Here is a 72089-nt window from a genome sequence, read left to right on the forward strand (position 1 = left end):
GTTTCTGCTTGTGTGCATGAAGAATCGTTTTTCCATAGCATGCTATGGAGGGTTTTTGCTGCGGAATCCGGAGGTGGACATCCACTCTGGATTCCACAGCAAAAATCCACCCATGGATATGAGGCCTTAGTCTGTTTGGTTGTCCATCTGTTTGTTCATCTTTGTCTGATGTACCTGTCCGAATGATTGTCGGACGCCCGGTTCATGTCTGTTTGTGCTACTCGTCCATTGTATATTCCCCTTTGTTCATTGGTAGACAGACGCCAGGGTCTTGCTCTGTCTGTCTTTCGTCCATATTGTTCTTCTATGCCCGAGTCCCCTTTGTCCATAGGAATGTGGATGCCTGTCTCATGTTTTGTTCAGTGAGCAAGTGTTCCCTGTCTGACTTGTACTTGTGTCCTGTTGTCATCGGGGGATAGACTAGGTCCTGTAGGTACAAGAAATGGGACCATCCTTATCAGGACAATTACCCTGCTTTCAGGCAGAGCCCTATCAAGTCCTGAGACAGTTAGGGTGCCTTCACGCTTGCGATCGTAATATCTCTGCGATTTTTTTAACATGAATGTCAATAGGACTTTCTAATTTTAAAAGCGCATTGCACAAAAATCGCAAGGCACAAATGTACGATTTTTGTGTGATGCGTTTTTAACATTAGAAAGTCCTATTGACATTCACGTTAAAAAAATGCAGCGATATAGCGATTGCAATTGTGAAGGCACCCCAATGTCCATGATGTGTGAATTTACCCTACATTGATAATTGGGTATAACTTTTCTCTTTGTCCATGGAGTATGTTGGCAGTCTCAGATTAGACAGATCCTCTTGACCAGGTAAATAGTAACACCCAATTGTTAATTTATTCATACATTTGCATACAAGTATTTACTAAAATTATATTAGGATAACCGGCATAAGACATGTCTTACCATTTCCCCCTTAAATTTGAGGTTTTCCAAAATCCTGAATGGCTAATCTGTCTAGTTATGTAGTAATATATGCCTTTGTCCCTAATTACTATGTTCAGGACTCTATGTGATCCTCCCGACAACCCCTGTAGTATCTGTAGACTAACTGGTTATCACCCAGCTTTACCAGAAACAGATAAACCAAGAAATAGCTAGAAATACTTCTTAACAACTTGACAGAAGAGGATAAGTCAAGGATTTATGCTTGCGTGCTGAAACTACAATTTCTCCTGACGGAAACCCTGCCATGTGGTTTAATACCTTGTGAAGTAATAAGGAAAGAAAAGGTTAATTGTTTCCAGTTTTGCACTTGTGTTATTGATAGGTCACTACTGGATTTCTTCTCAGTAACACCAGCGAGGCCATTCCGCCCTACACCAAAAAGAAACCTCCTTTCACCACCTTGTAGAACAGCTTGCAGTAATTCCAATAAGACTTTGCTGTACAGGAAGTTTAAAACAGGTGAAAATTTGGGATCTATCCACAATTCACCTCTTTAATTAAGCCTTCAAAACTCAGACCTACCACCCACATACACAAAGGCCATGATTTATTTCCTCTTGGTTTCCCAGCTCTGAGGACACTTCAGTTTATTGTATTCTAAAAGGTCATTAGTACTTGTACCTCTGATTAACCAGACATGGGCCAAACTATTGAGCACATCGGAGAACAAACATCTTGGCTAATCTTTATAAGCTGATATGATCAATCATGTTGTAACTGATAACTTGACAAGTAGTATTAAAATATGACAACACGTCATCTCATTACAAAAATTAAGGCTCACAAATACTCTGAAGGCAGGATCCATGCTGTGGTAAACCTCATGCATGGCTGGTCTTAGCTACTTGCAACCCATATAGTCACAAAGGGCACCAGCTTGTAGAGGGGACACCAGGCAGATGTGGGCTGGGGGTAACAGTTCCCCTTAGGTCTGCCGAGCCAGATGATCTTTTTCCTCTGTGTGGCAGCATCTCGTATTCTAAGGTGCCACTATCAGCCCATCAGCACCCCTGACGCACAATCGCTTAGTTCTGCTATTGTATTTATGTTATGAGCTTGGTTCTGGCATTGTATCTATGCACTAAGATTGGTTTGTATTGTGGTTATGTACTGAACTTATTTCTGGTACCGTATTTATGTTATGAGCTTGGTTCTGGTATTGTATCTATGTAGTAAGGTTGGTTTGCATTGTGGTTATGCACTGAAATTATTTCTGGTACCGTATTTATGTTATGAGCTTCGTTTTGGTACAGTATTTATTCACTGAGTTGTTCTGGTGTGGGTATGCTACTATTTTGCTGCTTTCTGTACAAGCAGAATACAGGCAGACTGCCTATCAGTGCAATACCTTTTTTTTTTTCTTACGAAAACCACTTATGATAACCATTAGCTCAGTAGGGATCCAAATACTGAGACCCCACTCAGGGTCCTGTGCCCACATTTGAATGGAATGACTTTTAAGCATGCAGGCTGCCACTCCATTCAAAGTCTATGGGGCTGACAAAAATAGATGAACTTTGTGTTTGGCTGTTTCCCTCAATCCCACAGACTTTGAATGGAATGGAAGCACGCATGCTTGAACCTAACGACAGACAAGGGATAACATATTACTGGAATTCCCTTTTAATGGGATTCTGAAGTAGTCTGATACTTTCTCTCACCCCAGTTGCTGCTCTCAACTAACTCCATACTTAGTACTGCAACTCTGCTGGTTAGCATTGGCAGTTGTGTTACAGCACAAGCTCCCAGCAAATCAGTGCATGGGATTACAATGAAGCAATGATAAAACAATCAATTACACCACTAGTACTAAAGAATCAGGTAGTTGCTATGTACATATACAGCTACAGTGAAGAGGAGGAAGAGGGCAAAGAGAAGGTCCAGACACAAAACACCAAAGGTGAAGATCTAAAGATGGACTTATTTCCATTGATTTTCAGAGAGCTATGAAAATGGACTATCACTAGAGATGAGCGAGTATACTCGCTAAGGCACATTACTCGAGCGAGTAGTGCCTTAGCCGAGTATCTCCCCGCTCGTCTCTAAAGATTCGGGGGCCAGTGCGGGAGACAGGTGAGTTGCGACGGGGAGCGGGGAGAGAGGGAGAGAGAGATCTCCCCCCCCCTTCCTCCCCGCTCTCCCCCGCCGCTCCCCGCTGGCCCCCGAATCTTTAGAGACGAGCGGGGAGATACTCGGCTAAGGCACTACTCACTCGAGTAATGTGCCTTAGCGAGTATACTCGCACATCTCTAACTATCACCTGTTGCCGCAGTACTGATATTTGACTGTAAGGCTGCTTTCAGACCAGTGTATTTTAGCTCCATATTTGGTCCGTGTTTTGCGGATTCTAATACAGAAATGATGCAAATCTATGTATCTGTTCTCATGACCTTCATACTGCTGCCATGTAGAGTCAACGCACAGAATTGGGATCAATGATGTTGGTGTTGGGTTAACTCTTAGTACATAGGATAATGCATGAAAATCGCTACTCGAGGATAGAACATTTATAAATAGGAGATGAATTACGCCAATTTTTGGACAATATTTGACAGGTGTTTTATGAGAAGCATCAATGTAGTGCGTTTTGTATGTGAAGCCCTCATCTGAATGACTTTCAAAAGTTCCTACCACTTATAACATAGTAACATAGTTCGTAAGGCCGAATGAAGACAATGTCCATCTAGTCCAGCCTGTCTATCCTCCTGTGTTGTTGATCCAGAGGAAGGCAAAAAAAAAAAACCAAGAGCAGAAGCCAAATAGCCCTTTTGGGGGAAAAAAATTCTTTCCCGACTCCCTAATGGCAATCAGTTGACCGAAAAAAACATGTTCTGTATAAGTTTATTATACTTTGGCTTTACGTTGTGTTAGGAGCTGCCAGTCAGACAGCATGTACAGAATTCACACCTACCGTACTAAAGTCACGACCAACTATATTCTTATACATGAAGAAAGTCTAACTGAAACTCTCAGTAGTCTCATCTACTTTTCCCGATGTTTTCCACAGGTATCTTTTGCTTGCACAGATGTCTTATTTTGAATTGTTATGTGCGATTTAATTGTTTTGTTCTTTCAATAAATTTGATCTATGAAAAGGAGGCATCTGTGAATGAGCTTAACAAAGAAATATGAGTAATTTTCTTAATAATTCCCACATCTAGGGATTTTTGAGAAACAGCCGTCTGTGTGTTTAACTGTGATTATAGTTATCTACATTAATATCAATTACAGTAATTATTGTGGTAAACCTACAAAATACTTAAAAGGGATGTCCCACAAAAATAACTTATCACCTATCCTCAAGATAGGCAATAAGTGTCTGACTAGTGGGGATGGAACTGCTGGGACTCCCAGCTGTCATAAGAAAAGGGGGTACTGAGTGTATACGAATGAATGGAGTGGTGGTCAGGCATGCACACTACTACTCCATTCATTTGTATGTGACTGCCGGATATAGTCGAGTGGCTTTCTCTGACAGTGCCTTAGAAATGAATGGACCAGTAGGGCGCACACATGACCACAGCTCCATTCATATCAGGACACTTGGGTTCTTCCGTTGTTGTGATTGGTGAAATCCCAGTAGTTGAATCAGTTGTGGTCCAACTGCTGGGATTCCACTGATCACAATAATGGAAGATCCCAAGTGTCCTGATATGAATGTAGCTGTGGTCAAGTGTGTGCTCTACTGGTCCATTCATTTATAAGGGACTGTCAGAGTGCCCATGTACTGACCCATATACACTACCAAAGTGTCTATTTGTAGGCTATGGGTCAGTACATGGGCATTCTGACCAGTCTAGAGCTACAGACATCATCATCATGGGCTATCACTCGTGGCCGAGCATGATTGCCTTCCAAGTATAGGGGCTTAGCAGTGGGTCCGAAGGTGACTATAGAGACCTATTCTTGATCCACAGGTTCTTTCGCAGTGGGGACATCTGTTTTCAAGTGGAAGATGGCCCCGACAAGGGTTGGCTTCATATTCTTTCCTCTTAATATGTTTCTCCCTTTCGCCAAGGTAAACTATTTCAGCAATTTGCACTACAGTAGCTCTTCTGTTGGATCAGAACAGATGGACTAGCCTTTATTCCCTACAAGCATCATTGAGCTTTGGGTTCCCATGACCATGTTGCCATTCACCAGTTGCCCTTCCTTAGACCACTTTTGGTAGGTACTAGCCATTACATACCAGAACCCCCCCAGAAGAACTGCCATTTGCGAAATGCTCTGACCCAGTCATCTAACCATCACAATTTGGCCTTGTCAAAGTCACTCAGATCCTTACACTTGCCCATTTTTCCTGCTTCCAAAACGTCAACTTCAAGACCTGACTGTTCACTTTCTGCCTAATTTATCCGAGAGTGTGCCTATGGTCCCTAACTTTAATGTACTTTATGGTTTGTTATGTTTAAAACAGCCTATTTATTAGCCGCATTTCAGTACGGTGGGTTAAAGGAGGTCTGCAATAACATGAATGGCACTTTAATGGTCCAAGCCTGACAACTTTAGCCCCTGCATGTTGCAGGAGAGGTTTGGTTTAACGGCACTTTAAAAGTATACAGATCAAGCTGAGTTTATTATAAAAACAATAACTAGAAAAAACAATCCAGTATAATATAACGCCGGGATACAGTTCGCTGCGTTCTGTCGGAAAATGTGAGGCTTGCTAGTTCTTTAAGAGAAGAAACAGTCTGTTTAGAGCAGACTTTAGAGAGCTGTTTTATACAAACCAGCAGAGCCAAGTCTGTAACAGGCAAACATCTTTCCAATAAGAGACATTGTGCTGGAATAACCCATTTAAAAAGGCTCAGAGGAAGAATATGGGTCAAAAGAGACCAAACTGTTGCTTTTTTCTGCTGCCCGTGCAAGCAGCTCATAAAACAAAAAAGATTTGTCTGTCAATTTTAATTTGAGCATTTTTACGAATAAGCCTTTTAACTTCCCTTGCCAGTACAGTTCAATTCCACAGCTATCCGGCTCCACAATACGACAAAGTCATAAATTACTGGACAGTATGACAATATTTTGATCTGAAACCAAGCGGTGGAACATTATTAACTAAAGGCAACAAGAGACAAGCCATTTAGGCTTAGGTACTGATAGCACCAAGAAATACAGCTGTTCAATGCACTCAACTGGCCCAGATGACAAATAAAAACTAGCTTTGCTCTGTTAGCCTTCTGACCCAGAACTGCTCTCGGAGTAGTATAATCTAGTTATGCCTGCAACTTAACTAACACCGAGCCAGCAAAACAATATGACCTAAGGCTTATGTAACATGATTATGTGTATCGCAGTGGCATAGCGGTAAATGAAGCTGATATGGGGTCCCAAAGCTTATGGGTCCAAAGATAGGAGGCACCAGAACAACAATTCAGTCGTTGTACTTATGAAATATATAGTACCAGTATTATATAGGTAATGTTTCAGCCATTGGAGCTTTACAAGCCATCCATGCCACATGCTAGTTGTGGAGGTGCAAAGAACAATGAATTGTGCTAACAAATAATCAGTATGAACATGTAAGGGTGTTAATGTCTGGGCCTTCGGGGTAGGTGTAGAGTTAATTGGGCAGCCCGGTTTGTCTAATGCATCATAACAGGGGAAGCTTGCCTCTTATTTTAGGTAATTTTATTTTTCTTTAGGATGCATAGGGATTACATGATTGTAGCAATGGTTAAAAACTGGATTGCTTTTCTATGTGTGTGGAGCACATTGTTATCAGATATGTCATGGGTAAAGAGTTGATTGTGATTTTTAATCTGTTTTCCCTTAGTCCTGACAGCAGCACAACCATGGGGTAATTCTGCTCCTGTGAACTGGTAAGGGCTCTTTTACACGAGCGTATATTGTCCACCGTTTTCAAGGCAGGACGATATACGCTACCATGATTCCAATGCATCAGATCACACAGGTATATACCTGCAGCGTAAAAGCGCCTAGCTGACCAATATAGCACCATACGCTTTTATGCTGGCCAGGAAAGATAGTCTTGGAACTATCTTTCTGGTCGGAATATGTCAGCCGCTACATAGACTCCTATGCAAGAGCTGGCGAGGGGAGGGAAGGGGGAGACAATTTAGCATAGCTAAACTGTTTCCCCCTACCTACGGCTTTGTGGGCTTGGCTTATATGTGCCAGACTCGGGCTGTCTAAATGGGCGCACAAATGTTAGATTAGATTTGTGCGCCCGTTCACACGTTTTTATGTCTCCAGCAGGCGAACGTAAAAACACCAGTGCCCGTGTGAAAGAGCCCGAAAAGGGATGAAATTTGTAATTACATAATTAAGTAATTAACTTATTAGTCCCTATCCCACACCCTATATAGGCTGATTGTGCTGCTACACTGGCGTGTAGTTAAAAAGAAAATAATAAGGTTGGGAAGCATGCGCTACTGTTAGGAGTAAGGGAAAACAGATTAATAATCCTAATCAATGCTTTCCTTATGTCCTACACAACAGCACAATCTTGGGGATTCAGCAAGCAGTTACCCCTATTAGGAGAGACTTCATGCAGGATGACATCCCACAGGAGTTAGTCCATCTGTCCTCTAAACCACAGGATAGAAAAGAACACACCACTGTAGCAGTACAGTCAACCTATATATAGGTGTGGAGTGAGATAGGGGGTAATTAGTTAATTACTTAATTATGTTGTTAAAAATTCTATCTGTCCTACCAGTTCACTGGGGTAGTTACCCCATGGTTGTGCTGCTGTAGGATGTAAGGGAACTGCAACAATATGCATCCAAAATCAATCAGATAGATAAAGATACACATTATTTACATAGAAGGTCCCCATGCTATGATCAAATGCAAAGACATATTTACAAGGGATTCCTCTTTTGTATGTTTGGATGTTGGTTTAGTGTGTACAGTTTTGAGTAATATATGTTTCCATGTCTTTATCAGCATTCTCCTAGAGAACCAGCACGAAGATACAGGAAGACATGCAGTTACACTCCCAAAAGGTTCTAGTTCAAGGATGTCTCTGAATGTCAACTGCTGGCCAGGTGGAAATGGGTCTATGGACAACAGGTTTTCTGGATAGGAATGCACAGTAGCACTGTCAGAAACAAGATCAACTCAGACTTGAGAGTATTAGAAGTTTGACAGCAAGGCAGAAAAAAACTTCAGGAGACCAATATGTGGTTGGCACAGACAGGTGAATGTCAGATCCAAGATTGCTATCATAAGGCAGGGTCAGAGGGCCAAGCAAAACACAAGAAATCATAGAAAATGTTAACAGAAATATAGTCACAACACTCATCATGGGGGCTAATGACCAATCACTGAAAGAACTGATAGTTTCCCCTCTAGGGTAATGGGAGAGTGGTGCCATGCCGGGTCTTAAACCTGTAGTTTGAGTCACACATCACAAGTAAAAGAGAGCAGTCATCATGGTGATGCCACCTCTTCAGATAGGCCAATATGGTATCCATCAGGCATATGCAATGGTGTGATGGCTCATGTCGACCTTAGGTTTATCCGTGCTATTGTGAAACAAGAGGGAAAATTAAAAATAATGCATACTTGACACAAAGTATCTGTCTAGATAGCCACTCCTTTTTGATCTACATGTAGGTATATCCACTAAATATGGCATTGTATCTATTTTAAATAACAGTAAGTTGGGGTTCTGTGTAATAGCCAAGCTGTATAGAGCTATAAAACAGCACACTTAAAGGAGTTGTCCATTTGTAAACAATTAATGATGTATCCTCAAGATAGGGTGGGCAAAACAGCATAATTCTTATTGGATTGATCTTTATTAGCTGCTTTACTGGGTTTTATGCAATTGCATGGTGAGGGCTGGATGTGAGAATCTGAACGAACAGTGCTGGCCAATCAAAGCAGCCTGTAGTGTCTTAGACTACCGATGCATACTAATGCACCGTGTGCATCATCTAGTCAGATGCAGTGCAGCCATCTTTGTTTATCCAGGACTAGAGGGTCACTTTAACTTTAAATATAGATAGTTTCTGATATTTCTTTAACTATCTGCAAAATCCAGACTCCATGTGATTAGACTGAAATTAAAGTATATCACTATAAGGTTCTAAAGTGATCTAAACTTAATTTCAGAATAACCAAGCCTGGTCCAAATAATGTGGCTATACTGCAGGCCTTAGAGTGGCTATCCGGAACTTTAGTACTGATGATCTATCTTAGGATAGACTGAGAATTTAAAACTCCCGATAGACTCCTGGCAGCCTCATTGGTCAGCTGTTCTGTATATCAGGTACAGCGCTGCACAATGTATTGCCGTTGTGCCTGGTATTGCAGATTAGTCCAATTCACTAGAATGCAATTAAACTGCAGAAAGGCCATGTGATTGATAAACATGATGTCGCAAGCTGAAGAAGAGGCCACAGTGTAGCCTGAGTGCAGAGGCATAACTTGAAGCTCCTGGGTCCCAATGCAAAACCTGGAACGGGGCCCCCAACTATAATGCTTTATTCATAGTACTGGGCTTCCTATATGGAGAAGAGAGGCCTTATGGGCGACGTGAGACTCCTGGGCCCGGGTGCAACCGCATCCCCTGCATCACCTATAGTTACGCCCCTGCCTGAGTGCTTTAGCCTCTTCAAACAGCTCATTGCTTGGGGTGTCAGGAGTTGGACCCCTCACTGATTTTGATACTGATGACCTATTCTATGCATTGATCATTAGTATTTAAGACCCCTTTAAAATGTGGCCGTAATATGGTCTTAAAGAGCCTTTTTGTACCACGCTTCTAACTTTAAAAGCCCTTTTTACAATTGACTAAAAAAACATATTTCGCCCTAATCTCGTCAAGTGTAAAAATGTTCCGTGCCTATCTAGAAGCTGTTACGATGTTATTCATATAGAATTTACTTAATCACTTTCTATATCTTCTTGTAGGTATCATATAGTCATATGGGACTTGTGACCCCATACTATACATTATTATATTGCTAAAAAAGAGAGAAATTCAATACTCTCCCTAGAAGTATTTTTCTTTTTTTTCTATTTTCACCATTCTTATTTCTGTCTATACAACAAAAACTAAAAGGAAGTTTATCCAGTAAAACTGTTTTGCTATTTGTTTTACAGAGGCATCCTGGGAATTGTAGTCTTTACTTTTCATCTTCTTATTAAGAAATGATAGCCAAAAAGACTGGTTCCCCTGCCAAAGATCCCTTTAAGTGCCCCACATGTAGGTGTCAAAGGTTGAAAAATCAGCGCTTCATTTCTTTATCGCAACCCCAGGGAGCTGGCCTGCTGGCTCTGCAGCCTCCTTGTCAAAAGAATTATCAAAACCAGATTCCCCCTGGTCCTCAGTGGTGAAATGTCTGGCTCTGCAAGTATTAGAGGGTTATAATGCTCTCTGCTTTATGGGAAATGTCCTGAGTGCCACTACTTGCTGAACGCTTCTGACTTATATCACTCCCCACTACATGATGAGAATCTATATTAAAGTCATGTCAACAACTTCTGAACAGTAAAATAAAAGAGAAAAACAAATGTTCATAGAACAAAAGACACTACAAATCCTTCCCGGAGGAGAGCAGAAGATTTTGTTCTTCAGTAGTAGGTTACCTAGGAATAACCGACAGTTATAGAATAAGGAATGATATCGCTTTCGATAGTCAAGAGTAGACTGGAATTCACCTATTCCATGTGTTGTGGAATGTATACCACATAATTAAGAACCATAAGTAATCAACGCTAATACAATTCAATGTTGGCATGACGTGTTGACGTCCCAACGAGGATCGTTCCTGTTATTACACAGGAACGATCATCGCTCAATGACTGGAGGAGGAGCGGGCTGGAAAAACGTTCTGGCCTCCCCACCTACATTCACAGTAAACAGGCAGTCGCTGATTGGAACATCCATATCTTCAAACCAATGTAGAACAATATTGGGTTTGTGACAAGGTGCTTTGTCTTGTTGGAAGTATTGCTGACTATTCCTAGAGTATTACCACATTGTTAGCAGCACATTGTTGTCTAGAATGTCAAGGTACACCTCCATGTTCATAGGTCTTGCCACTACAACCAACGGACCAAGACCATGCCATGTAAAACATCCCCACACTGTATTGGAACCTTCAATATACTTGACTGTTGGCATATCACAGTCAGGCAAAAAGCGTTCCCCTAAATGCCCAGGTACATCTGTCTGATTTGAAGATGGAGTAACATGATTTGTCACTCCATAGGACGTTCTTCTATTGCTCAACTGTCCAATAATGACTCTCCTTGCACCATTGTAGATGGGCCAATGCATCTTCTTTGAGAAAACCCACCAGCTGTTTGCAGGGTGAATGGAGGGAAATACCAGCTGCAGTGTTAGTAGAAAGTATGTCACGGAGAGTATCTGATGTCAGTAGAACCAAAGGAGGCCCATTTAGTATTAACATATGTAAAAAATACTGCTTTGATTCTTGCTCATGTGTCCAAATACGTATTTAGGATAGCATACAATAATGACTTATTCTTAGGATAGGTCATCAATATCATCTCTGCTTATCAGCTGTTTGAAAGGCCCCTGGTGCTTAAAGCGTTTTCATTGAATACCAGGCGCAGTGCCATACATTATGTAGCAGCTAGGCCTGGTACTGCAGCTAAATTCCGATCAGATAAATGGAACAGAGCTGCACATGGAACATGACGTTCCATTTTAGTGAACTATGTAGCCAGTAACGTAGCTCTAGGGGTTGCGACTCCTAAGCCAGGGGCAGCCCTGGGCCCCCTGGCACCTTGAAAGCCTGGGCTCCGTGATCTGGTCCCAGCCTGTTAATAAAGTTTGCCTGAAGGAAGTGCTGACGTCCATCTTCCATATATCCTTAGGATAGTTCATCAATAGTTGATCATCCTGGGTCCACTGCTTGGGACCCCGAACAATTAGCACCAAAACCCACAGGGGTACAGAGTAGAAGCAGTTAGCTACAACCCGTGTAGTGGCCAGCATTTGTAATTGCAGGCAGAGCTACCATTTATTTAATGAGAGCTGCACCTACAATTATGAGCACTGGTCACTGCACAGGGGTCGGAGCTAACATCTTCCACTCCGTACCTCTGTGTGTTATAGGGCTGACAACAGGTGCCCAATCAGCTCATTGGCTGGGGTCCCATGTAGTGGACTCCAACCAATCAACTATTGATGACCTATTCTGAGGATAGACCATCAATAGTATTTGGCAAGAACCCCCTTTTAAAGGAGTATTTCGGTGATGAGACGTGTTTTTCAACTTTCACTCATTCACACGAACTTCGTGATAGAATGCCTTTAATTCAGTAAATCTTGGACTGACCAAATTGATAATTTGTAAAAGGTGTGATTCAGAGTTTTCAGCCGCAAAGAGTGAAAACATTTTGCAACTTAAATGGGTACTATTTAAAGGTCTTTGAAATCACAAAATAATGAACTCAACCATAATATGTTTTTTTTTTTTCCAAAATGCTCCATTCTCCAGATATTGCAGGTATTGAGTGAGGAATCAATACCTGCAACACCTGGAGAACGGAGCATTTTGGAAATAAGCATCTTTTGGGTGGGTGCATTGTTTTGCAATTTCGAACACATTGAAATAGGATTCCCAAGATGGGGGTTACTCTTTAACACTGAAATGTATACACTTGGAGGTAAGATTCCCTAGCTTTTCATATAGGTATAGTAGGTATAACGTTGGCCACACAAAGCTAGATGCCTTACTGCTGGAACTGGATGTGCTTTTCTATGAGAAGGATCACCAACTATACATTGCTGTGAGATTTGCAGTACATTGTAAATCTCCCTTCTTCCTCTGGACTTATAACCAATGGGCACTTTTCCAATCCAGTGGTGATCACAATGCCCATGCAATACTAATACGGGACCAATTCTCTGTTCAATTTGGGGTTTTCCACACAAGCTCTAACTTCTATTGTGTTTTGGTAACCTCTGGCTGACATCTGGCTCATATTCACTTTGAGGTCAAAAGAAGCTATAAATCACGCCTATTGGTGACTAAAACCGGGCCACCAAGATATGTGGGAAAAAGAGGGAATTGGTGCTCCATAGCAAACAAAGTGATAAAGTGTTAAAAATCAGTCCTAGTCCTCATTATTAAAAAAAAAAAAAGTTCTGAAAACATTGCATGACATGAATATGAATAGCAGCCTAATTGTTCCTTTTCTGGAGGTCATTGAACTTCTTGCTCCTCTGGCAAACCTCTACAGGAGTTGGCAGCATCACTACTAACTGTGTGGCAACACCTAGACAGTGTTTTTAATTAACACTGTACGTTTTTAATCACCCAGAAATGCATTATTTTGTGAATTCAATTTGCTCTTTTTATTGCAGCCCCAATAAAACGTCTTGTCGCATTCCGGAACTTTACAAATGTTTTTAGTTGTCAGTGACATAATGCAGCCGTTGGACCTACAACAAAGGCTGAGGTTTATGAGCAGCCCAAATTAGGATGTAGGTTAACCAATTAAAACTCTCAAGTCTCCCTCCCCGAAAGAAAAGATAACTAACATGCTGTGAAGAAATTAAAGAAAGCTCAAGAACCAAGACGTAAGATTTGCTCCAGACGAAATATGCAAATTCCCACAGCTTGTATCATGACAGCGATGAGGGAACGGTACAGCGCTGCTACGTACGCAAAAAGGTCAAAGACGTTTCATTAATAAATCTACACTGATTTTTTTTAATCAGCATCAAACATGTCCTATTAAAGGGCTATAAGTAACGGGATCGTAAATCTAAACGACCTTGAAGATCGTGAAGGAAAGGCAAAGTAAGAGGTTACTATTTACACACGGCGGCAAGCAGTAAAAAATATTTCATTTTGCAACATGCAGTAAAATGCAGATTGAATTAGTGTAGTCCTTTAATCTCACTAGATGTGCCTCTGTGTTACATGAATCTAAAGCCATTGTGACAACTGACAGGAGGAACAGACAGTTATATGACAAAGTCAATTATAATTTACTAATATACGTATCATCACTTCTGCTGTATGGCATTGTAAATGGACGAATAGGAAGTACTGTACAGTAATCACTTACAGTGCAAGTGCCCAAGAAAACACGGAGCAGTGAGTGCTCATAAATGTTAAAAGCTGCTAAAAAAAACGTCTATTATCATTTCTACTATGCTTGCACCTGGGCAACATCATTTGCATTATGCTCCTGTCTCTGTGGTTAGCTTGGATTGCTGTAAGGACGGCTTCATATGTGCATTGGTACCTCCAGTCGGAGGATATGTCACAGATCCAGCTCAAAATACTGGAAGAAAAAGCCAGGCAGCCGTACGGAAACTGAACGGCCCTCGTTATAGTCAATGGGTGCATCCGGTGCTCGGTTCCGTTGAGAGAGGGACCAGTTCGCCCACATGGATTCCCCTTTCCTGCCCCCTGAATGGAGCAGGGGAGCGGAACCCCTGGGCGTAGATGTGACACCACCCCATGAAGCTGTTAGAAGATGAATGTGTGCATCTCTGTGTATATGTATGTATCTATTTATATGTTAGCATGCATGTATCATTGCATGTCTATATACTGTAAGAGTATCCATTTAATTGTGTACTTTCGTGTATATTCAGGAGATACAATGTATGCCAAACGATTTACAATGTGTTTGCACAAAATATAGTCCTTCAGACCCCGCAGTAAAAATGGCTTGTCCTTGCTAATTAGAAAGCAAACAATGCAATTCTCCATGCCCTTGTGGAAATCTGAATGATCTATACTGTTGCTGGAGCTGATGGTGCTTATTGATACATGCTGATAGCAGACAAAAGGGTACAAAGGTGGGGCCACTTTCCAGTCCTGTAATGAAGATTTCTCAGTAGTTGGGCAAGATGTCTTCTAAAGGATCAAGTTCATGCCATAAAGCCATTGTGTGTATCTAATGGCCCTTTTACACAGGCTGACAATCTAACGATTCTCGTTTGACCGACAGAGCGAGTTGGTGACATCATCACTGGCTTGTTCACGCTCGGGCGGTCCATTTAGACTGCAAGATTCTTGTCTATCGTTCAGTTTCGTTCGTTTAAATGATTTTCTGAACGGTAATCATTACATCTAAACGGGGCATAAAGGTGGTCATACAATTATAAAGCTGTTGGTAAAACAGTGTTTGCCCCATAGTTATTCCCCCTGACCCCCTATACAGAAGCACGCTACACTTAACTGAGCATGCATGTGTTCTCAAAATAGAGAAGGGAATAAGCATTGCAAGACTCCTCTGGTGGCTGCTTATCTCCCTTGAGAACGAGAGTCGGGCATGTTAAAATCCAGCATGGCCGACCCTTCTTTCCATTGACATCTGCCGTTGCTGACATTCGATGATCAGCTGGTCTTGCTGATATTTGAAGGGTTCAGCCAACATTCATCTATTGTGTCCAGCTACTTTAAATCTCTACCAATATCTTAGCTGAAGCTATTCATGAATGTCTACAGTCTGCAGGCTACAGACTAATTTATTTCAATGTTGTTCCCAGGTTGTAGGGAGGGAGCAGTAGGGATTCAGCTAATGAAAAATATTGGTAATTGTATGTAGTGCACTATCTTACTGCCCACTTAAAGGGCTAATCCCATCAAAGTCATTTATCATCTATGTACAGGAAAGGTAGTGTATGTTTGATCACTGGAGGTCCGACTGCTGGGACCCCCAGAGATCACAAGAACGACGCACCCACTAGTCTCCCTAGTGAATGGAGTGGCAGTGTGCGTGTATGAACACCACTCTGTTCACCGCTATGGGACTGATGGAGATAGCCGAGCACATCACCGTGCTATCTCCAAAGATAGTGAATGGAGTAGAGTTTATGCATGTCCACCACCGCTCCATTCACTAAGGGGGATTTTGGGTGCATCCGTGTGAACCAGGAGGTCCGACCAGATCCCTATCAGTCAAACATTTATTACCTATCTGTGAAAAGGTGATAAATGATTTTGGTGTGATCACCCCTTTAAGTAAACATGAATCCGGTCTTTATTAAGCTCTTCAATTAATTAAATATTGTTATAGATCAAGACCTTAAACACGCTTATTCATTATATTTAATTTAATACAATTAATCAACGTCTAATTATTTTGTTAGAAATATTTTTTTTTCTGCTGGGACCAAACAGTTCTGATTGAAGATTGGTTTTCTCTGTATGTGGATATTTGCAGTTTGCATTACTTAATATATTTCCCCCAAGTGACTCCCTATAACTGCCCATCTTCGGCAGGTTTGCATAAACTGCATGAACATAATTCCACTCAAACCTAATTAACTGCTATACAATGGGAATCAGAAACCACAATTGAGCATTGCTATAGCTCACTGTACACTAACAGGATTAAAAGCCCCACTACAATCTTCTTGGGATCTCTGATTTGTTTATATGATTTATTCACTACATTATTTTTTCTGGGAATTGAAAAGTGTAGAAAATATAATGGGGACTTTTTAGGGTCCATTGTTATTGAGCGCTTCATGAATTATGGCTATGTCTCCCTCTAGTGGTGAAAATGGAAACTGCGTGAAATGACTATTTTCTAAACATTGATAAATATATGTTGTTTCTAAAAGTCAAAGATCGTGGTAATTGAATGTTTTCTTCCAACCAGCCAAATGATCCATAACTACACAATATGTAGGCCAAGCTGTTCTTAAATTTATGGTATGTATTTGCCCTTTCACAAGTGTTATGAAGGTGTCTGAAAAACATTCACAGACCTTTTCAATGCTAGTAGATTGCAGTTGCTAATTTCTCATGAATTTATCATGTATCATGAACGGAAAGAGTCGCCTCAGCTTCATGCTATAAACATAATGCCATACAATATATCTGGGAGATTATTTACAAATAGGAACACAAAAGATATAGAAGTGGTGGAGAAAACGCCAAGCGTACATGTACTGTATGCAAATAATGTCCCTACAGCTGGTTAAGGTGTGCCAGATAGGGAAAACTAGTATGTCCCAAAACTCTTTCAAATCACTAGTTATACATTACGGAATGCGCTTCGCCGGAAACCAAAGAATGTGAGTTGAGAAGTAGAGATAAGCGAGTATACTCGCTAAGGCACATTACTCGAGCGAGTAGTGCCTTAGCCGAGTATCTCCCCGCTCGTCTCTAAAGATTCGGGGGCCGGCTTGAGTGACAGGTGAGTTGCGGCGGGGAGCGGGGGGGAGAGAGATCTCCCCTCCGTTTCTCCCTGCTCTCCCCCGCCGGCCCCCGAATCTTTAGAGATGAGCGGGGAGATACTCGGCTAAGGCACTACTCGCTCAAATAATGTGCCTTAGCGAGTATACTCGCTCATCTCTATTGAGAAGTCATCGTCACTCCAAGAATCCCGGACCCAAGTACCAATCTTCTATGTTGATAGCTTCCACTTAATCAGACCTGTCCACTGCCAAAATCATCTGACAGCTCTAATACAGAAGTAGAAGATAGGATAGTGCAATAAAGTTTTGGCAACAAGAGAAGTATGGGTACATTACTTTTATTATACAAGTGTGAGAAAGTTAAAACAGCATAAAAACAATCCAACATGGAGAGTCCTCTTCTGCCCGAGTCCAGTTTCGCTTTCACAACTTCTTCTGGGACATAGGCTTCATGTCCATGGCACTCGTGGATGTTTCATGCAGATTTCCATGGTCATCTTAAAATTGATTTTTTTTTTCTTGCGGGAGATCGCGGACTGCAGATTTTTTCTATGAGGATGTACGCAAATGTACTGCGGCTCATCCGTGCTGGAAAAAACCCGCACCCCCACCTCTTGTCAGCCTTTTCCCCAGCTCCCTAATAGCTTCTAACCTTCAAATCAGCAGCGGATTCGCAAATGCATTTAAATGTATTTGCGGATGCACTGCGGTTCCTACGCTCTCTTTAGAGATTAATGGAGCTAGATCCACGCGTGATCCATGGTAAAAAATGGAGCGATTTATTATCCATGCGTGGCATCCATAAATCATTTAAAATCAAATCCGCAGGGCTTAAATGAAGTGCGGATGCCCAATGCTTCTCTATGGGCGGCTAGAGCTGTGGATCTCCCTCATGGGAGATCCACGTGGATTCAATAAATGAAATCCGCCAGTGGACATTCGGCCTTACAGTCATACAGTCACAAGGTCCAGAACATCCAATCAAAAGTACCACATATTATAGCTAGTATCCTGCTATAATAAAACTAGTTATTCCATCTCCAACTCTATGATAATATTCCATCTATCCAAAAAAGAATAAGAAGCTCTTCTAGAAGCTTGAATAGGGCTACAAATTACACAATCACTTTATACAATCTATAGGGGCGGTAAAAAGGGTGTGATTTCGAAATTGTTGTTTAAACCCTTCAGGAAGAGAGATCCGACATTGTATATCCACTGCATTACTCTCCTACCTATAACCAAGGCCGGCGTTACAGGGGGCACAAACTGGGCAATTGCCCAAAACCTTCATCCCCAAGTGGGTCCCCGAAGTAATCCGAGAAAAAATGTAAAATCATCCAAAATGTAAAATGAAAAGGATTGAATAAACATTTTAATTTATGCTCCAATACAGGTCACTTTTTTCTATTGATGACCTTTCCTTAGGACAGGTCATCAATAGATGAGCGATGGGGAGCTGTGTATTCAATACCAACCCAGGCCGCTGCACTATGGTCAGCGCTTTCTGCTTCCTACGCTGTCCATAGTGACAGAGGCACCAGGAATCAGCTGATCGGTGGGAATCATGAGTGGTGGACCGCCGTCAATCAACTATTGATGACCTGTCTTGAGGATAGGTCATCAACAGAAAAAAAGTGAGAAAACCCCTTCAAGCTTTTATTTCAATTGGTCAAGCTGCTTTTTCTCTCCCATATGTCCCTTATTTTCTCATACTATTACTCACTATATAGTGGGAATGATCATGGTATGGCGGTATTTGTTGGGCCTTGTATGGTGATGTTATTTGGTAAGCATATATCTATATGACTAATTTTTGTAGGGGGGGGTTGGGTATACATGCTGTGCCTCTTACGTTCTATAAGCTTAACAATGCTCCTAGCAGTGGTATAGTTCAGCGCACCAGTCCAATACGAATATTATATGTGAGTTTTTTTCACTCTAAGCTTCAGCTTATGGAGGGTCCCTCCCACATATTGGAGGCCACAAGGGCACTCCAGCATGTCGACGACACCCTTCACCTCAAATGATGTGTAACGGCTAACTGAAAACTCTTCAGGGGAAGCATTAGAAACAAAATTAGTAATCTTAAAAGGAATGTTGTTTCTTGTGTTCTTGCAGCCTTTACACAAAAAAAAAACTCCATATAATGAGGTCTTTACACAACAGAGGATTTTTATTAGGAATAAAACTATGTACTAATCTGTCTTTCAAATTTGGAACTCCACAAAAAGCAACTTTTGGGATAACCTTCCCCAATACAGGAATGCCTCTCAAATAGCCCCAGTGTCTAAGTACAATTTTCTCTAATAGATTCGCATTAGAAATAAATGAACATTTTCTTTCTCTCCAGTCTGTAATTTCTCTTTTTCCTTCTTTTCTTCTCTTCCTACTTCAGCTATATCTTCATCTATCTTCCATTCTTCATATCCTTTTTCTACATATTTCAGTTTAATAAACAAACTCTGCTCAAGGAAATCTTCTTTATTACTACAGTTACACTTAATTCTCCCAATTTGATTTTTTGGAACGTGTGATAGTGTAGTTAGCAGAGTGACCAGCAGAGGGCTCCAAACCGGTCATTCTGCGAACTGATGAGAGAGAAGACCTGTGTGGGTGTGACAGAAAGGAAGATAAAAGCTTTAGTTCCTGCCACACTCAGGGGTTGTGGAATTCCTCATTGCTGGAGGAAACTGCCCTCTCTGGGATGAGGGCCTGTCAGATATATGTTTGCTTCCCCGAGACAGTGAGAGAACGCCTGAATGGAATATTATTGATGGACTGTGGATAACGGGTATGCTATGATGGGGATAATAGCAGAAAGCCTGGATACCTGTCTTATGTTGAAAATAAATAGACAGGCTTTGCTTTTACCAAAATCTGGCCTGTGTGGGTTTTCTGAGTGCTACCAACCATCTCAGAGTAGAAGACGGCAATCCTGAGTGAGTGTCAATTCCCCAGATGGTCACAAATGCTATTAATCCAAGGCAGGTGATGGCAGCTATTCCTTTCTATATAACAATTATGATCAGTAGACTTGAAAAACATCTTAGTCCTGAATGTACAAAAATCAACAAAAATCATAAGATCTAAAAAATTAACACTGTGCCGACTATATTCATAAGTAAATTGGATATTCCACTCATCATTCAAAATTGTCATCCCATCCTTTAATTAATTTTCATCTCTTTCTCATTCAAATAGGTAGTCGTCTTTGTATCTTTTCCTTGTCAGAAAACCTTTTTTACTTATCCTAGATATAAGATTCTTCATAATGTGACATAAATAAATTTGCATAACTGAAGACATATTTTACCCCTATTGTAGTCCCAATTTTCGGTAAAAAATACAAATGGTCACCAAAAATAATTATGGGTAACAGAAAAATTGTTGTTGTTGGCCATTTAGTCGTCATGACCCTCGGCGACCCTAAATGCTCCCTCCCTCCATGTTTTTCAGTTTTGCACGGCTTCTTTCAGTTGTGTGATATCCATGCCAGAATCAGCTCTGCCAGTATCGGCCATCGTGTTCTTTGGTGGCCGGGTCTTCTTTTGCCACTGATCTGTCCAAGCATTATAGATTTTCCTAGTGACTCTGCTCGCATTACATGGCCAAAATACATGAGTCTGAGTCGGGTCATCTTCCCCTCCAGTGATATATCAGGTCTTATACGATTCAGGACTTCTCTGTTTGTTACTCTTGTTTCGCCAGCACCACAGTTCAAACGCATCAATTCTCCTTCTATCAGCTTTTTTGCAGGCGAGCTTTCCCATTCATACATGGCTGTGAGGAATACGATAGTTTGCACTAACCTGCATTTAGATGCTATACCAATATCCCTAGTTTTCCAGATTTTGTCCATGTTTAGCATTGCACTTCGCCCCAATGCTATCTTATCTCTGGCATAGATTCTCCAGCCTGGTCAATTTTTGAGCCAAGGAAGATGAAGTCTCGCACACATTCTATGACCTCATTGTTGATTTTTATTTGAATTTGGACATTTTTCACAGTTGTCATCATTTTAGTCATCTTTAAATTCAGGTAGAGGCCCATTTTTTCACCTTCAGTTTTAATCTTCCATATCAGCTGCTTCAGACCTGCTTCTGTTTCTGCAAGCAGAGTTGTGTCCTCCACATAACAGAGATTGTTCCACCTATTTTCACCCCAATTTTCAATTCATCCAGGTCCATTTTACGCATGATCACTTCCGCATATAGGTTAAACAAGAAGGGTGAGAGGATGCAGCCCTGTCAGTTGCCTTTGTTGGTCCCAAACCAATCTGTGTCCCCTTACTGTGTTCTCACAGTGGCTTCTTGATTGATATAAAATAAGAAAAATTAAGGTACTCTACAAGAAACTCCTTCTGTATAATGGGCAGCCTCTGATCACATTCCAGAAAATGTCTAATTGCTCGAATCCCTTTATCCTGGAGAATAATTGTGTACAAAGTGGTCCAGTTCAATTGTGAGGAATCTATCGGGATAGAAGATTGTACTTGTGTCCAAGATTCTTGAAGTGGCGATCAATTTTCAACTGACATCCCCTTCTTTGGTTTCTGGTGGAGAGCATTGTGTAATATATGACACGTACTATAGGCATGTCCAACAGTAATGGCTGTAAGCAATGCCAGATTGGGAGACATACCGTAACGTTTCTGGGGTCCTTTCCCTTCTTCATGGCATGCCCAAGTCTGAGAGTGTAAAGCCTCTGTGCTTCAGGACTTGTAAGAGACTCTAGAGTACTTTCTTTTACATTCAAACAAGAATTGCTCACTTGTCGGAGTCGTTCAATTTTCAGCTCACCTAAAAACCAAAAATTGATAGCTAGGTATTTTACATCAGATTTCGCTTTAGTTAGGGTTTTAGCTATTTTCTTAGCTTAGTTATTGGTACACTTTTTCCTAATAAACCATAGAGAAGGAAACAATATCAATTGTTAGAAGCATTTTTATAATATACGTTCATGTTACAGTGATTGATTCTTCAGCACATACTAGCACTGCTCTGTTTCTCCAGACAAGTTACCGGCATGTTGCCACCACTCGCAGGCCTGTTAATGGCTACTAGCCAGGTCAGTATATACAGCTAAATGCAGATCAACCCCCCTATGCCAATATTTCCCAACTATTTTAAAAATAGTTGTTATAGTTATGTTATAAGCTCTACTTTTTTTTAGGTTGCTTTTACATTGTGTCCTCTCGCCACATGCACCAGAAAAAGCTCCTGACACCTATGTATCCTTATTCCTTCATTCAGCTAACAAAACAATGCAACTTGGGTCTTCGTCATACTATTATGTGTCACTATACCATTTTTTCACTGTACAGGAAAGTGGAGAAGACTGCATTTTTCTATACAGAGGTTGACTGCCAAGAAATAAATAACATGCAGTATTTTTTATTTATTTATTTTTTTAATAATGAGGTCAAATACCAGAGTATGTCTATGAAAAGGAACTTGATTGGTACTTTAGTACTATCAGGAGCGGTGCTCACAGGAAGGCAAAGCCAAGTAAGGGCTCCTGGGTATTAGTGTATCTTGACGCCACCGGAAGCTAGGGATTTGACAGGAGGAACGCCCCTCTCACACCCGTAGCTCACGATTGGCTCAAGCCTTGAAGGTGCTTCTCCATTGCTTTTAGCCGACGCTACTGCCTTAGGGCGCCCACCCACTGGCGATTTTTTTTTCTTTGCGTTTTTCCTGCAGAGCCATTAGAATTGAATGTACTCCTGTCCACTGGCGTTTTGCGTTGCGTTGAGTTTTTTAACATAGGAACTGTCAGTTGCATATGTGTCCTTATTTTTCTCCTAATGCACCCATGAAAGTCAATGGAAATTAATGGAAAAGCAGCGAAAATGCCGCGAAAAACGCGGGAAAAACGCCGCGAAAACGCGGCATTTTTCACGCACGACAATCGCAAACGCCAGTGGGTGGGCGCCCTTAGGGTGAGGGTTGTTTTTCACTTTAGCTTTACAGGGGGTAATGTACGCCTAAGAACAAAACAGCCTCACCCTAAAGCAGCAAGACCGGCAAAAAGCAATCTTGACGCAGCAGCTATGACTTTCATCGCTGTCTACGCCGGCGCTTGTCTGGAATGGCTCCCGGACGGCCGGAGGATGAGCCCTCAGTCACTGTTGACAGCTGTCTGTTGCGTTCCGCCGGGCGTCTGCCTGCTCCCTGCTAGCTCGCAGAGCTCTGCTCCGTGACGTCTGGTCCCCAGCAGCCATTTACCGCCGATGTGCCGCCACAGACGCTCCTCTTGCTCCTGCTGCTGTCCTGCGCCTCCTGCTGCAGTCAAGCGGCTGTGCACTGTGATTGGTGATGTGCTGCTGCTCAGTGCGGCGGGACGGCTGTGATACTGTCTGTCCACGGCGCTCTCCTCTCCCTGTGGAAGGTCAATATCTGGTGCGGAGGAGGGGGCCGCCCCGCCCTATGTCTGCCACTGCCGGAGAAGAGCTGGGTCGCCATGCCTGGAACTGCAGCCTGCTGTTTGCTGATAAGCTCCAATGAAGGCTTTCTTTGTGTGCTGCCAGGACCTGCAGCACAGCCAGACGTTCAGCCTATCAGGAAGAGGGGGCGTCAACCCCTGTCAATCTTGACTCCACCAAGACTTCGTGGTGGCGTCAAGATACACTAATACCAGGCTCCTGTCCACGGGCGATTGTGCATTGCGTTACCCGAGGCGATAATCTGGTCGCGAGTAACACAGTGCTATGGAAAGCGCAGCCCTCTGTTCTCCAGTGGAGAATCATAGCAATTCTCTGCTCGTAGGACTCAAACCGCGGCTGGCCGCAATTCTCCACGGTGAGCCTATGTGTCAGATAGGCTCACCGCAGAGAACTGACAGTTCTCTTCCCTGCTCCCCAGGGCCAGAATATTGCTAGCGATATTCCGCCTCGCCCGTGGACAGGGAGCCTAAGGCCAAATGCACACAGCTGGGTCAGATTCCGACTGCGAGATCTCACAGCGGAATCAGACCCTGTGTCTGGCGGTGACCCCCGCATACCTGTCAGTTGTTTTCTACTCTGTGATCTGCAAGGGCCAGCTGGCGTGCCGGCGCACATGCACTGTGAAGAGGATGAAGCACCGTCGCAACGGTCGATGACACGGATCCGCGGCGAATCGCCGCGGGACAGACAGCTTTTGTTGACTGCAATAGAAGCCGTACGTGCGAGGCTCGCATTAGAATAGGACATGCTGCAATTTCCCCCCTGCGAGCGGAAAATCGCTGTTGATTTCCCCTCATGTGCATGGAAAAGATTTTTGCATAGCATGTCTATGGGTAGTATTTGCTGCGGGATCTGGAGGCGAACGCTCGTTCCGGATCCCGCAGTGCAAATACACCTGTGTGCATTGGGCCTAATACTTCAAGAAAGTCACTGCACTCATATAAGAGGCCTCATGTGGTACAGAGTGTTAAGACAGCAGTATGCAGTCCTAAGCTCTCACTCACGACCTGAAGGTTGCAAGCTCAGATAGCAATCCCCGCTTGGTTCAGACAGCCAGCTCAAGGTTGACTCAGCCTTCCATCCTTTCGAGGTCGGTAAAATGAGTACCCAGCTTGCTGGGGGGTAATAAATAAATTACCTAAGAGCACTGCAGAATAAATTGGCGCCATACAAATAACAAGTCCCTATTACTGTTTATTCACTATTCTTTATTGCATAATAGCAAAAGTATACAAAAACAGAAACAATATCAGCCCATCCCAGCTTTTGTCAAATGCAATCAGCCTTAGCAATTGACAAAGGCTGGGATGAGCCAAAACGCATCCTGTATGTATACTTTTGCTATTATACAAAAAAGCCTAATGAATAAGCAGCAATGCAAGTTCTGGGGTTTTCTGTGGCATCCGTCACAGGTAGACAGAAAAATGCAGCGTAACAAAATGGCAATTATAGCTTACCTCTATAGATATGTGTCTATCAGTTATTGCCCATGTAAGAGAGGCAGAGGTACAATAATTATTCTTGTGCATATTCCTCTTCAACTTTTGATGCAAGATAAGAAAAAAATCAACTAGAACATCATTATTAAAAAGTGACAAGTTTGAACAAGAAAATGCCAAAATTCAAAATACCAGTTTGGGTAATCAGGAGAATACAAGCATTGCAGTTGAACTCATTACTTCTGCTGTGCTAAATTCTGAAAAAATATTTGTAACTTTCACACCAATAAAAAGTAATTTGAACGTTAGGATTGTTTGGAAACGTCAGTCAACATCTATTACTCCATATCTGGAAATGTTGCACTAACATTTCCTACACCATAAAGAGCATAAGGCCAAAGTCAGACGAGTGATTTCTTGTGCGCAAAAAAAAATTGCGTCTATTAGAACCATTGGTTCCCTATGAAGTGTTCATATGTCTATTTTTCACAGGCACAAAATACTTGCACCTGCAAAAGATAGGACAAGCGAGCATCAGAAAGGTACATGCTGTGCGTAACATCATGTGATGTTACAGGAAGTCCCCTCATCACTGTCACAGTGTTCAGTGATGAGGGGACTCCCCACGGGGATGAGAGAATCCCGAGGATCGCAATGTTCTTCCATTGCTTTCAATGCGGCTGGAACTACGTCCACCCCATTGGAAGCAATGGGATGCAGGCAATCTCCACAGTGTATATATATATATATATATATATATATATATATATATATATATATATATATATACACATCTCCTCTCTGCCGCTGTCCAGCTCTGGCATGTCTTCTCTCTGGCACTCTTCTGAAGCACTTTCTCCTGGCTGGGGATTTAAAAATCCCCGCCTCCTGAAAGTGCTGCGTCTGATTGGCTGAGCGCTGTGATCAATCACAGGCAGCACTCAGCTGTCATTTAATGAAACATTCAGATTTGTAGAATTGCTACTGATTGACACGTGGAGAAGCGCAAAATACTAAAAGACAAATATCCTGCCATACAACGTGTTTTGATGTATGACATCTAGTAAAATCAATTGGTAAAAAGACTGCACAATTTTAGTCACATGGGTTCTATCCATAAAAACCAACTCTGGCGGTCATCCCATATGTATGGTGACAGGGTGTGTCAAATATTCTGACTTTCAAAATTCAAAAATAAGGAGGGCAAAATAGTTGCAGCTTGACTGGAGATTTCCAAAAATGTTTTTGTCAAATTGATGTAATTTGGTTTCGCTTGGTAAATCAGCATGCAAAAATGTTTTTGTTTTTTTTTTTCTTATGACTGATTAACCTGTAAGCTCCTCTATTCTACAAATGTAGAAATCTAAAAATCATGAAAAAAAAAATCGAAAAAAAATTACCAACATTAGCAGTTATGATTAGAGATGAGCGAGCACCAAAATGCTCGGGTGCTCGTTACTCGAGACGAACTTTTCGCGATGCTCGAGGGTTCGTTTCGAGTAACGAACCCCATTGAAGTCAATGGGCGACCCGAGCATTTTTGTATATCGCCGATGCTCGCTAAGGTTTTCATTTGTGAAAATCTGGGCAATTCAAGAAAGTGATGGGAACGACACAGAAACGGATAGGGCAGGTGAGGGGCTACATGTTGGGCTGCATCTCAAGTTCCCAGGTCCCACTATTAAGCCACAATAGCGGCAAGAGTGGGCCCCCCCTCCCAACAACTTTTACTTCTGAAAAGCCCTCATTAGCAATGGATACCTTAGCTAAGCACCACACTACCTCCAACAAAGCACAATCACTGCCTGCATGACACTCCGCTGCCACTTCTCCTGGGTTACATGCTGCCAATTCCCCCCCCCACGACCCAGTGTCCACAGCGCACACCAAACTGTCCCTGCCCAGCCTTCAGCTGCCCTCATGCCACGCCACCCTCATGTCAAGGGCGTCTGCCACAGGAAAAGCAGGCACACACTGCAGAGGGTTGGCACGGCTAGGCAGCGACCCTCTTTAAAAGGGGCGGGACGATAGCCCACAATGCTGTACAGAAGCAATGAGAAATCCAATCCTGTGCCACCTCCATCTGGAGCTGCACACGTGGGCATAGCAATGGGGAACCTATGTGCCACACACTATTCATTCTGTCAAGGTGTCTGCACGCCCCAGTCAGACCACGTTTTTTGTATAAATAGTCAAAGGGCAGGTACAACTCCGCAATGGGAATTCCGTGTGCACCCACAGCATGGGTGGCTCCCTGGAACCCAACGGCGGTACATAAAAATATCCCATTGCATTGCCCAACACAGCTGAGGTAGTAATGTCGTGCTTAATGCAGGTGGGCTTCGGCCCACACTGCATGCCCCAGTCAGACTGGGGTTCTTTAGAAGTGGAAACAGATGCATTTACAACTCCCTGTGGACCGACAGCATGGGTGGGTGCCAGGAAGCCACCGGCGGTACATAAATATATCCCGTTGCAGTGCCCATCACAGCTGAGGTAGTAATGTCATGTTTAATGCAGGTGGGCTTCGGCCCACACTGCATGCCCCAGTCAAACTGGGGTTCTTTAGAAGTGGAAACAGATGCATTTACAACTCCCTGTGGACCGACAGCATGGGTGGCTCCCTGGAACCCACCGGCGGTACATAAAAATATCCCATTGCATTGCCCAACACAGCTGAGGTAGTAATGTCATGTTTAATGCAGGTGGGCTTCGGCCCACACTGCATGCCCCAGTCAAACTGGGGTTCTTTAGAAGTGGAAACAGATGCATTTACAACTCCCTGTGGACCGACAGCATGGGTGGCTCCCTGGAACCCACCGGCGGTACATAAAAATATCCCATTGCATTGCCCAACACAGCTGAGGTAGTAATGGCGTGCTTAATGCAGGTGGGCTTCGGCCCACACTGCATGCCCCAGTCAGACTGGGGTTCTTTAGAAGTGGAAACAGATGCATTTACAACTCCCTGTGGACCCACAGCATGGGTGGGTGCCAGGAAGCCACCGGCGGTACATAAAAATATCCCATTGCAGTGCCCAACACAGCGGATGTAACGTCAGCTGTAATGCAGGTGGGCTAAAAATTCATTTGATTACACTGTAGGCGAGGGCCCACAAAAATTGCTGTATCAACAGTACTAATGTACATCAGAAAAATTGGCCATGGCCAACCAAGAGGGCAGGTGAAACCCATTAATCGCTTTGGTTAATGTGGCTTAATTGGTAACTAGGCCAGGAGGCAGCCCAGTTAAAATAAAAATTGTTGGAGGTGAAAGTTTCAACGCTTTAATGAGCATTGAAACGTATAAAAATTGTTTAGAATAATTATATGACTGAGCCTTGTGGGCCTAAGAAAAAATGCCCGTTCGGCGTGATTATGTGAGGTTTCAGGAGGAGGAGCAGGAGGAGGAGGAGGAATATTATACACAGATTGATGAAGCAAAAAGGTCCCCGTTTTTGATGGGGATACAGAACGATGCTTCCATCCGCGGGTGCAGCCTACGTATTGCTTAGGTATCGCTGCTGTCCGCTGGTGGAGAAGAGAAGTCTGGGGAAATCCAGGCTTTGTTCATCTTGATGAGTGTTAGCCTGTCGGCACTGTCGGTTGACAGGCGGGTACGCTTATCTGTGATGATTCCCCCAGCCGCACTAAACACCCTCTCTGACAAGACGCTAGCCGCAGGACAAGCAAGCACCTCCAGGGCATACAGCGCGAGTTCAGGCCACGTGTCCAGCTTCGACACCCAGTAGTTGTAGGGGGCAGAGGCGTCACGGAGGACGGTCGTGCGATCGGTTACGTACTCCCTCACCATCCTTTTACAGTGCTCCCGCCGACTCAGCCATGACTGGGGAGCAGTGACACAGTCTTGCTGGGGAGCCATAAAGCTGTCAAGGGCCTTAAAGAGTGTTGGCCTGCCTGTGCTGTACATCCTGCCTGATCTCCGCGCCTCCCCTGCTACCTGGCCCTCGGAACTGCGCCTTCGGCCACTACCGCTGTCGTATGGGAATTTTACCATCAGTTTGTCCGCCAGGGTCCTGTGGTATAGCAACACTCTCGAACCCCTTTCCTCTTCAGGTATGAGAGTGGAAAGGTTCTCCTTATACCGTGGGTCGAGCAGTGTGTACACCCAGTAATCCGTAGTGGCCAGAATGCGTGTAACGCGAGGGTCACGAGAAAGGCATCCTAACATGAAGTCAGCCATGTGTGCCAGGGTACCTGTACGCAACACATGGCTGTCCTCACTAGGAAGATCACTTTCAGGATCCTCCTCCTCCTCCTCAGGCCATACACGCTGAAAGGATGACAGGCCAGCAGCATGTCTAGCCTCACCAGTGGGCCAAGCTGTGTCTTCCCCCTCCTCCTCATCTTCCTCCTCCTCCTCCTCCTCCTCACCGCGCTGAGATATAGACAGGAGGGTGCTCTGACTATCCAGCGACATACTGCCTTCCCCCGGCTCTGTTTCCGAGTGCAAAGCGTCTGCCTTTATGCTTTGCAGGGAACTTCTCAAGAGGCATAGCAGAGGAATGGTGATGCTAATGATTGCAGCATCGCCACTCACCACCTGGGTAGACTCCTCAAAGTTTCCAAGGACCTGGCAGATGTCTGCCAACCAGGCCCACTCTTCTGAAAATAATTGAGGAGGCTGACTCCCACTGTGCCGCCCATGTTGGAGTTGGTATTCCACTATAGCTCTACGCTGCTCATAGAGCCTGGCCAACATGTGGAGCGTAGAGTTCCACCGTGTGGGCACGTCGCACAGCAGTCGGTGCACTGGCAGATTAAACCGATGTTGCAGGGTGGCAGCGTCCGTGTGGGACTTGCGGAAATGTGCGCAGAGCCGGCGCACCTTTCCGAGCAGGTCTGACAAGCGAGGGTAGCTTTTCAGAAAGCGCTGAACCACCAAATTAAAGATGTGGGCCAGGCATGGCACGTGCGTGAGGCTGCCGAGCTGCAGAGCCGCCACCAGGTTACGGCCGTTGTCACACACGACCATGCCCGGTTGGAGGCTCAGCAGCGCAAGCCAGCGGTCGGTCTGCTCTGTCAGACCCTGCAGCAGTTCGTGGGCCGTGTGCCTCTTATCTCCTAAGCTGAGTAGTTTCAGCACGACCTGCTGACGCTTGCCCACCGCTGTGCTGCCACGACGCGCGACACCGACTGCTGGCGACGTGCTGCTACTGACACATCTTGATTGCGAGACAGAGGTTGCGGAGGAGGAGGAGGAGGAGGGTGGTTTAGTGGAGGAAGCATACACCGCCGCAGATACCAGCACCGAGCTGGGGCCCGCAATTCTGGGGGTGGGTAGGACGTGAGCGGTCCCAGGCTCTGACTCTGTCCCAGCCTCCACTAAATTCACCCAATGTGCCATCAGGGAGATATAGTGGCCCTGCCCGCCTGTGCTTGTCCACGTGTCCGTTGTTAAGTGGACCTTGGCAGTAACCGCGTTGGTGAGGGCGCGTACAATGTTGCGGGAGACGTGGTCGTGCAGGGCTGGGACGGCACATCGGGAAAAGTAGTGGCGACTGGGAACTGAGTAGCGCGGGGCCGCCGCCGCCATCATACTTTTGAAGGACTCCGTTTCCACGACCCTATACGGCAGCATCTCCAGGCTGATAAATTTTGCTATGTGCACGTTTAACGCTTGAGCGTGCGGGTGCGTGGCGGCGTACTTGCGCTTGCGCTCAAACACTTGCGCTAGCGACGGCTGGACGGTGCGCTGAGACATTGGTGGATGGGGCCGAGGACAGCGGAGGTGAGGGTGTGGGTGCAGGCCAGGAGACGGTGGTGCCTGTGTCCTCAGAGCGGGGTTGGATCTCAGTGGCAGGTTGGGGCACAGGGGGAGAGGCAGCGGTGCAAACCGGAGGCGGTGAACGGCCTTCGTCCCACCTTGTGGGGTGCTTGGCCATCATATGTCTGCGCATGCTGGTGGTGGTGAGGCTGCTGGTGGTGGCTCCCCGGCTGATCTTGGCGCGACAAAGGTTGCACACCACTGTTCGTCGGTCGTCTGCACTCTCAGTGAAAAACTGCCAGACCTTTGAGCACCTCGGCCTCTGCAGGGTGGCATGGCGTGAGGGGGCGCTTTGGGAAACAGTTGGTGGATTATTCGGTCTGGCCCTGCCTCTACCCCTGGCCACCGCACTGCCTCTTGCAACCTGCCCTGCTGCTGCCCTTGCCTCCCCCTCTGAAGACCTGTCCTCAGTAGGCGTAGCAAACCAGGTGGGGTCAGTCACCTCATCGTCCTGCTGCTCTTCCTCAGAATCCTCGGTGCGCTCCTCCCTCGGACTTAATGCCCTTACTACTACCTCACTGATAGACAACTGTGTCTCATCGTCATCGGCCTCCTCACCCACTGAAAGGTCTTGAGACAGTTGCCGGAAGTCCCCAGCCTCATCCCCCGGACCCCGGGAACTTTGCAATGGTCTGGCATCAGTCACGATAAACTCCTCTGGTGGGAGAGGAACCACTGCTGCCCAATCTGAGCAGGGGCCCGAGAACAGTTCCTGGGAGTCTGCCCGCTCCTCAGAATGTCTAATTTTCATGGAGTGAGGAGGCTGGGAGAAAGGAGGAGCAGCAGCCAGAGGATTCTGAGTTGCAGCAGTGGACGGCGCAGAACTCTGGGTGGACGATAGGTTGCTGGAAGCACTTTCTGCCATCCACGACAGGACCTGCTCACACTGCTCATTTTCTAATAAGGGTCTACCGCGTGGACCCATTAAATGTGCTATGAATGTGGGGACGCCAGAAACGTGCCTCTCTCCTAATCCCGCAGCAGTTGGCTGCGATACAACTGGATCAGGAGCTCGGCCTGTGTCCACACCCGGACTAGGGCCTCCGCGTCCTCGGCCGCGCCCACGTGCTCTAGGCCTACCCCTACCCCTCAGCATGCTGTATTACCAGGAATGCAGAAACACAACACTGTAATTTAATGTGCCGCTTATTGGGCTGTGGTTGTAGGCTGAGTTCGCTTACGGAAAGCCAGGAAATAATTTTGCGCAAGCCTGCTGTAACACTTAGCTGGCTGCGTATTTATTTGGAGAACTACAACCCGCAGCAGACACAGACCCAGAACACTGAGCAGAGTGACAGGCAGGCCAAATATTTGTTTTTCTTCAAATATTTTTTTCAAAAGGACCACTGCGTATATTCAATCTATATATGTCTTCTGGCCCTGCCTACGCAATTCTGTCCCTGATGTGTGTGTCACGGAACTGCAGTGTTGCACTGTTATTAAGTGCAACAGAGCAGTGATTTCAGAGCCAGGAAATAATTTTGCGCAAGCCTGCTGTAACACTTAGCTGGCTGCGTATTTATTTGGAGAACTACAACCCACAGCAGACACAGACCCAGAACACTGAGCAGAGTGACAGGCAGGCCAAATATTTGTTTTTCTTCAAATATTTTTTTCAAAAGGACCACTGCGTATATTCAATCTATATATGTCTTCTGGCCCTGCCTACGCAATTCTGTCCCTGATGTGTGTGTCACGGAACTGCAGTGTTGCACTGTTATTAAGTGCAACAGAGCGGTGATTTCAGAGCCAGGAAATAATTTTGCGCAAGCCTGCTGTAACAATTTAGCTGGCTGCGTATTTATTTGGAGAACTACAAGCCGCAGCAGACACAGACCCAGAACACTGAGCAGAGTGACAGGCAGGCCAAATATTTGTTTTTCTTCAAATATTTTTTTCAAAAGGACCACTGCGTATATTCAATCTATAATATATGTCTTCTGGCCCTGCCTACACAATTCTGTCCCTGTAGTATTACTGCAGGGCGCAATGCTCTGCACGGCCGATATAGCAAAAAAAAAAAAATGTGCAACACTGCTAAAAGCAGCCTCCACACTACTGCACACGGTTAGATGTGGCCCTAAGAAGGACCGTTGGGGTTCTTGAAGCCTACACTAACTCCTAACACTCTCCCTGCCTAACCACCACTTCTGTCCCTGTAGTATTACTGCAGGGCGCAATGCTCTGCACGGCCGATATAGCAAAAAAAAAAAATGTGCAACACTGCTAAAAGCACTCTCCACACTACTGCACACTGTTAGATGTGGCCCTAAGAAGGACCGTTGGGGTTCTTGAAGCCTACACTAACTCCTAACGCTCTCCCTACAGCAGCTCCAACACTATAGCACTCTCCCTCAGCTATCTCACAACGCATCTGAGGCGAGCCGCGGGAGGGGCCGATTTTTATACTCGGGTGACACCTGATCTCCCCAGCCACTCACAGCAGGGGGGTGGTATAGGGCTTGAACGTCGCAGGGGGAAGTTGTAATGCCTTCCCTGTCTTTCAATTGGCCAGAAAAGCGCGCTAACGTCTCAGAGAGGAAACTGAAAGTAACTCGAACATCGCGTGGTACTCGTTACAAGTAACGAGCATCTCGAACACGCTAATACTTGAACGAGTATCAAGCTCGGACGAGTACGTTCGCTCATCTCTAGTTATGATACATATTGTATAAAACATGTAAATCTACTTCAGTTATGTGTGATGTTTCCAGTCAATGAATTGACTCAATGAGTCTCTCAAAATGGTTAACGACTGCAAATAATATGGGTTTTCCATATATGGATTGCAAAACATGGTATTAAAGCTGGTGTCATATGGGCATAAGTGCATTTATGCATGCATTTGCACGATTGGCATTGCGTTTTTGCATGTGCCTGTTTTACTGTTTTTTGAACACGCAAATCATGCGTATTTGTGCGTGCAAAAAAGCACACAAGCATGCTCCCATTGATTGCAATGGGCACACCTTACATCTCGGTGCTGTGCTGTTGGGGTCAAGAGGGCTTGGAGGAATACTTGCTGCATGACGTCCCTATCTTTCTAACAGATTTCTTTTGCTTGCAATGCACTCCAGCAATGGTGGCGGGCAGCAACTTCACTCCATGAGCCTCCAGAGGATTTCTGCGCTCCTTCTACCCTCATCACTGTGCTCCTTGAATTGCCTGAACCAGCACCATTATTAGAGAGCAGCAGAGGAAAGGATGGCGGCACACTCATACAGCAGTAGTAGCAGCTGTCCAGCATGTGACTGGAGAGACTGGGGCTGCCATATTAATGGTTCTCAGTTATTCAGTAAGTCTGCAGCCTTATATTTGTCTTGGGCCATGACTCTTTAACCTTTGGCCAGGAACACATAACCATATTTTGGCTGCATTTTTGTTTCCGTAATATGGACATGCATTCTGGCCTGATCGCAGATCTCTTGACCTGAACTCTGAGCATATTAGGAATCTATGATGCTCAGAGTTTGGGACAGGAGACTCGCGGTTAGGCCAGGATGCACATCCATATTATAGATGCAAAAACACAGCTGAAATACAGTTGTGTGCTCCCAGCTTTAGGCTAGGGATACACAGTGATTTTGGCCGCAACATAGTTTATGTGGCCAAAGATCACAATGTAGCCTTGTAACATTGCACATTTATGGAAGTCAAAGTACTCGTGTTTCAGCTCACTAATTGTGATGACCCTAAAATCGCAAGACGTCCAGTGAGTTTAGACCTCTTGTGATCATCATATGAAAAGGCACAGACAAGGTGTGATTAATTTGCACTTAAAACAATACCAGAACAGGATGAATAGAGGAGTAAATATTTAATTAGTCCACTGATAAGGGATGTGAAAGTTTTATAGCCTCTAAATTGGTGTTAGGGGGTCACCAGGCCTGTGTGTTATCTCTGCTATGGATTTTTTATATTCTCCACTGATGCATGAACACACTTGAGATGTTTATTCCTTTGGACAATGAAAAAAATAATAGCAGATTTGAATTTCCGGCATGAGAAATGCATATTTTTAGATCCCCTAATTCAAAGATTCCCCCATAAATGTGGTATGGACGAAGAACTGATTAGCAATTGGAGGTTACTACTGAAATATGTAGTGAATGTACAGGAATGGGAGACTTAAGGCCGCCTGCACACGGGCGGAAATCCCGCGGGATTTCCGCTGCTCAAAGCCTGCATAGGAGTGCATTACACCACGCACTCCTATGCAGACGGCCGCGGTTTGGCCGCGCGAAATCTCGCGTGGTAAACAAACCGCGGTATGTCCTATTTTTGTGCGGGGCTCGCAGAGCCTCGCACAGAAACGTCACTCACGCAGCTGCCGGCTCCGGTCTGCGCATGCGCTGGCTGCCCGGCAGCCGGCACATGAAAGAGCCGGGGCCGCCGGGCGCGGGTGAGTACGCGCTCACGTCGGGTCCCGCGGCGAGAATTCTCGCCGCCGGATCCGACCCGCTCGTCTGCAGGCGGCCTTACACGTTACAAAGCGTGTCTGCGCCCTGCACTGTCTGAAGACCAAGGCACTAACACGAAATGAATAACTAATATGTACTGTAAATCTGTGGCACATGAGAGGCTACAAGGGGTTGTTGAAAATGTAATTTCAGTAAAGGACTTGGAGCACCTTTCACAGTTTAGTCATACAAGTAAAATCCAAATTTTTCGCAGCTTGTTTCCCATACACAGGCCTGAAAGATCCATTTAAACATTTGATCAATGGTTGCTCACAGTCAACTGGCCGCATTAGGTCATAACTGGAGCGTTGAGTGTGCAAAAATAGTGCTAAAAAGGTCAAGAGAATCTACGGTAGTGCTCAACCTGGGTCTATCAGACATGGTGCTGAATATTTAAGAGCACTGAAAGCTTGGAATATAAGGTGTTTCTATGAACCAATATCACAGGACATTTGCTTTGACATACCCAAGACCGTTATGGAATTGGTATCTTCCAAAAGAAAAATGACATGGGCTGCTTATGATGCTCTGAGTTTGGGTAAGTAGATCTGCGGTTGAGCTGGAACATAAATTCGCCCATAATATATTTGTTTGAAACTGGCTTAACAGTTCACATTCAGTTTACATTCATGAGCTGTCCATGTGCCACATCCATGTGGTATCCATGTGTCATCTTCACATTCACATCCACGTGCTGTCCATGTGTCCAATGGACAGCACATGGACCCTTAATAGTTAATTAGGCTATTGACATACAGCATGCCATATCCTCATCCAATTGACAGACTGAAGTAGCGCATGTAAAGTTAACACATCTATAAAAATTAGACAACACACAAACTGTCCATATGCTGTCCAATGTTTTTCGTGCCTGATTTTGGCACACCCATATGAATAAGCCGTAAGACAACATATTGCACAAACATGGAACAAAATAATAATCGCTCTGTAAAAAAAAAAAATCACATGCATACAGCAGGTCATTACTTATTAGTTATGACTGGTGGTCTTCACTTTTATCCATCAGGAAGAGTTTGGTTTCTCCTTAGGGAGAGCACCTGGTGAGGAGACCTGTAAGACCATGTATGCTCCTCTGGGAAATTTATGCAAATGGGAAGATATAACAAGGTCTCCACATCATCATCTATGGGAAGGCAGCATTCCTGCGAGTCAATGTTAGACCTTTTAATAAGCCTTGCAACAATGACTAAAAATAGGTGGCGCTTTAGAGTCATTGTTTCAGCTTTACATTTGCATATGTTTCCCAGATGTGCTTTATAGCCAATAAGTCTCCTCACTAGGTGCTCTCCCTAAAGGCCCTTTTACACGTTTTTTTGTGGTTCGGTAGAAGTGCGATTTTCAAAATGAACATTCTCCCAAGAGTGCTGTATCTATTTCAAGCCTTGCCGATCCCCGTACCCAGGCAATTTTTCCAACAATTGCTCTTGCTTATGACCAAGTTTATATGGGCAGATAAACCAACCTGCATAGCCCGTAGCACGCTGACCAGGCCAAAAAATGAAGGAGGGCTGGGTCTCCCAAACTGTTCCCAATATTACCAGGCAGCACATCTAGCTCGTATAGTGGATTGGCACAGACACCAAGACTTGAAACAGTGGATTGAAATAGAACAATTGTCTGCTCCAGTGTCCCTCATAGTCCTTCCTTGGCTACAGGACCAGGTAACAGCGGAACTAGCATGTCATCCTACGATCAGTCCCACAATGGCGATTGCGACAAAAATTTTCACTAAGACAGTCATCTCGCCTACACCTTCTCCCATGTTTCCGATACTCGGAAACCCTGAATTCTCTCCAGGTATCGAGAACAAAATCTTTCGAACCTGGCTCGTGAATGGCGGATTCTGTGCATGTGATTTTCTACATGACGGTCACTGGCTCTCGGGGACAGATTTGGGGGCCTTGATTGACCTCCCTAGGCTCCCATTCTGGCAATCTATTCAGCTCAGACACTTTCTGACATCTCTCCCTCATCCAAGTACATTCTCTCGCCCTAAAACGCAATTTGAATCTATATGTAGTGAGGTAGGCCCATCCAGACACACACTGTCTAGAATGTATGTACTTAATTCCCACCCAGAGTCCACATCCCCCAGCTATATACAGCAGTGGGAGAAAGATCTCAATATTGAACTTAGTCTAGAGGAAAAGGAAAAAATTTATGTAATTACACACTCATCCTCAATATCAAGCCCGGTGCAGGAATCGGGATTTAAGATCCTTTCGCGTTGGTACAGGGTGCCCTCCTGTCTACATCGGATGTTTCCCTCGGTCTCCCCTCTGTACTGGAGATGCGGGGTCGAACAAGGTACATTGTTGCATGTTTTCTAGGAATGTCGGGTGCTGGTGGACTTTTGGACGGAAGTGTGGTGAATTACTTCCAAATTTACACAATATCCTTTACCAAAATCCCCTGCTATTTTTCTCCTGCATCACTGTGATATTCCTATATCGGTGTATAAAAAGTCAGTATTACGCCATCTAATAAGTGCTGCGAGATCTTGCATCCCGAGACTCTGAAGACAGAACTCTCCACCAACTGTTTAGCAATGGTTCAACACGGTAAAGTGGATCATGGAGATGGAGGACCTCACATCAGCAATTAAAGGTACGCAAGAGAAATTTGTTAAGACATGGTACCATTGGATAGAATTCTGAAGAATATAAGATGTTATGCGTTTCATAAACCCTTAAAGGGGTTGTCCCGAGGCAGCAAGTGGGTCTATACACTTCTGTATGGCCATATTAATGCACTTTGTAATGTACATTGTGCATTAATTATGAGCCATACAGAAGTTATAAAAAGTTTTATACTTACCTGCTCCGTTGCTGGCGTCCTCGTCTCCATGGTGCCGACTAATTTTCGCCCTCCGATGGCCAAATTAGCCGCGCTTGCGCAGTCCGGGTCTTCTCCTCTTCTCTATGGGGCTCCGTGTAGCTCCGTGTAGCTCCGCCCCGTCACGTGCCGATTCCAGCCAATCAGGAGGCTGGAATCGGCAATGGACCGCACAGAAGCCCTGCGGTCCATGAAGACAGAGGATCCCGGCGGCCATCTTCAGCAGGTGAGTATGAAGACGCCGGACCGCCGGGATTCAGGTAAGCGCTGTGCGGGTGGGTTTTTTAACCCCTGCATCGGGGTTGTCTCGCGCCGAACGGGGGGGGGGGTTTAAAAAAAAAAAAACCCGTTTCGGCGCGGGACATCTCCTTTAATATGATATACCCGACTTGTCTTCTGCTTCCCCTCTATCTGTAGCTTTCCCTAAATGTTTTTCCCTTGTGAATGTGTTTATGTGAAAGGCTAGCTGATGTAGGCACTGAATATTCTGCCAGACGAACAAACGTCAGGAAGTATGTCCTAATGCAACTCATCAGGTTGGAAATAATTACTCTAACCGGTACTTTTGCATTGCTTTCCATTGATTGCTTGCATTTTTTTTTTCTCTTTTTTTTCTTTTTTCTCTGGAATTGTTCAGTCATAAGAAAAGATAGGGAGAATATCCCAATTCATGTGCTATTGTTAAAGAAATGTATAATTTGTTGTTGAACGAAAATTTGAAAATGATAAATAAAGAATTTAAAAAAAAATAATAATTTGGGTAACACGTCCATTTTAAGGGTGTTTATCCACCCGAATAATGAGAGGTCTCTAGTAGCATATAAATAATGGTCTTTTAGTGTGTGCTCCAAGAGGGCCTGGTAATTTAAGGAGGATGTTTTTTTGTGGTCTGTGTGGATAGACACCCCCAAGTATTGAACAGCTTCCTGTTGCTACCTGAAGGGGAATATCTCCAAAATGTGAATCTTCTCTGCTACTGGTAGTAATATATTTAGTGCTTCAGTTTTTGAGTAATTTATTTTAAAATTAATTGGCCATATCTTTCAAACTCCTGTATCAAAGAAGGAAGAGTGATTTAGGGTTAAGAGAGGTAACGTAGACGTTCATCAGCATATAGGGCGGTCTTATAATCACTTATAATTACTATGCCTTTTATTTGTAGGCTCTGGATTGTGGGGTTATTCCTAATTGCTACTGCAAGGTTCCCCATCACCAACACATATTGCAGTGTAGAGAGGGGTAAACCTTGTCTGGTACCATTTCTTATCAGTATAGAAGAAGATAGCATTGCATTCAATCGAACCCTAGCTGTAGGACAAGACTAAAGGGCCAAGACTATATCCAAGAATTTTGGGCCTCGACCGATTTGTTTAAGGCAGTGTTTCTCAACTCCAGTCCTCAGGACCTCCCAACAGGTCGTGGTTTCAGGATCTCCTATAGTAAGAACCCCCGTGGCAATGTCTGAGGCACTGACAATAATTACATCACCTGTTCAATACTAAGGAAATTCTAAAAACATGACCTGTTGGGGTCCCTGAGGACCGGAGTTGAGAAACACTGGTTTAAGGGATGCTTCCAGAAATCCCCAATGGACCCTGTCAAAAACTTTTTCTACATCTACAAATAGCAAGCATAGGGATTCTGATCTGCTCCGCGTCCTGGATGTTAACAGGGCTTTTATGATCTCTGGCCGCCCTGCCTTTAATGAAACCCACCTGGTCTGTATTTATAATGGAAGAGAGGCAAGGGGATAATCTGTTGGCCAGTGCTTTAGAAAAGATTTGTATATCCCTATTTATCAGAGATATGAGTTAGTAGTTGGTAGAAATTGTAAGATTATTGCCCGGTTTAGGAAGAACACTATATGCATCTCTAGGGACTGTCACATAAAAGGGAATTCCAGCAAAACTGCAGAGAAGACCCTAGCTAATAAGGAAGGAAGTTGTTGCTTAAATATTTTATAGAAAGCAGGCGTAAAGTCATCGGGTCCTGGACGTTTCCCTGCTGGGGTAGATTTAATTATCTCGACTATCTCCTATTCTGTGAGGTCTATCTCTAACACTTCTCTAGAGTCATTGTCTATCGTCCTTAGGGCTGTCTCCACAATATAACTGCAGCCTCCTAGGAGCAGGCCCTCAGCCGAGGAGACATCAGGGTAGAAAGATAATCTTGTCACGGGGCTCTACCGACTCCTCACAATGGGTGGCTAGGAACCCGACCTCGTTACCACTGTGGAAGATCACAATTAGTAACATGAGTTACCTTTTAGTCCCGTTTGTCACTGTGACGCCAACGTTCCATCTTCTGTGGCGGATCACCCAACTTGAATAAAGTAGTCCATACACAGAGGGTATTTTCTGAACAAGAACTGGGAACATTCGGTCCTGTCTGTTTACTTAAACTCTCGACGCAATAACAATAAACAGTCCTTTAAAAAAACAACTTGTACAGTGCTGAAGCAGTGAGGATTCTCAGGACATTGTATATCCACAGTCTTAGGCCTCATGTCCACGGGCAAAAGAAGAGTTAAAATCCGCAGCGGATTTTAACTCTTCTCCTGCCCGCGGATCCGCACCCCATAGGGATGCATTGACCACCCGCGGGTAGATAAATACCCGCGGATGGTCAATAAAAGTGATTTTTTTAAAAATGGAGCATGAAAAAATCTGGACCATGCTCCATTTAGGTGCGGGTCTCCCGCGGAGACGGCTCCCGCGGGCTTCTATTGATGCCTATGGAAGCCGTCCGGACCCGCGGGAGACCAAAATCGGAATTTACTCACCTGCTCCGGATCTTCCCTTCGCCGCGGCTTCATCTTCTCTCCGTCGCGGCCGGATCTTTTTTCTTCGGGCCAGCGCATGCGTGGGGCACGCAACCGACGTGCCCTGCGCATCCGCTGGGCTGAAGAAAGAAGATCCGGCCGCGACGAAGAGAAGATGAAGCCGCGGCGAAGGGAAGATCCGGAGCGGGCAAGAAGTGAGTTAATTCTTATTTTTATGCCTCATGTCCGCGGGGCAGGAGGGACCCGCTATGGATTCTCTATGGAGAATCCGTAGCGGGCCTGATTTTCCCCGTGGACATGAGGCCTTAGGATGGCTTCACACGAGTGTGTTTTTGTGCGTGCGTATGCAACAATGCATTCCCTATGGTGTGTTCACATGTTCGTGCTTTACAGGCGTGTGCCTGCAAAGATAGGACATGTGTGCACCATTGGGAAGGCACGCATTGTTTTCAATGGGGCCGCGGCTGTTGCCGGCGGCTCCATTGAAAACAATGGTCTGCTGGCACTCCTGCATTCTTTTTCAGGGAAGGGTTTTACATATAAGCTCTTCCCTGAAATAGAAACATTTTAGTGTAAAAAAAAAGAAATAAAAAATATACTTACCTGTCCGCCGCTGCCTTCATCCCCGCTAGTTAAAAGAATTCCCTGCTGCTACATCTGCCACATCTGTGACAGATGCAGCAGAGGAATTCTTCAATTCTCTACCGCAGCTGTCACACATGTCAGTGACAGCTGCGGTAGAGGATTCTGCTGCCGGCAATTGATTTCAGGGAAGGGCTTTAAATATAAGCCCTTCCCTGAAAATCCAGTAAAAGTGCTTTAAAAAACAAACAAAAATAGATACTCACCTTGCTTCAGCTGCCGTGGCTCTTCTCCTGCTGTCCCCTGCACTGTGGTGCTAATCTATCAGCAGGCGGGGATTTAAAATCCCCGCCTGCTGAAAGAGCTGGATGTGATTGGCTGAGGTGCTCAGCCAATCACAGGCAGCTCTCGCCCGTCATACATTCGGGGAGACAGTGTGACCACTGTAGAGAATTGAAGAATTCTTCTGCTGCATCTGTCACAGATGTGGCAGATGTAGCATCAGGAAATTATTTTAACTTGCGGGGGTGAAGGAAACATCTTGCGCATGCGGCAGATGTGTTCTTCATCCCGGCGGGGGTGACAGCAGCGGCGGACAGGTGAGTATATTTTTTATTTTTATTTATATATTAAAATCTTTCTTTTTCAGAGAAGGGCTTATATGTAAAGCCCTTCCCTGAAAAAGAATGCAGGGGTACCGGCAGACCATTGTTCTCAATGGAGCCGCAGGCAGCAGCCGCGGTTCCACTGAAGACAATGCATGCATTTTTTTTTTTTTTTTTACACTAAAGTTCAGTTTTTTCCGGGAAGAGCTTATATGTAAACCCTTCCCTGAAAAACAACTCAGGGGTGCCGGCTGTGTGTGTCCTGCCTGACGCGCATGCGCAGTACAACGCATGACACGGCCGGCGGTGGGCAGGGACGTGTAATCACGCGATACTTCAGCTGACTACAATGGAAGCATGCCACGTTTTCCTTCACGCTGTGGAATCCCGCTTTGGAATTCTGCAGTCTGAACATTGAGCTATTAGGTTCAATAGAACCTAATAGCTGCAACATAACGCATGGCCCACAGCCGTGTCAGACTCCGCCAGCGGAATTTCGCAGCGGAGTCTGAAATGGCGCCCCACAAAGACCCCATACTCACTTCTCCAGATCCGCCGCGAGACTCCCATCCAGCACATATGTGCAGTGCTGCGCATGACGTGCCAGCGATGGGCAGTGCTGCGTAATTACGCGATACTTCCACTGTGCTCACAGTGGAAGTATCGCGTGACGGGCGGCTTCCATTGACTACAATGGAAGCCGAGCGCGCATTTTTCCACGGCAAATAGAACATGCTGCAATTTCTTTCACGCTGTGAAATTCCGCTGTACAATTCCGTAGCGTGAACATTGCAAGGCAAAGACCTATTAGGTTCAATAGAAACTAATAGCTGCGAAATAACGCCGCAGATTTCCGCTGTGAGAAACGTGGCAGAAATCTGTCCGTGGGAATTAGCCCTTAGTTATCTTAAGGCTCTCTCTCTCTACTGCCAGACACTCACTTGCTCTCGCACATTGAAGGTTTCTCACTGTCCGGATACATGCAGTTCTTGCGCTGCACTCCCATGCGTTTCCACCATGTCCAGGCTTTCATCCCTAAGGGTAGCTTCTAAAAGAAGGGATTTCTGATACGGCTGGGCTCTGGCATGAGCGGCAGATCATCTCTCTGCTTCCTCCATCTCTCCCCAACTCTCTACTCACTTCAACTCTCTAACTCACTCACTGCACATTACTTTTGACATCTCTCACTCAAACCATCACATCACGTGAACCCAGACCAACAGACAGCTAGACAGCTGGATACATTTTCCAGACAACACCAGACATGACCAGACATTAACCCTTTCACATTTCAAACAGTAATACAAGACAAACATAAAACATGTATTCTGAGGTGCTGGAGGGGACCCCAAAACTCTGGGCCACTACATAACTAGTTCTGCTAAAGTGGCTGGATTCATATCTGCAGATTGTCCTTTGAGGTCATATGTAGTAAGGTCGTATGTATTTGAGGTCGTAAGTAGTAAGTCTGGAATATTTCAAGGATCTCGGAGGGATTAGTGTCCAACCCCGCCAAGTTCTTGAACCTAGGATGTAAGTATGAGCATGTCGCAGGTGTAATAAACGAGATAGGTGCCTTCCTGCTTCGTTGGAATATTCATCATAAAGCACCTGCAATTGTCTCTAAAATATAAATATTTTTGGTCTAACTTAGACTTGACTTCCTGTCCTGGCCCTGACTAAGCCTGCAATGTGGATGGGGAAAGGGTCTGGCTGTGTGATGTTTTTAAACATGAATTTTTGGAGAAGATGTTTAATTAAAATGTCTCTTAGAACACATTTCAAGGCTTCCCAAGGAGTGGGTATAGATGTGCTGTCTGAAGCATGGTTCGTTATGAACAGATCAACATGTTCTTTTACTTTACTACACAATCGGAGTCTTTGAGGAGATTATCATTTCATCTCCAAGTCCACTGCCTATCCATGTGGTCTGATGGTGTGAGATTCAGATATATTGGAGCATGATCTGACCACACCATGTTCCCAATGGACGTTGAAAGATTCCAGGATAGTCCGTAGTGGCTGAGAAAGAAATAGTCAATGGGACTATAAGAATTGTGTGATCAATAGGTATAGTCCTTGTCTTGTGGGTGAAAAATACGCCACACGTCTACTAATTGGAGAGAGTGTAGCAAGTGTTTGAGTGGTCATAGCAGACTTATTGGGATGTGCCCTGTGTGTCCAAACATTTATTAATTAATCAATGGGCTAGAGATTTGTGTATTGCAATTGACACTTTGCCTGAGTGGGATTTAGGGTTGGCTCTGTAGAACCAATGGGTATAATAGTGGTCTTGTATATTTGGAACATGTCCCACTTTAAAATGCGTTTCCTGGAATAGAATTACCTGTACTCTTTGTTTGGGTAAGTGATAGAGGAGTCGGGATTGTTTCTGGGGAATGTTACGTCCATGTGAATTTAGTGAGAATAGTTGAGGGATGCCATTTGTAGTGGAAAGGGGTAGTGGAAACAAGAGGGAAAAAAAGGGGTAGGGGAAGAAGTGGGTAGCAATAGAAAGGAGGTACTACAAACACAACAGTGAGCAAAACGCATCGCAATCTCAGAAAAATGAGTGTGATACTGGTCTGATTTTTTTGGACCACTATCAAACTCACACATATTAATACACCCTAAAGAGGTTTTCCAATTAAAGACATTTATCCCCTATCTACAAAAAAGGGGATACATGACTGATCGCTGGGGATCTGACCATTGCAACTCTCAGTGATCTCGAGAACAGTTCTTCTCCATGTGAACAGAGCAGTGGTGAACAGCCATTACCACCACTCCACTAACTTCTATGGGATGGAGAAAATAGAAAGAAATAAATCTTGTATAGCGCCAATGTATTCCACAGCCCTTTCAAGTAATTTATTACCACCCACCAAGCTAGGTGCTCATTTTACTAACCTCAGAGGGATGGAAGGCAGAGTCAACCCTGAGCTGGCTAATTGAACTCGCAACCTGCAGGTCATGAGCAAGAGCTTAGGACTGCATTTCTGCTGCCTTAGCACTCTGCACCACACAAGGCTCAAAGGCTCAACTATTTCCCTTCATGCCATAAAAGTGAATAAGGTATATAATACACAGTACAGCGATGCCGTGAAGAGTGACTATATCTTTGGAGGACTTGGTGCAACCATACATTCAGAAATATTGACCTGGGAGAGCCTTTCACAGGATGATGCTCGAGCTGCAGGTCATAGCAAAAATGGGAGTGTCCTAGTGGCATGGATAATCTATGGAGCATGGCTAACTGACAGCAGGAGAGAAACCAAAAGAGAGAATGAGAGAGAACAAAACAGATTGCAATTAAGTTGAGTTGTATACTTGGGTTGCCAATAATGCTTTGGTGTACTTACTATAGCAAAGCATTACTGGCAACGCACTGTGTATTATAAAAGATTTTACAACACCTCCCAGTATGACCTCATCAACGGTAAGGATACGCTGAGAGCTGTAATTTCCCAAACTAGAATGCTGCAGACCTTATGCTTGAACACAACACTTATGTGAAGCAATCAGAAACAGAATACACAATGCCCCTAAGTGACTCACAAATGACGCTCTCTGGTCTCATTCATTTTCTTTTCCATCTGGTCCAGACCTTCATGACTTCTCCAGCTAATTCTTACTTCTGCAGAGTTTGCAGACCAGTCATCCTTGGCTGCTCTGAAAATACACACTGTGCTTCCTGAAATAAGTAACAATTTACACACTGTGCCCCATAAATAAATAATAATCTACACCATGCCCCTAATATAAATGATGATCTACACTGTGTCTCCAGAAATGAATTATAATACACTGTGATCCCAGAAATAAATTATAATATACATGTCCCGTTGTGCTCCTGGGACCTGTGGTTCTGTGGGTTTCCAGGAGCATGCTGCTACAGGCGTGGTTGATTTGGCTGTCTGAGGACGTGGAATTCTCCAGCCAACCAACCACCCCTGGAATGCTATATATAAATACCAGCCCCTCTTTCTAGAGGGTGCTGGTCATTTACTCCTTTTGCTATTTTCTTCTTCCCTCTCAGAACTCTGGTATTTGGAGTCATGCATATTCTGCTCTGGGTTGCATTTTCGTTTTCTCCACAGCCCTCAAGTTAACCCCACCTGCAGCAATGTGCTCCTGGAAATCCACACAACCAGAGGTCCTAGGAACTCACATGTGACAATACTGTGCCACCAGAAATTAATTGCCTTCTTTTCTTCCATATGATCTGTACACACTCTCCCCATTCTGTCGCTAACTCCAATGCTCCTCTCTGTGCCCCATACACAGTAATAGTGTTTAGACTGTGCCGACCACAAAATAATAATGACTACTTTATGGTCCCACAATAATTAGCCTACCTTTATGGCACCACAGTAAAAACCTGTCCCCCTTTGTGGCCCAACAACAATAACAGGAATAATAGGATACCGAAAATGTATATGCAGCTGGAAAAGATAGGTCTTGCCCTATCTTTTTGCTGAGATACACTGGAAGCTCCCATAGACTCCTATGGGAGCTGGAAAAAAAAGGGAGGGGGAGTTTAGCTGCGCCCAAAGCTGCGAAAACATTACAGCTAGCTCCAGTGAAACATTAGAAGTCATTCCGAGGATTTATGCCGACAACGGGATTTACGCGCTACAGTGTATATTTTCGCTAATCTGCCGCAGCCGCCCATGTGAATGGACAAGAAAATGCGGCTAAAGCTCGGGACTTGATTGTGGCTATTCTTCATTCACGCATTTTTCGATCGCGATTCAGCCAGCGTGAAAGTGCATTGCTCGTATGAAGAAGGTCTTAAAGGAGATGTCTCGAGGAAGCAGTGATTTTTTTTTTTTGCCCAGTCCCCCTAATTAAACATACATTACTAATTACCCCTGTAAATTACTTTTCTAGCTGGTTCGTACTTACCGTTCCAGCGTTTCAGTAACTTATAAAAGTTTCCCCAAGATGGCCGCCGGCTCTTTCCCCGTCGCTCGCTGCAGCCCGACGTGCGCGCTCCCGAGACGCTGCCAGCTGTGTCTCCATGGCAACCGGACGCCCCGCAGCCGCCGACCAGACGCCCCGCAGCCGCCGACCAGACGCCCCGCACCGCCAGGCAGCAGGTAACCGGCGCTAGCCCCCGGCTCCCCAGCGCTACGCTCCCGGCTCCCCAGCGCTAGACCCTCAGCCCAGGTGAAGGCCCCGGAGCCCAGCGCTGGGCTCTGGGGCCTTCACCTGTCAGTGGACATCACCCCCGGCCTAGCGGCAGCCCCCCCGGCCTAGCGGCAGCCCCCCCATCGCAGCGGCAGCCCCCCCCCCGGCCTAGCGACAGCCCCCCCATCGCAGCGACAGCGCCCCCCATCGCAGCGGCAGCCCCCCCCCGGCGCAGCGGCAGCCCCCCCGGCCCATCACTTACCTGGACAGCTGGACGGCAGGACAGCTGGGCGGCTTCTCCGGCAGCTCTGCACCTTCCTCTAACAGAGGAAGGTACAGAATGGCCGCTCCAGCGCGCTCCCGAGCAGTGACAGCTCATCTGCGCATGCGCAGAAGAGCTGTAGCGGGGAGCACACTGAAGCGGCTCGTGCTGAATGGAGAAGACCGGACTGCGCAAGCGCGTCTAAAAAAGCAAGCTGCCGGCGAATTTAGACGGAACCATGGAGACGAGGACGCTAGCAACGGAGCAGGTAAGTGGAATAACTTCTGTATGGCTCATATTTAATGCACAATGTACATTACAAAGTGCATTAATATGGCCATACGGAAGTGTATAACCCCACTTGGTTTCGCGAGACCACCCCTTTAATGTCACAGATTAATGTATAAAGGCCCATTTACATGGAGCGATGATCGTTCAAAAATCGGTAAAAAGCGATTGTTTGAGCGATCATCGTTGCGTCTAAACGCGAGACCATTGTGCACTTTTCCTGCACTGCTAGCTGATCGTTAAGTTCAGGCCAACCTAAAAATCATTGTTCAGCTTCATCAGCAGTTCTCCGCGGCTAGTGCTGATAGCATGGTTTCCCGCTGGAGAACAAAGGAACTGAATGCAGATAAGAGCCCTCGGGCTATTAACTGCTTTCAGCTGAGGCTTCATTTGCATTCTAATAAGCTATGGGGACCTTTGGTGCACAAATACTCAGGAAAATAGAGCATGCTGGGTTTTTTGTGTGACCGAAATCTGCAGGAAAAATATGTGCATGTTGACGAACTCATTGACATCAATGGGTTCTATTCTCTGCGTACCGTGCGCGCACATTTTGCATGTGCAAATACACCCATGTGAAGGGGGAGTAAACATAGTCAATCCGATGCCTTGTTTAATTGCGTTTAACCCACTAGTCTGTGGGTCCGTTAAACGCCACGTTTCCATCTGTTAATCGGCGTTTGAACGTGTGTTTTTCAAACAGAAAGGCCCTAATCAGAGGCGTAACTTAAAGCTCCTGGGCCCCAATGCAAAACCTGGAACGGGGCCCCAAATTATAATGCTTTATTCATAGTACTGGGCTCCCTATATGGAGAAGAGAGGCCTTATGGGCCCCCTAAGGGTCCTGGGCCCGGGTGCAACCGCATCCCCTATAGTTACGCCCCTGGCCCTAATAGACAAACCTTCTCTGTTGCCCCTAGCAACCAATCGCAGCGCAGCTTTCATTTTATCCACAGCAGTATAAGATGATTGGTTGCCATGGGCAACAAGAGATTTTCCTTTAGACACCTCCATAACCGTGGGGCTCTGGGACCAGAGGTGCCTACTTCATGACCCAACCCTGTACCAGCCATATCTTTATTTATTAGTCTATATCAGTGTATTACTGGGAACATAGCAAAAAAACGACAACAAAAAGCTTCTTGTTCTCTCAGACATGACACTGTCCAGCACTGCCTGCTCGGGACAGGAACTGGAAGTGACATTGCTCTCCAGCAGAAGAAGCGCCTTCATGTGACACTAAGGTCATTCCGTCCCCTCCTCCTAATATCACCCAGTAAATGCTCTTTGTACGTCCAACTAAGTGTCAATAAAGTTGTTACAAAGTGACCTTGAATGCGTTCCCCGCCTTCCATCCGGGTCCTCTTTATAAAGAGCGTAGTGCGCGTGCGTGTTGTCCTCCGTTCAGTTCGACCCCTGGTGCCGGTAAGAGGAGGGATAGTGGCCAGGCCCGGGGCCGCCTGTAATCCGCGGCCATCCGCCCCATCTATGTCCCGTAGTGCCCTCTGCTCCTGTATTATCACTACCGCCCCCTCCGGCCGGCACGTTCCGCGCTGTATTTCCTCCTGTTCCCCCATTATTCCGCCTGACATTTCCGCTCTCTGACTTCTCCCTGTTTTTCCGCAGAGGGACTGAGATTGCTGACTGACCGACTCCCCGCCGCAGCACAGCCCTCAGGAAACATGTATGCCTGCGCCAAGTTCGTGTCCACCCCTTCTCTGGTGAGTGCCGTGCAGCGGTAGAGCCGGGCCTTCTGCCTGCAGTGGATTATTCCGTGGGCCTCTGTAGGTCAAAGTCAGAATGTCTTTGCAGATGTTTCCCCCCCGCCCTGCTGCACTTTGGTTTAATCTTGCCACTTTTTAAGGCCGTCTGGTTTTACAATGTAGGTTTTCAGCGTTCGGCGGCCTGCTGCTGGGTGTGACCTTAACAGCGCTGACAGCCCAAGGACATGAGCAGGCCGCCATTCATCCCGCCGCTGCAGTGTGCCCGTGCATGGGAGATCTAGATTGTTACATCTGCAGGGTGTTCGCTACATTGTGGCTGTTGGAGCTGTTTGTTACTGGCTGCTAGGATTGCTGATCTTCCACACCACTGACTGATTTTTTTTATTTTTTTTTTTTGATCAGTGCAAAACCTGACCAGCTTTATGGTGACTGTATGCTTTTTACATCAGTGTGTTTTTTGTTTTGTTTCCCCCCCCCCCCCCCCCTTCCCATGCAGTCTGTGACTACATTGACTCTAATTTGTTTAAGTTCTGTCAGTTTCAAATTAGGCGATCTAGGCCAGATCCTCACAATTTGCGCATGCAGTACACAATAACCCATTTAAATGGGTTCGTTCATGAGCGCTTATTTTGCACGTGCAATTTAACTGCGCAAAAATACAGCATGTTCTAGTCACCTGCATATTTGCACTGGGAGCAAATAGAGCTAAATGGCCATTTCAGTAGCTAAGACCACATTTGCGTGCACAAAAAAGTTAAGGCGCATGCAAGAACGCAACATCCAATGCCTGTAAGAATCTGGCCTAAAGGGGTTGTCTGGTTACTTTCTAAATGTAATGGAAGGTGTAGCTGTGAGAAAACAAATATATCAATAATTACCTGTCCTTGGAGATCCAGTGCCATTGTCCTGGTCTGACAGTCAGGTGATCACAGCCTGCAGCATCCATGCTTACACCTTGGGCGCCAGGCGATCTGAACAGTATTAGTGTATCTTGACTCCACCGGATGTACTGCTGGAGCCAAGATACAAGGAGTTTACCAGGGGGTTGCCACCCCCTGTTTCTGATTGGCTGTCCTGCATTCTCCCCATCCTCGCCCTCACAGTAGCCACCGCCAGCTGCCGTTGAAGGTGAGACAGCGGTGGGGACTTATGAGAGCTGCTGGGCAGGGGACGACGCCATCCCTTAGTTGGTGGCGCTGCCGGGGTCTTAGGGGTGCTCCTGTGCAAGGGAGCAGTGACCGGCGGACTGGTGAAGTAGACAATGTTGCTGTGGGCCGGAGCGCTGAGCGTCTATGGGTTCACGGCTCTGCTGATGTGGGCCGCAGCGCTGAGCTGCACCGCTCTGCAGTTCAGTGGTGCAGTTCCGCTGCTTGCCGGCCAGCGGTCGCCACTTCCAGGACATGGATCGGTGAGCGCTGCAGAGCAGCGGTGGGGGGTGGGCAATGTATATTCACCTCTGCACTTCCAGTGTTCCTGTGGCTCCACTACACACATCGGCAGGAGGTGTCACGGCAAGGAAGGATCGGCAGGGACAGTCACAGCTCCCCGCTACAAGGCAGCGGAGGTGACATCGGGGCCAGCAGCAAAAGCTGTGAAGGCCAGAAAAGGGGGGACAGTGACAGCGCAGCTGCTTTGTCCATAGCTTGCAAAAGTTGACGGTACACTCTGCAATAGAAACACTATCAGGCAGCACGGTGGCTCAGTGGCTACGCTTGTACCTTGCAGTGCTGGGTGTCTGGGTTTAAAATCTTACCAAGGACCTCAGCATGGCGTTTGCTTGGCCTGGTGTCTGAGTTTACTCCAGCTTTCTCCCACACTCAAAAAAATGCACTAATAGGCCAGTGTGGATCTGAAGCCCCCCTCTCCCCCAGGGACAAGGCATGACGAAGGCACTGCTCATCTGTGGGGTATGTATGTGCTACTAACCTTCCTGTAATTTCTTGTTGCCAGATCCGTGCTGGGTCCAGAGCTCTGTACAGACCAATCTCTGCAACAGTCCTGTCTCGGCCGGAGGGTCGAACTGGAGAGGTAACGTTACAAAGCACTTTGATATAAGTTTAATGTATACATGAACTGTGGATTATTAAGACTGCAATGTTCTTACTGCACAGACCACTTCTAGGAATGTCACCTCCTGCAGCATGTTTCATGTTAACTGACTGGCATTATTCAGTAGGCCGTTAACATGAAGGGCATCCTTGGTGCAGGTCACTGGGTGACTTCAAGGGCATGACCTGTGTTGTAGGTGTAATCACAGGATGACTGAGTTAAAGCAGTTTTCCAGGAAAATGCTATTGATGCCCTAACATTTTGGAGAAGTCACTAGCTGATTGGTTGAGGTCCTGAGTGGCAGATCAGCTAATCGGGGCCCGCTCTCAGCACAGCTACACAGTGGTAGGGAGCGGAAGCTACTTCCCTGACCCGGTGTAGTGGGCAGCACTGGTAATTGCAGGCACAGCTCATTGATGTAAACTTACATGGGTAAGAGCAGCTGCTTACACTGTATTCCGTTTGTTGTGCTGATAGCGGCCACTTGGGCAGCAGACCCCAGCTAACAACTATTGATTGCCTACACGAAGGATAGTTCATCAATGGCATTTCCCTGAAGAAACCCTGTAAGGACTAATATTGTGAACTTTACAGTACTTCTGTTTTCTTCTAGGGGAGCGCACTCCTCAATGGGACACACAACCCCTGCACCCAGTTGGTATTGAGGGAATTCCAGACCAGTGCAATCAGCCGGGACATTGACACAGCTGCTAAATTCATTGGTGCCGGTGCTGCCACAGTCGGTGTGGCTGGCTCTGGTGCTGGTATTGGAACGGTTTTTGGTAGCCTCATCATTGGTTATGCCAGGTAATTCATTGTCTTGTGATATCTTGCAGACATCGGGGCTCAGATCTGTAATGTTGGGATGACTGCATATAGTATGTTCCATCATACAGTACTGGGAGTTACTCAGATTCCACATCTCTAAATGAGAACATTTACAGGGTTTCTGCGTCAGCCTAGCTCCTAATTTCTGGGGCAGTTATGACGTGAGACCTTAATCATTTTTGTTTTTCGTACTGGTTTCTTCATCCCTGTGTTCCAAGAGTTATAACTGAGTGGGGTTTTTTTTGGGAGGGAAGAGGTTGTCTTAATACATGTGTTAAATTTTTTTCTTACATTTTTTTCACTGATAAAATTGGGCAGAAAATGCAATTATGACCCTTTTTGCAGATTGAGCTGTAGCTTTTTGGTATCAAAAGGGGGTAAATGCAACTTAATCAGTTTCAAGTGGCGGAGGAACCGTTTTTGTTCACATAGGTGACTTGAACTTGTGATCTTAATTTGTAGATTTTATACTTTATTTTGTGCCTTTTAGTGGCTGCCTACACTAGCAGCCTATTAAACCCTACTTGTGGCAGGGCTTAATAGGCTGAGATTGATGTTAGGCCCTAGGCTGCTATAGCAAGACATTGGCCCTATGCAATTGCATGGTGGGGGGAGGCAGGATGCTGCAGTGAATATGTACCCTGGCATTGAAGCAGATAAAGGGCTGCGGTCAGAACTAGCTGATGACTGCTTCAGCTATAAGAAACGAGTGATGGCTGCCAAGTATGGAGTAGGCTAGGTTCCCATGCCCGCTGCAATATGACCACAGCTATCATAGGTCTTGAAGGGGTTGAAGTGTATTTCATTCAGTACTCCAGTATGTCTTGTGTGATGAACCTCTAGAAGGAAAATGCTGGACAGCTTCTATGTAAACGCTAGCTGTTCCCTGCTGGCTAGTGGCACATCTTGTGGTTCCTAAATGGATGTCTGCATCCTAATTGCTGGGATTTAATGCAGTATTGCAAGAAAGGGATTCAGGTTCTGCATTTAGTCTATATTAAAGGGAAGGTGTAAACGGTTAGAGTCCAACTAGTGTCATTACCCTTAAGAGTAGAAACGGCAGAAAGGCGCGATGTAGGTTGTCACTTGCTAGTGGGCAGAGATCCAATCTAACGTTCAAGGTCAGGCTGGACATTGGTCTACAGTATGGTTGTACCTAACCTACTGTTGGCTATTAATGATTAGGCTGATGTGTTAAAGTGACTACAAATGTAACTGCTTGCAGGGGGTGGCAGTACGTACCCAGGACAAATGGGAACCTTGCTAGTATTAATGTCACATTACTAAATTAGCACTCTTCTGCTTTTGACTTAATTCTCCCCGAAGTAACGTATCCGGTCAGCCCAACTAGTCAAGAGAAGCTTTTTTTTGTGTGTTTTTTTTTTTTCTCTCCCCCAAAGTACAAAGTAGCGCTAATGTCACGCTGAGAACTTGTAGTCTTGCCTGACTAATGTTTATAAGGGTTTGAGAGTGCATCGAACTGTATATGGACCACATAAGGCTCACATCTTGTAATGCATTGTGTTGGCAAGATTCAAAGAGTTTGTTTAACTGTATATTGATAGCTTTTGCTCAGGCTATACCATCAATAGTAGATTGGCAAGGATCAGCTGTTCACCTGGCAGCTGTACCATGCAGTTTCTCAGTGGGAAGCAGACAGCTCTGTTCCAACTGCAGTGGTCAGGCTTGGTATTACAGGCAAAACTCACAGCAAAGCATTCACTTCAATGGGATCTGTGCCTGTAATACCAAAGCTGACCATTACGGTGGGAGCAGAGCTGTCTAGTTTCGACATATCGGTTCACTGCGTGACCATAGACATGCTAAACAGTGGAGTTCACAGGCAGCAGACCATTGCTGATCTACTGACTTGCTTATCCTATGGATAGGCCATCAATAGTTTACAACTAGTTTTTTTTTTTTTTTTGTTTGTTTGTTTTTTTTTAAAGGGGTTGTTTTTCCTCTTCATCTTATGACTTATCCCCTGGATAGGTCATCAGTAATTTGATGGATGGGGTCTGCCGCTTGGGATCCCCATCACATGACTGTCCAGTGCAACCAGTTAGATGTTGGTGATCAGGAGTAGGAGCACCAGTTTCACCCCTGTTGAAATCAATGGGAAGACCGCGCTACTACTTCATTTCCTCCTGGTCAGGACTTTGCATCCATTCCTGACCAGGAGAGGAGCAGGAAGTAGAGTAGCAGCATAGCACTCCCATTAACATCAATAGGAGTGAAGCCGGCACACTTGTGCTGCTCACCATTGACTACATCCAGCCTGCTGCACAGCAAGACAGACTATCTGCTAATGGATGTGAATCTAGAGCAGCGGACCACTGTCCATCTACTGATGACCTGTCCAATGGATAGAGGACAGACAACCCCTTTAACAATATACAATACATATAACTCCAAATTTGACATTATGAAAAAGATGACACTAGCATTTCATTAACCCCTCAGTGACCAAGCTTTTTCAATTTCTGTTCTCCCAACTTTAAAAAAAAAACACAAATCAACGTAGCTGTATGAGCTGTACTCACTGTACTGAAATTTTAAGTGGAAAGAAATGATGGGGGGGCATCTGCCACCTTTTTTGCATCTTGTTTCGTCGGTGCATGAACTGCAGCAAAAATGACATGACTCTAGTCTATGGGTTAGTAAGACTACTATGATGCCAAACTTGTATAGCTTTTTTTTTTTTTTCTGCGCTACTTGTATTTTTTTCAAAGATTTAATTTTTTTACATTTTCTGCCATCGGCGCACAATAGCGGTTTTAATTTTCCATCAACAGTTGTGTGAGGATTCGATTTTTGAAGGACGCCATGTAGTTTGCATTGGTACCATTTTGGAATACATATGACTTTGATCACTTTATATTTTTTTCTTCTTGGAGGGCACAACTTAGTGATGCTGTAGCATTACATCACGCTGCTATTGGGCAGGCAGTCTATCAAGCCACCCCATGGAGATGGCTTGATAGGCATTATGCCGTGGCAGCCCTGGGGCCTTTCAGAAGGACCCAGACTGCCTTGACACCCGCACGGTTCCCTGTGATTTCATGGCGGGGCCGTAAGACCCCCAAACATAATTCGGGGGATTTAAATGCCACTGTCAGAATTGATAGCAGCATTTAAAAGGTTAACAGCCCCAATGAGCCACGCAGTTCATCTGTGCTGTTGCTGCTGGGTCCCGGCTGTGAGAAACAGCTGGCGCCTGCAGTGTATGATGGGAGACCGCCATGCGATCTTTTCATACATAGAATGCCGATGCAGGCCATTAAAAGGCGTATTGGCAGTCAAAGGGTTAATTGATCTGCCATTCATTTCAGCCTGTCAGGCCTTGGTAAAATGTGAGCTCACAGGGTGCCCTTCGGTTGCCATGGCATTCAGGGTGGCCTTCTGAAGGCCACCAGAGCTGCTGTTTTTAGATTGCCTGTAGCATGGTTTGATAAACTGTCATATTATGGTATAATGTAATACTATGGTAATTGTGGCATACTGCAGGAGCAAAGAATCACAAGTTCATGTACCCTATGGGAACTCCAACAATCTGTTTTGTTTTTTGTTTTTTTTTAAATCTATATAAAAAAAAAACATATTTGATATCTATAAAATAGTCTGATCTATCAATTTACCACAATTTACCTATATGGTGAATGTTAGAAAGTCAGAAATATAATAAAGCAATGAAAGTAAGATGTATTGAAATGGTACCAATAGAAACTACAAGACATCCTGCAAAAAAATGAGCCCTTGCACAACTTGTAGAACCAATTATGGTTTCCTGAAAATGGTAACAAAGCAATTTTCATATTTTTCTAAAGACTTAGCTTTTAGCTGTACTATTAAAAAAATAACTTTATCATGCTGATCTATAATCTTGTCACTTTTGCTGCAATGTACAACATAGAAATCTCACACACACTCTCTCCCAAAAATGGCAGAATTGCACTTTTCCATTTTATTCAGCTTAAAAACCGTTATAAAAATCAGTTAGAAAACGCAATCCTATGCAGACGGCCGCGATTTTTCTCCGTGGAAAACAAAACGCGGCATGCTCTTTTGTGCGGGGCTCGCAGAAATGTCACCAGCCGGCTCCGCTCTGCGTATGCATCGGTCTCTGCAGGGGCTCGGGTTGGGACCCGCTGCGAGCAGCAGGATCTGACCTGGCTGTCTGCAGGCTGCCTTAAGTGTTCTTATTTTAAAAAAAATAAAATAAAATTTGAATTGTCTAAGGGTGGTCTTTATGGGGTTTAAATCTAGATTTTTAAACTTGATTGATGTAGATTTCAAAATCCTGTAGCTTTTCTTATTCTGACTGCTCAGCCTCAAAGTTTCTAAAACAAATTTCACACCTGTGTGTGATATCATGTCATGAATCACAGCCCAATATTGCCCCCGCCACCATGCAATTGCACTGCAGATACGGGGTGTTTGTATGAAAACTACCTTGCACCACTTCAAGAAAGCAAAAATCCTCCATGGCTGAGGATTGCAGCGTCTCCTATTTTGATCGGGGAAACCTCACATCGCACTGCGTGCACCTAGCATGGGGTACAATGCTGCAGCCGGCCCCCACTGAAAATAATATGAAAGCGAGGGCATGCCCAAAGATGGGATATGCTGTGCCCCCCCCCAATCCCCCTCTCCTTGCAATGTATGGAAAAACTTGCCAGTGTATATTCCCATCCAAAAGGATGGAAGGGAATATTTGATATCCGATGGAGATGGGAGACAGAATCCACCATGCACAATATGTGGTGTTCACAGCTACTGCCTTCTCCCTGTATAATGACCTCCTGTACAGGTTTCAGAGTCCTCCTCTGCCTATAAAGTCCATGGCCAGTGTTGCTGCTGTAAAGCATATCTAAATGCTGTGAAAGCATCTTAAGCAATATAAGTATCCATATTCATGTACAGATAATAGAGTAAACTGGGGGGGGCTTTATTTTTGATAAAACTTTTGGTTTTAAACTTTTTTTTTTCTTGTTTAGTCCCCATAGGGCATTAGAACATGTGATGGCTTGATCTCTTCTGTACTATGATGCAATATCAAACCACACTCGCTTGAGCAATCTGCAATTCCTAAAGGCCCCTGGCTGCCATGGCAACCACACCACCCCATACCATTAATTGGGGCACTTAAATGCTGCTGTCAGACTTGATGGTGGCATTTAAAGTGTTAACTGCTCCAATCAGCAGGAGGGCTGATCGCAGGTGGTGTCTTCTGTAAGAAACAGTCGGTTCCTGCATTGTATGGCGAGTGACTGACCACCAATCCCTCTCCATATGTCCTGAACTAACATGATGTAAATGTATAGTCGTTAAGGGTTCACTTTAACCAGTAAAGTGATACATTCCCTTTAATAGGTGACATTTACAATCCACTTTAGTTATGTCTTGCCAGCTTTTTAAATAAAGACCCATTTACATGGCCCGATTGCTCAAATGACAGTTTGAGTGACAGCTTTGAGCAATCATTTTACATAAAGTATTAAGTAGCTACTCAGCTACTTAAGAGCAATTAAGTGTGCAAATGAAGCCTTCACTGAATGCAGTTAATAGCCGGAGGGCTCTTATCTGTGCTCAGATCCTCTGTTCTCCAAAGGGAAACAATGCTATCGGCACTCCCCGTAGAGAACTGCTGATAAGGCTGAAGGATGATTTTTAGGTTGGACTGAATTTAACTATCAGCTAGCAGTGCCCAAAAAGTGCTCAATGGCTGCGTGTTAGACGCAACGATCACTAAAACAATCACTCCGTGTCACTTAAGGTAGTGTGGGTTGGACTATAACTTGCTCTTGCATATATTACACATCCAGCCCATAATGGATTGCTGTGTATCTTAATGAAAACTGTGCTGTAAAACACAATGGCAAAGATGTGACAAACTTATCTTGTATTTTGTTTTTTCCCCCAGAAATCCTTCCTTGAAACAGCAGCTCTTCTCATACGCCATCTTGGGATTTGCCCTGTCTGAAGCTATGGGTCTGTTTTGTTTGATGGTTGCTTTCCTGATTTTATTTGCCATGTAAATGATGCTGGGAATGTCAACATTCAACTGATCAGCTGTAAAGAATATTTTACTGTGGCTCCCGAGAAATGTTGTGTTGTCAAGGAAATGTACCATATTTCCAAAGTCCTTTCATTAAAAATGGTAAAACTTAGATACAAACGTTTTGGTGCTGTTTTGTCATTTCCACATAATGCCTTTGATGCACGCAATGGTTCTAATCTGGGAGGACTCCAGTGGGTGAATGAAAGCACTAACTTTACAATGTATCTTGTAACTTACAAATTCATTAAAACCTGCAATAGTAACAAGTTGTGCTATTCTAGTGCTGCTCCATGTGTGGTTTAATCTGTCTGGAATGGAACACTATGCATGAGGACTAAATGTGTAACAAGGGCAGAATATGCCAACATAAATGAGGATATGCCCAGCTTCCTATGAGGACAATGATTATACTGTGGGGTATCTTACTCCAGCCAAGTACATGCTGTGAGAACTTTCCACTGGAGAGAAGGCATGAAGCTAGACATGCCTCTGCAATTGGTACAATGTGATTGTTCTCAGTAAGAGAAGCCAAGTAATCTTGTAGATATGATACTTTTTAATGGCTAACAAATGTTATAGCGAGCTTTCGACCTCACAGGATCCTTCCATACATGCCTGAGGTAGGATCCTGAGAGGTCCAAAAGCTCGCCATAGCATGTCTTTCTGTTAGCCATTAAAAGTATCACATCTACAAGATTACTTGGCTTCGCTTACTGGGAACAATCACATTTTGTTCTACTGGCTAACACCGGACCAAACTTTTTTTTTTTATCTGCAATGGGACCCTCCTTCAGGGTATTCTACTGACTTTAAAACCCCCACTGCACATAGACTTGTACACATTACTCTGCTGTGAGTACACAATATACTGCACACTGGATTCTTGCATATTAGCTATGATTGTCAGCTTACAGTTTACAATGTTCTCAGTAAGGGGGGGTGGAGAAGTAATCTTGTAGATATATAGAATTTTTTTAATGGCTGAAATGTTAGTGAGTTTTTGAACCTACTTTGGATGTATTCCATTAAGGGCTTATTCACACATCTGTATTGGGTTTTCACACCCCAGCCAATATACAGTGTCCCTTTCTGCATGGGGAGGAGGCGGCCTGGGAGCAGTGCACTGAGCTTCTGCCCCTTGCCACTATTTGCAATAGGAGGGGGTTGAACTTAGTTCCACCCCATCCCACCCTTCCATTGCCAACAGTGGCAGGGGGCAGGAGCTCAGTGCACTGCTCCCAGCCTGGCCCACCTCCTCCCCCTGCAGAAAGGGACACCGTATATCGGCCGTGTTGTGGTCTTGTATCCTGTCTGCAGTCAGTGCAGCTACTTTATATGGATAAGTTCCTTTTTGTGTGTTGGGAGGGCAATGCACTCCTGATAAGTTTCTCAAATTTGGAGGTTGCCTGTAACATAAAAGGGAAGGGTAAAACTCATCATACCCTACACAAGGATGATATCTGAAAATCCTATTTCCAAACTCTCCCCTTTACTTGGCTTCTTACTGAAAATGTTTTGCTCTGTTGAATTCAGTACCAAACTTTTCTTTAAGTTTACAATAAAACAATGCAAAGTGGGAGTTGGGCTGTCATCATAAGGAACCAAACAATGAACTATTAAGAGATTCTAGGCAAAAAGAAAATATCATTGATACTAGCATTTCCTTTCACACGTTGGTTCACTTTGAACTGTAATTAAAAAATTTCAGTCTGAATTTGGCAAAAATATGTACTAGGAACTTGGACAGGCTGTTAAAGGGTTAAGATTTATCCTTGAGGTTGGTCATCGATCTAAAGCGTAGATCCACCGTCCTGTCAATGGGTGGTCTTCTGGCACTTGCTGTACGGTTCGAGTCACTGCAGTCAACAGAGCTGTGCTAGTTTCCATGTGGAGAGGCTTCAGGAAATGGCTGTGGGGCACTAGACCCTTTCTTAATGATGACCTAGCCTCAAGGTGTATTCACACAGGCAAGTGCGATATCTGTCTAAGACACTCGGACCAATATTACACTTGTAAAGAAACGACTCTTGGCCTGCAATTTTTTTTTTAAATCACATTGGGTTTTTTTTAATAGTAGAAAATAGAAAAGCTCATCACTCAGGAAATTCACTTATATGCAAGGAAGTGAAGTATTTTTTTTTTTTTTTTTCTCCCCTTCTGCTGTTCCTTCAGGCTGATTTTATTAAACGATTAGCCAAATGTAAGGCACCTTGGTTTGTTTTTATTCATGGATGTGTCAACTATCGCTCACTGGTAGTAACACTTGTAATTACTAGGAAATTATAGTACCAGTGTTGCTGGTGGCACAGTGCACCACACAGCTTTGCTACATCCATCCTGATTCCCAGACATTCCTCACTGCTCTGCTACGTCTATGCTGGCTGCTTTCCTCACTGCTCTGCTACATCCACACTGGCTGCTTCCCTTACTGCTCTTCCAGCAGGGATGACAACCAGCACAGTGATCATGTGATCCCTGACTCCACCCACACAGGTGCTCACATGATGGTGACATCTCAGCTTCTGGTAGCTGCTGTCTGGCTCTGTAGGTCAGTGGTTATCCAGTATACAGTGCTTTCTACCAAACTCCAGAATGGCTCCTCCCACAGCAGCACTGGTTATGTGGAAGTGACATCACTGCAGGTCTTTCAGCCTGCCAGATCTCTGGTGGCAGTAGGTCTGTGTCTCCTGTCAGGACTGTAGTTGTGTCTGAGATAATGGCTTGGTTACATGCTTATTTTGTTTTTGTCCTCCCCTTCCAATAGCCCTAACTTTGTTCTGCTTTCGGTCAGGCTCTTGTGTTTTTATATATTCTGTAGGACCTGCGATGATGTAACTTATGTGATCAGGGGCGCCGCATGAGACGCACCCATACATACATAGTCACGGACAAGTGGTCATTAGTAATTTGATATCAATGGGTTCTTTTTCGTGCTAGTTCTGTAATTAGACAGGTAGTCTAGCTGCGTGAATGCACCCTCAGGATGGTGAAAAAAATGTACAAACAAGCAGGTAAAATCTACCATGAAGGTGCTGCTTATGGACCTACCCAAAATGTCATGGACATAACATTAGGGTAAGGGCTCTCACAGGCACATGTGGGCTGTGTATTACTCAGACTTGGTTTTCCTTACACCTGTTAGGATGTCCTATTCTGGTGTGTAATATACCCATTGTAGGCTATGGGGGTTTAAAATATGCAGGTAACGTGCGTATTTGCTGTGTACTACAAAATACGTGTAATAAACACGTGAGTGAGCCCCTAGGCTGGTTTAACACATGTTTTTGTGTGGACTATATGTAGAGAATAAAACCCATTGATTTTAATGGGTTTGCTCACATTTTTGTATTTTGATTGCATGGGAAAAGAAAAATACACAAATAGAACCTGTTCTATTTGCGCACCAAGGTCCCCATAGAAATGGGGGAGTGCCCAAAGGTGCATGCAATACACAAGGAGATGTGTTTACCTGTGCGATTAGTGTTTCATGCATCCTGAACACATTAAGACTAATTGGCCATTTCAACTGATGTGCCTATTTACTGGGTGCAAGATTTATAGTAGAACATGCTAATGGAAAACATTAATTCTGCTAAGGTGTGCGCAAATGCATTTATGCTCGGGTTAAGCCAGCCTTAGTCTTAGCAAATTGCTGCTCCTTGTGCAGAAAGGATAATGAGGTTGCCTATAGTGGTGCCACAAATGGTGCTGCCCTGATCAGCTGTTGTGTCACTTCAATATGGCAGACAGGTGCCAGTCAAAATAGGCCATTATGCACTTTGGCAACAAGCACGCCAAAATCTATATGGGAACTCCAGAGAATTGCTGTATTACTGTGCTGGTCTAGGCCCATAGGATGGAAGTTTATAAGGTGTAATTTGACTTGCATACATACTTCAGTCCCTTAGGGCTTCTTCACATGAGTGTATATTGGCCACCGGTTTCACGGTCGCCCGATATATGCTACCATCTGATGCATTGGATTACAATGCATCAGATCACACAGGCGTATTCTAGTGGCGTAAAAGCGTCCGGGCAGCGAAGATAGTCCTGGAACTATCTTTGTGCCCGGAATATGTCAGCTCCTATGGGAGCAATTGACGGTGGCCGGAGGTGGGAGGGGGTTTGGCAGCGTGACTGCTACACTCCCCCCTGCTCTTCTCCCCTCCGGCTGTTTGCAATGGGAGGGGATGGGATGAAGGTAGAGCTAAGTTCCACCCCCTCCCATTGCTGGCTGCAGACGAGGGGTGGGTGCTTGGCTCCTTCCCACCCCCTTCCATTGCAAACAGCCGGAGAGAGGAGGTGAGCCAGCAAGGAGAGACAGCAGCATTGTAGCCTCGGCGTATATGTGCCAGGCCTGTGCCGTCTGAACGGGTGCACAAACGCTAGATATGTGCGCATGTTGACGTGGTTTCACGGCACGGCGGATGCACGTAAAAACACACTCGTGGGAAAGAGCCCTTAGGTTGTTTTCGTGCGGCCGAGAAAATCGCGTGATATTTGTGCATTGTGAGATGCACAATTATTGCACGAATATGAACACTATTCTTTTTATATACATGAGTGGGGGGTTTTTTTCCTCCCCCACGTCAGTGTGGAAAAAAATTGTGGCATGTCCTATGTTTGGGCATTGTTTTCAATGGGGCTAGCAAAAACATTGTGTGAGGTGCACACGAGTGCGATGCAAGATTTCCCATTGTAAACCATGGGAAACACTTGTCCGATCCTACCAGCCTTCAGACTGAGGGTTTGGTACATTTGCTGTGTCCATGTCCTCTTCTCCATCCAGTAATAAGGCTTAGGCCTCCCTCACACAGGGCGTTTTATACAGCGTTTAGCACTGCCTTTTCAGCCCAGCGCTGTACAACACTCCCATTCATTTCAATGGGGCTGCTCACACAGGGCTGAAAACACAGCGCCTTCCAACGCTGCGCTTTGACAGCGATGCAAGTTCTATTTTTGGCCGTTTTTAGCCCTGCGTCGCCCATTGAAATGAATGGGCAGCGGTTTTTAGCACTGCTGAAAACGCGGCAACACTTGGTGCCGCGTTTTGGCAGCGTTAACCGCTCGCCGATTTTCGGGGTGAGGGCTTGCAATAAAAGCCCTCACCCCGAAAATCAGTCCCAGCTAGGGTAGGTAGAAAAAAAGAAAGTAAATACTCACCTAGTCACTGCAGTCCGGGTCGCGGCCGCTGCTCTCTGCCGCTGATCCGGGCTTACTCGGCACTCCCAAGTCTATTGCCGGAGGCCAGGTTTGAGAACCCCGACTCCGGCAATAGAGTGCTGTGATTGGGCATCGAGCAAGCGCCGACAACCAATCACAGCCCTTCATTGACTGTCTCAGCCAATCAGCGCTGGCAAGCTCTGATTGGCTGAGACAGTCAATGAAGGGATGTGATTGGGCATCGAGCAAGCGCCAACAACCAATCACAGCACTCTATTGCCGGAGTGGGGTTCTCAAACCTGGCCTCCGGCAATAGACTTGGGAGTGTTGGAGAAGCCCGGATCAGCGGCCGCGACCCGGACTGCAGCGGCTAGGTGAGTATTACTTTTTTTTTCTTTTCAGCATTCTTGGCTGCGGTTTCAGCCGAAACGCTGGCATAAAGTATGCCAGCGCTGCTGAAACGGGGCGGAATCTGCAGCAAACGCAGCGTTTCAAAACGCCACGTTTCTGCAAACGCTCTGTGAGGGAGGCCTCAGGGGAGCTTTGGTCTCTGCATCAGTGGGGTTCCCGGAGGTCCACTCCACCCTCTTGTGTCCTATATGATGGGTTTGTTCTGATTGCCTAGGAAGTGACTGACACTAACCTCAAACTCTTAATATTAGGAGGGATTGTCCGTAAATAACTTTTGTCATGATATATTTAAATTTACTATCCAAAATAACCCTTTTATTTGAATCTTGCAATTGAACTCCTACCCCACAGGTGTAGAGGGGTCGTCAACACGGACCTCTCGGCAGCCAGATCAGAAACGGAATACTAACCCCTCCCAGGGTAGATGGAGTGATCCAAAAAGTAAACCAATATCTTTATAACACGTGTATGCAAGAAATTGGGGTTCACTTAGAGCAGTGTTTCCCAACAGGCCATGGTTTCAGGATATCCTACAGCCTTGAGGTCTAGGGTTGTGAAACCCTGGTATATATATATATATATATATATATATATATATATAGATATATAGATGTCCAAAGTATATGGAGTGAGCTCAGGAGCCAAGCCCGCTCCGTGCATGGCGGGTATCGGCTATCTTTGACAGCTGACACCCACACTTCCCAGCTATTAAATGTCCCGAACATCCCCCAGGGCTGCCATGATTGTTTCTTAACCCCTTAAGGACCAGACACTTTTTAGGGATTTTACCCATGTGGTGGTTTAACTGCCCTATTTTTTTTTCCTTCAGCTACCAAAATTATTTTTGCTGTGTTTTTTTTCCCTGACACGTAGGACTCTTTTTTTACTACCTTTTTTTTTTGTTTGTTTTTCAGTTTTATTGGGGGTAAAACGCTAAAAAAATTTTTTTTTACATTTATCGTTTCGTTTTTTTTTTATTTGTATATTTACACTAAAATAAAGTATGGGAACAGGTCCTTCATTTTGCTTAGGACGTTTTGATATACAATGTGTATGGTGTTGGTTTACAGGGCGCATACGGCGACTGTTTTGGTTGGTGTCGGCTTTGGGTTATTTTCTTATGTATATTTTTTTTATTGTATTCTGTAATTTTGTTTTACTTATGCAATTATTTTTTTTTTACTATCTATGTCCTCCATGACTTCATATAAGACCTCTGGGTGACATTCACAGTCTTTTTTATTTTTTTTATTTTACACTTTCCCACTCTAGCTGGGGAATCCATAGGAGCCTCAATTACAGGGAAAACATCCCCTGTAGTGACAATAGTCACTGGCAGAGCTGATCAGAGTCTTATAGGACCCTGCAGCTCTGCTGTGACAGGGGATCCCAGAGGTCACTGCCGGCTTCTGTAGTGGAAATTATACTTCCACTTTCACTCTTTAGTACATTAGCTGATTGAGCTCTGTATACTAAAGAAAGGAGAAGGCAGAAACACTTCTCCTCCCTTCCACACCCCCCCAGGCTATCAGCTGTGACTAACAGCTGACAACCCAATCTGCTTCTGATTGATTGCAGGGGCTTTAATACCGCACCATATATATATATATATATATATATATATATATATATATATATATATATAATTTATTTATTTTTATTTTTTTACTATCGACTGGGATTAAAGCCCAGGACCAAGTGCCGTAATTTACTGTGCTTGGTCCTTAATGGGTTAATAAAATGCCTGTTTATCCCTTACCAATCCCCCCAGAACATAACTTTATGTCGGTGGTGTGAGGGAAAAAAATCACGGCATGTCCTATTTTTTTTTTTTTTTCCCTTTGATTTCAATGGGACCTTAAATACATCACATTGAACTCGCTTGCAAACACATCCAAACTTCTAATGCACATGGACACGTTGAAGAGTATTGGAATTTCACAGAAGCGTTTTTGCCTGAAAAACGCTTTGCATCCACGGGTAAAACGCACACTGAGCGCAACATCAGGCTGAGTTTCTCGGCCCGATATTGCGCTCACCTGTGTGAAATCAGCCAGAGGGCTTATTTACACAAGCGTATATCGGTCGCGTTTTCACAGGCGGATGATATGTGCTTCCATCTAACCCATTCCGTCCCCCTTAACGGTTCTCTGCCTCTCTCCTCCAGTCCAGTGTTTGCAATAGGCCGACCGATATACGCTTCCATCTAAGCAGTTCCCCCCCCTTACCTCCCACTCCACCAGCTCTCTGCCTCTCTCCTCCATTCCTGCGTTTGCAATGAGAGGGGGCGGGGCCGCGGTCCCACCCAATCTCGGCTATGGAAAGGGGGCGAGAGTTTAGTTCTGCCCCCATCCTGCCCACTCCCATTACAAACCACTCGCAGTGGAGGAGAGAAGAAGAGAGTTGGTGAGTGGGAGGGACAGCTTAAATCGGCTGGGTGTGAAAACTCGACTGATATACGTATGTCTGAATAAGCCCTGATAAAAAATTTAAAAAAACACATATTTGGTATTGTCGCGTTCGTAACGACGCCTACAATACGTTGCACATGCTTTTGACTGTGCACGGAAAAAAGCGTTAAAAAAACGCTAAAAAACTGAGGCAAAATGCTAATTTTTAGCATTTTGCCTCATTAAAAACACAATAAAAGTGATCAAAAAAGCCATATGTACCCCAAAATGGTACAAATAAAAACTACAGCTCGTGTCACAAAAAATAAGCCCTCATAGCGCTCCGTACATAAAAAAATTAAAACGTTACAGGACTTTGAATGCAGCGATTTAGAAAAAAAAAAAAGATTTCCAAAAAAAGGGTTTTTATTGCAGAAAAGTGGAAAAACCTAAAAAAAATGTAAGAATTTTGGTATCGTTGTAAGGCCTTAGTCAGACGGGCGTTTTTTTCGCGCGATTTGCACATGCGCATGCGTCCGGCGATTTTTTAAAACCATTGCTTTGCAATGGTATCGGACACATGAGCGCTTTTTATGCGCTCGTCCGATAAATTATAGAACAGAAATCGCAGATCGCACCTATCTGCGATCTGCGATTCCTGTTCTCTTCACTATATGCGCTCAATGGGGCCGGCGGCAGCAGCGCCGACCCCATTGAGAACATATAGAAGACAAATCATTCTTCTCTGCCACAGCTGTAACAGCGCTGAGCCAATCAGGGGGCAGGTCTGACTCACACCCCCTTCACACCCACTGCAGGCCGGCCGCGGGGAACTCCGGCTGCCGGGAGCAGGTGAGTATGTATATATTTTTTATTTTAACACTTTTCTGGATGAATTGCAGGGAAGGGCTTATATATTTAAGCCCTTCCCGACAATTCATCCCACATTCGCCCGCAGCGCATTGCTTTCAATGGAGTCGGCTGTATTGCCGGCTCCATTGAATGCAATGCGCTGGACAGCTCCAGCCCGTTTCTAATGAAACGCGGCTAGGAGCAGATTTTCGGGCGATTTTCGGGCATCGGTCACGCGATTTGCGGATGCGCATCCGTCATGCGATCCGCAAATCGCGCGAAAAAACGCCCGTCTGACTAAGCCCTAACCGTACCGACCCACAGAAAAAATGGATTGTCCTATTTATGCTGCATGATTAACGCTGTAAAAAAAAAAAAAAAATCTATGGCAGAATTGATGCGTTTTCTCTCCCTGCTATCATTAAAAAAAAAAAAAAAGTTTTACAATATAGTCAAGGTACCCAAAAATTACGCCGATAAAGACTACAGTTCGCCACGCAAAAAACAAGCCCTTACACGGCCGCGTCGACCAAAAAATAAAAAAATTATGACTTTTGATAAATGGAGAAGAAAATCCGCCAAAAATCCTTGCGTCCTTACGCCCAAAATAGGCCATGTCCTTAAAGGGGTTGTCCCGTGAGAGCAAGTGGGGTTCAGCACTTCTGTATGGCCATATTAATGCACTTTGTAATATACATCGTGCATTAAATATTGGCCATACAGAAGTTATACACGTCCCCCCTCCGGTGCTGGCGTCCCCGTCTCCATGGCGCCGACCAAAGCCGCCTTCTCCCTGGATTAGACGCGCTTGCGCTAGTGGGGCTGCTCCGGCGTGCTCGCGCCGCACAGGGCTTCTGCGCATGCGCACCGGAGGGGGTAAGTGTATAACTTCTGTATGGCCAATATTTAATGCACGATTAGATATGAGCGAACGTACTCGTTACGAGTACTTACGCACCCGAGTACCGCCATTTTCGAGTACAGCGGTACTCGCGCGTAAAGATTCGGGGGGCGCCGTGGCGGCACGGGGGGTAGCAGTGGGGAGTGGGGGGGAGAGGGAGAGAGAGAGGGCTCCCCCCTGTTCCCCGCTGCTACCCCCCGCACCGCCGCGCCTCTCCCCGCCCCCCGGCGCCCCCCGAATCTTTACGCCCGAGTACTGAAGTACTCGAAAATGGCGGTACTCGGGTGCGTAAGTACTCATTACGAGTACGTTCGCTCATCTCTATGCACGATGTATATTACAAAGTGCATTAATATGGCCATACAGAAGTACTTAACCCCACTTGCTATCGCGGGACAACCCCTTTAAGTGTGCAAATTAAGCCTTCACTGAATGCAGTTATTAGCCAGAGGGCTCTTATCTGCACTCAGATCCTTTGTTCTCCAAAGGGAAACAATGCTATCAATAGCGCTTCTTTTGGTCACTCCAACTTCTTTTGGTTATGAAAAAAAAGACTAGTCATATATACCCCAAAATGGTACCAATAAAAACTACAGGTCACCCTCATGCAGCTGTATTGACAGAAAAATAAAGTTATGGGAGTCAAAAGACGGTAATAGAGACATTTTTCAGTAAAGTATGTCTTTTAGTACTATATAAAAAACCTAGCAATTTAGCATTGACGTGATCGTACTGACCCGCATTTTTACAGTGCCATGAGCGTCGTAAAAACAAATCTCAGCAAAAAATGTCACCGTGGCATTTTTTCACCATGTTTTTAGTTTTCCAAAACATTTTATGCTACACTAAATAGTAGTGATTAAAATAATAATGATTTTTTTAAAGTGGCGCTACCCGAAAGGTAGAATGTGGACTGGAGCATCAATGAGCCTTGGTCATGAAAAAAAGTTTTCATCCTGGCACTGTTTCTCTTCATCATCTTCTGGCTGGGGATTAAAAAAGCACCGCCTCCTGGAAACGCTGGCTGTGATTGGCTGACACTTGGCCAATCACAGCCGCGGACAGCACGGGAGAGGTGATGAATACTCTTTTTTTTCTTTAGCTACAGCTTATTTTTGGGGTAGGGCTTCTATTTCAAGAGTCCCGTCCACCCCGCCCCCGAAAATCTTTGCATGTGATGCTACAAAGCTGCACGACGTTGTAGCACCACATGCAACCTTGTAGCGCTACAAAATAGCGGTATTGCCACGAGAAGACACAGCAATATTGCACGGACCAGTGATACGATATCGCTGCGATTTTCTTGCAGCCATGCCATGTCGCCGATGTGAAGGAGGCCTAATTCATCACGTGGCCTTTAAGTAGCTCAATCCCATGTAGGTGAATAGAATTGAGCTGCTATACCTGGCCCAGCCACTAGGAAATACACAGCTCTGTGCTGATATATATTGAAAAGGCTGCAGCGTCTTCAAACAAGTGACCCGCAGGAGGTCCGGGCGGTGGACCCGACTGATCTGATATTGCTGGTGATCCTATCCTAAGAATAGGTCTTCAATATCCAACTGTTGGAAAACCGCTTTAATACAGTTTAACCTGGAAGGTTGGGGTGCAAGAGACTCCTTTATTAACCCTAGCGCAGTAAAACACAGGCGACACCAAGCTAATTTCTGAGAGTGAGTGTAGGGGTAACCAAGAGGTTTATAGGTTACTGCTGGGAAACATGCTAATTCCATTTACGGGCCGCACCAGCAAGAGTGCCCATGATGTGCAGTAAATGATGCAAGTGACCTGGATAGCACAGAACATTTACCTGCATCCAAGAGGAACCCACTGGACCTTATTATCATCACAGTGACTGTTCAGCGCTCAGGGCTAAATGACTAGTCAGCAGGGCCTCTCAACGGCTGCTTGGAAGTCATGGCCTTGTATAAAGCACAAACCAAAACTAGTACTAGAGGAGAACAGCAAAAACAGTGAGGAATGTAGATATGGATTAAAAAAAAGGGATATACCGTTTTATACGCTGTCTTAGAGGCTGGTCACATTAGGATTTTATCATCCGTCAAGCGTATATGTTTTAATACAAAAAAAATTATTAAAGGGGTTATCCACAGTTAGAAAAACATGGCTGCTTTCTTCCAAACACAGCGCCACCCTTGTCCATAGAGTTGCACGTGGTACTGAAGTGAATGGGAGCTGAGCTGCAATACCAGACACAACCTACAGGCAAGGGTGGCGCTGTGTTTGGAAGAAAGCAGCCAAATTTTTCTAACCCTGGACAACCCCTTTAAAATGTATAACTTGACTTATCCATTGACTATGATTGGTGAAATGTAGTTCCGAAGTGCATACTCTTGACTATGTTTGACAGTCTTGGCTTGTGAATGCTCTTTTAATTAGTGGGATAGAAAGGCATAGCATGCCCTGCTTTTCTGGATCACAAAAAAAATGTATGGAAATGTGTACTGTTTTTTTACATTATAGTCAATGGAAAACGTATGAAAACGTATAGCTGTATGTTTCCATATATTTAACCCCTTAACGATACATCCTGAGTAGAGATGAGCGAACGTACTCGGATAGGCACTACTCGTCCGAGTAATGTGCCTTATCCGAGTACCGCTGTGTTCGTGCTCAAAGATTCGGGGCGCTCCGCTGCTGACAGGTGAGTCGCAGCAGGGAGCGGGGCAGAGCGGCCGGGAGAGAAGGAGAGAAAGATCTCCCCTCCGTTCCTCCCCGCTCTCCCCTGCAGCTCCCCGCTCCGCAGCGCGTCCCGAATCTTGCAGCACGAGTACAGCGGTACTCGGATAAGGCACATTACTCGGACGAGTAGTGCCTATCCGAGTACGTTCGCTCATCTCTAATCCTGAGCTTGTGGGGTTTGTATGGAGTGGGATCTGGAGCTGATCCTGCTCCATACAATGCGGGTGTCAGCTGTCTGACAACTGACACCCACCCACAACAGGTGCAATCAGCGTGAATATTGATTGTGGCCGTTGACCCTTCAAATGTCCACCCTGGCAACGGCATTTAACCCTTTCTAATCCACTGTCTGACGTCTGAAGACATTCTGATTGAAGCCTGTGCAGCTCCGATGTCAGAAGTTGTCCGGCAGGGTATTCTTACTGTAGATTACTGGCCGCTCTGTTGTCGGGGGCCTCTCCAGCATGTTCCTTGCCACAGTACTGGCTCTAGCCAGCAGATGGCACCATTGTATAATGGCAGAAAGAGAAAGCCCACTAGGAAACCCTGAATCCAAAATTGGATTGCAAAGGGTTAAATGTCCTCGATTGGATGATATTGCGGGGTGTTGTTTGTTACCAAGGCAGCCAGAAGCCTTCTGAATGTCCCCAGGGCTGCCATGGCTGATTTCATTATTGCATTAGGCTCACATGAACATATGATTACCGCATATTACACATACACTGCACGCGGGTGTGATAAGCAGTAATTCACAGGCAATCAACTACATTGCCTTAGGCAGTCCTGCTTCCATTTGCGTGTAGGAATTGCTTAATACGCAAGCGTAAAAATAGACGCAGCATGTTCTATTTTGTGGTGCATTACGTGTGAGAGAGCCAGAGTTCTCTATGGGCTCGTAATCAATGCCACCCATACGCAATTACATTACGTACGAGTGGCACGTACACGTGCCATTGTTAAGCGACAGTGCTGGAAACTTAGAACAAAACAGTTTGACTGCGCATGACAGCATGAGTGAGATACTGTCATGCGCAGTACAATTTTGCTGCCATAAACGACAAGAGATGTGATGTAAATAAGCCCCTTTCTTCCTTCTTTGCCTCCTGTCTTCACCTGTCTATTTGATTTAGAATTAGCATGAGGAAACCAAATTGTGTGACCATTTGCTTGTTAATGAAGTCTAAGGAAAATTATCCAACTAGACGCTGCGTTCTCACAGACACTCCGGCTCCGAGATTCAAATTAGGGGAAAATGTTTTAATAAGGGTTATTGGTCG

The 72089-nt window shown here is 45.0% G+C and overlaps 1 protein-coding gene across 1 annotated transcript; it reads left to right on the forward strand.

The window, feature by feature from the left end:
- The first annotated feature begins 49036 nt into the window (after nucleotides 1–49036).
- Nucleotides 49037–58658, forward strand: ATP5MC3 (ATP synthase membrane subunit c locus 3). The gene is made up of 5 exons (XM_066575806.1): nucleotides 49037–49155; nucleotides 49357–49451; nucleotides 51405–51482; nucleotides 52117–52310; nucleotides 58255–58658. Exons 2-5 carry the CDS (start codon nucleotides 49413–49415, stop codon nucleotides 58367–58369), a joined length of 426 nt encoding a protein of 141 aa, XP_066431903.1. The 5' UTR covers nucleotides 49037–49155; nucleotides 49357–49412; the 3' UTR covers nucleotides 58370–58658.
- Nucleotides 58659–72089: the final 13431 nt, after the last annotated feature.

This window comes from Eleutherodactylus coqui, chromosome 8 (assembly GCF_035609145.1).
Source record: "Eleutherodactylus coqui strain aEleCoq1 chromosome 8, aEleCoq1.hap1, whole genome shotgun sequence".
Lineage (NCBI taxonomy): Eukaryota > Metazoa > Chordata > Amphibia > Anura > Eleutherodactylidae > Eleutherodactylus > Eleutherodactylus coqui.

Bases quoted from the DNA above. Each gene is read 5' to 3' on its own strand.
- ATP5MC3 (XM_066575806.1), top strand. From the start codon at position 49,413: ATGTATGCCTGCGCCAAGTTCGTGTCCACCCCTTCTCTG. The intron at 49,452-51,404 runs GTGAGTGCCGTG...TCTTGTTGCCAG, and splicing joins TCGTGTCCACCCCTTCTCTG to ATCCGTGCTGGGTCCAGAGC. The intron at 51,483-52,116 runs GTAACGTTACAA...GTTTTCTTCTAG, and splicing joins CGGAGGGTCGAACTGGAGAG to GGGAGCGCACTCCTCAATGG.